General features: G+C 47.8%; 1 protein-coding gene and 1 pseudogene across 1 annotated transcript; both read left to right on the top strand.

Moving 5' to 3' along the window:
- Positions 1–8250: 8250 nt before the first annotated feature.
- Positions 8251–11842, top strand: LOC123107664 (receptor-like serine/threonine-protein kinase SD1-8). The gene is made up of 7 exons (XM_044529614.1): positions 8251–9571; positions 9707–9808; positions 10389–10581; positions 10673–10881; positions 10954–11191; positions 11280–11430; positions 11546–11842. The coding sequence occupies exons 1-7, from the start codon at positions 8251–8253 to the stop codon at positions 11840–11842; spliced, it is 2511 nt and encodes an 836-aa protein (XP_044385549.1).
- An 18897-nt stretch (positions 11843–30739) lies between these two features.
- LOC123101545 (G-type lectin S-receptor-like serine/threonine-protein kinase At1g11300) lies at positions 30740–40441 on the top strand (annotated as a pseudogene).
- Positions 40442–65306: the final 24865 nt, after the last annotated feature.

The raw sequence follows: 65306 nt of genomic DNA, 5'->3' as shown, positions 1-65306 counted from the left end.
ACGGCATGCATCAGTTGGTTAGAAGTCGTTATATTCCGATGGCTTTATTCTCTTTCGTGGGAGGCAGTGATAGGCTGCTAGCCACGTCACTTTGCAAAACAAAGTTTCATTTATGATTTTTTTTATCTATTCATCATGAATTATAATAATATAGTAAACACTAATAATAATGCAGGCCCACAAGGGCTATCAGACTCACAGGGCAGCGCGCCCTAGTTAGGTCCAGAAGCCTGCTATATAGAGAAGCTCGAAGAAGCAGCCGCAGCTGGGTTTATAAACCAGTGTGGATGCCCTTTGCTCGGCGAGGTGGGACCAAACATTGTGTACCGCTGGTGGCAGCGCACAACCATTAGTACCGGTTGGTGGCTCCAACCGGTACTAATGATGGGCCTTTAGTACCGGTTCGTGGCACGAACCGGTACTAAAGGGGCCGTTTCCAGCCCCTTGGCCTGGCGAAAATTGGCCTTTAGTACCGGTTGGTGGCTCCAACCGGTACTAAAGACCCCTCCTATATATATGGCACTTACGAAAAAATCAGTTTGATCGACCACCACTTCTTCTCGATCCAACTTTTTCGCTGCGCCCGTCGCCCATCGCGCGCCGCCCCCGCCGCCCGTCGTCGCCCCCGCCACCCGTCGTCTTCTTCACCGCCGTCGCCCCCGCCTCTCGCCTGCCGCCCGTCCCCGTCGTCGCCTGCCGTCGCCCGTACGCCGCCGCCCCCCGCTCGTAGACACACACACACATACACACACACACATTGTTTTTACTTATTTTCTATTTTCTGTTGTTTAGATTAATATTAGATAAATTACGTAGATAATAATGTTAGAATTTTAATGTTAGCTGAATTATATGGAAAAGATGTTAAATATTAATGTCAAATATATTTTACATGAATTAGAACAAGTTGAACTAGTTGAATTAGTATAGCTAGATATTAATTAGGAATATATATGAGATTTGAACTAGTTGAATTAATATAACTAGTTTATTTTTAGTATGAAAATTAATAGAACAAGTTTATTTTTAGTAAGAAAATTTAGGTATATGAGATTTGATGATCTAATCAAAATATTACTATATAGAACTACCTACTTTATTTTAGTCAGAAATTAATAGAACTAGTTTATTTTTAGTAAATGCTTAGTTGAATTAATAGAACTTGTTTATTTAGTTGAATTAATAGAACTAGTAAGTGTTTAATGTTTCACCTATATATGAACATATGTTAGATATTAATGTCAAATGTTAGATGAATTAGATATAAATTATATGTTAGATATATATTTAATTTAGTTATATGAGATTTCATTATCTAATTAACATTTTATTATATAGAACTAGCTACCTTATTTTTAGTAAGAAAATTAATAGAACTAGTTTAGTTGAATTAGTTGAATTAATTAGTTGAACTAGTTAGTTGAATTAGTTCAATTAATTAGGTATATTTTTTGTAAGTGCTTAGTTAAATTAGTTCAATTAATTAGTTGAACTAGATGAATTAACAGAATTACTTGAATTAATAGAACTAATAAGTGTTTAATGTTTCACCTATGAACATATGAATGTCGTCTGACGACGAACACGATTTCATTATGTGCGAATACTGCGAAGACCAGCGCGGCCTGTGTGGCAGAAATTTTCTAGTTGATGGTAGACGCTTCAGCATCAAGCTGGATGAGAACTTCGAAGTGGATACAGTAAGTCACAACGACAAGTCTTTTTTCGTAATTAAGCATGACTTATGCTTCATTTGCTTCAACTTTTAGTTTTAATTTTTCACTATTTTACTAGCGTATCCCCTGCATTGCAAGAATTTTTGTCTTGGATAAGATAGGTTTCAGTCCTAATGAAACTATGGAGGTAAAAAGAATTTATTTGAAGACCGAGCATGGTTATACCTTCAACGTCAAATTATACAATGCAGACACATACACCTATTTTGAAAGCAAAACTTGGCAAGCACTATGCAAGGCTTATGCATTTGAGTCTGATATGGTTATCACCTTTGATATTCGTCCGGAAGATGATATTGAAGGTAATAGGGACATCTGGGTGCAGACGCTTCCAGTTCTACCATTATGTGAGTCTCTCAACCATATTTATGTCTTCGATATGAGATTATTTGAACCAGTTGAATAATTAATAGATCTCAATTTATATTGAAAGCTTACTTCCAATCAAGCAAACATGTCCGGCGCTTGGTAGACAGTACCGTCCACTGTCCCGGGGCTGAACTAAACTGCGAGGAGACAAGTCATTATGTTTCATGGCTTGAGGATCTTGATGCTGTCAAGACAAATTTCTTTCCTGCACTTAGAAGTGTTAGTACTCAAAACGTGCGACCAATAGTGTTCGTACTGAACTACGGTCACATATATTTAGGAAAGATGATAAGATTTATACAAATGCTCTCCCTCACCAATATCTCAAAAACTTTTTCATATAAATTCGAATGTAACTTTTCGAGTAGATGATTTTTCATATAAAAAACTTTTTCATCCGAGTTAGTATGCAAAAGTTATGCCCATTTTTACAAATTTCAGAGAGATTTTGCAAATAAAGTCAAAATTCACATTTGCAAATTTTCCCGACAACTAGACCACATATCACATGGGAAACTTACTTTCTTTTATTTTTTGACATTTCCATCATTTTCTTTTATTTTTTTTAAAACTGAAAAGGCGATCCAGGGGGGGTAGTGTTTGAAAATGGGACCTTTAGTACCGGTTCGTGGCACGAACCGGGACTAAAGGTCTCAACCCCATTAGTCCCGGTTCGTGCCTCTAACCGGGACTAAAGGTCTAATCTTTAGTCCCGGTTTGAGGCACGAACCGGGACCAATGGTTGTGGGCCAGGAGCGAGGCCCATTGGTCCCGGTTCATCAGACCAACCGGGACCAAAAGGTCCAGATGAACCGGGACCAATGGCCCACGTGGCCCGGCCGGCACCCTGAGCTCACAAACCGGGACCAATGCCCCCATTGGTCCCGGTTCTGGACTGAACCGGGACTAATGGGCTGACCCGGTCTAGACCAAAGCCCTGTTTTCTACTAGTGAGATCTCCTACCATTGTAACCGACTCTATGTAACCCTAACCCTATCCAGTGTCTATATAAACCGGAGGGTTTTAGTCCGTAGGACAACATACACAACAACAATCATACCATAGGCTAGCTTCTAGGGTTTAGCCTCTCCGATCTCGTGGTATATCTACTCTTGTACTACACATATCATCAATATTGATCAAGCAGGACGTACGGTTTTACCTCCATCGAGAGGGCCCGAACCTGGGTAAAACTTCGTGTCCCTTGCCTCCTGTTACCATCCGGCCAAGACGCACAGTTCGGGACCCCCTACCCGAGATCCGCCGGTTTTGACACCGACAGCCGCCTCCCGCATTCATGTCCGTGGACTAGTCCGCCGATCCGCGGACAGATTCTGTAGTAAATTTGCGGACCAGTGTTAAAGATGCCTTTAATAACTGCCTAATAGCTGTAACTTGTGAGAACATCGTGCTCTTGGAGAAACAAAACGGCATGCATCAGTTGGTTAGAAGTCGTTATATTCCGATGGCTTTATTCTCTTTCGTGGGATGCAGTGATAGGCTACTAGCCACGTCACATTGCAAAACAAAGTTTCATTTATGATTTTTTATCTATTCATCATTAATTATAATAATATAGTAACACTAATAATAATGCAGGCCCAGAAGGGCCATCAGACTCACAGGGCAGCGTGCCCTAGTTAGGCCCAGAAGCTTGCTATATAGAGAAGCTCGAAGGAGCAGCCGCGGCTGGGTTTATAAACCAATGCGGCTGCCCTTTGCTCGGCGAGGTGGGACTAAACATTGTGCACCGCCGGTGGCAGCGCACAACCATTAGTACCGGTTGGTGGCTCCAACCGGTACTAATGATGGGCCTTTAGTACCGGTTCATGGCACGAACCGGTACTAAAGGGGCCGTTTCCCGCCCCTTGGCCTGGCGAAAATTGGCCTTTAGTACCGGTTGGTGGCTCCAACCGGTACTAAAGACCCCTCCTATATATATGGCACTTACGAAAAAATCAGTTTCATCGACCACCACTTCTTCTCGATCCAACTTCTTCGCTGCGCCCGTCGCCCATCGTGCGCCGCCCCCGCCGCCCTTCGTCGTCGTCACCGCCGTCGCCCCGCCACCCATCATCGTCGTCACCGCCGTCGCCCCCGCCACCCGTCGTCGCCGTCACCGCCGTCGCCCCCGCCACCCGTCGTCGCCGTCACCGCCGTCGCCCCCGCCGCGCCCGTCGCCGCCGCCTCTCGCCTGCCGCCCGTCCCCGTCGTCGCCCGCCGCCGCCCGTACGTTGCTGCCCACCGCTCGTAGACACACACATACACACACACACATTGTTTTTACTTATTTTCTATTTTCTGTTGTTTAGATTAATATTAGATAAATTACGTAGATAATAATGTTAGAATTTTAATGTTAGCTGAATTATATGGAAAAGATGTTAAATATTAATGTCAAATATATTTTACATGAATTAGAACAAGTTGAACTAGTTGAATTAGTATAGCTAGATATTAATTAGGTATATATATGAGATTTGAACTAGTTGAATTAATATAACTAGTTTATTTTTAGTATGAAAATTAATAGAACAAGTTTATTTTTAGTAAGAAAATTTAGGTATATGAGATTTGATGATCTAATCAAAATATTACTATATAGAACTACCTACTTTGTTTTAGTAAGAAATTAGTAGAACTAGTTTATTTTTATTAAATGCTTAGTTGAATTAATTGAACTAGTTTATTTAGTTGAATTAATAGAACTAGTAATTGTTTAATGTTTCACCTATATATGAACATATGTTAGATATTAATGTCAAATGTTAGATGAATTAGATATAAATTATATGTTAGATATATATTTAATTTAGTTATATGAGATTTCATTATCTAATTAACATTTCATTATATAGAACTAGCTACCTTATTTTTAGTAAGAAAATTAATAGAACTAGTTTAGTTGAATTAGTTGAATTAATTAGTTGAACTAGTTAGTTGAATTAGTTCAATTAATTAGGTATATTTTTCATAAGTGCTTAGTTGAATTAGTTTAATTAATTAGTTAAACTAGATGAATTAACAGAATTAGTTGAACTAATAGAACTAATAAGTGTTTAATGTTTCACCTATGAACATAGGAATGTCGTCTGACGACGAACACAATTTCATTATGTGCAAATACTGTGAAGACCAGCCTGGCCTGTGCGGCAGAAATTTTCTAGTTGATGGTAGACGCTTCAGCATCAAGCTGGATGAGAACTTCGAAGTGGATATAGTAAGTCACAATGAGAAGTCTTTTTTCGTAATTAAGCATGACTTATGCTTCATTTGCTTCAACTTTTAATTTTAATTTTTCACTATTCTACTAGCGTATCCCCTGCCATGCAAGAATTTTTGTCTTGGATAAGATAGGTTTCAGTCCTAACGAAACTATGGAGGTAAAAAGAATTTACTTGAAGACCGAGCATGGTTATACCTTCAACGTCAAATTATACAATGCAGACACATACACCTATTTTGAAAGCAAAACTTGGCAAGCACTATGCAAGGCTTATGCATTTGAGTCTGATATGGTTATCACCTTTGATATTCGTCCGGAAGATGATATTGAAGGTAATAGAGACATCTGGGTGCAGACGCCTCAAGTTCTACCATTATATGAGTTTCTTAACCATATTTATGTCTTCGATATGAGATTATTTGAACCAGTTGAATAATTAATAGATCTCAATTTATATTGAAAGCTTACTTCCAATCAAGCAAAAATGTCCGGCGCTTGGTAGACAGGACTGTCCACTGTCCCGGGGCTGAACTAAACTGTGAGGAGACAAGTCATTATGTTTCATGGCTTGAGGATCTTGATGCTGTCAAGACAAATTTCTTTCCTGCACTTAGAAATGTTAGTACTCAAAACGTGCGACCAATAGTGTTCGTACTGAACTACGGTCACATATATTTAGGAAAGATGGTAAGATTTCTACAAATGCTCTCCCTCACCAACAGCTCAAAAACTTTTTCATATAAATTCGAATGGAACTTTTCGAGTAGATGATTTTTCATATAAAAAACTTTTTCATCCGAGTTAGTATGCAAAAGTTTTGCCCATTTTTACAAATTTCAGAGAGATTTTGCAAATAAAGTCAAAATTCACATTTGCAAATTTTCCCGACAACTAGACCACATATCACATGAGAAACTTACTTTCTTTTATTTTTTGACATTTCCATCATTTTCTTTTATTTTTTTTAAAACTGAAAAGGCGATCCAGGGGGGTAGTGTTTGAAAATGGGACCTTTAGTACCGGTTCGTGGCACGAACCGGGACTAAAGGTCTCAACCCCATTAGTCCCGGTTCGTGCCTCTAACCGGGACTAAAGGTCTAATCTTTAGTCCCGGTTTGAGGCACGAACCGGGACCAGTGGTTGTGGGCCAGGAGCGAGGCCCATTGGTCCCGGTTCATCCCACCAATCGGGACCAAAAGGTCCAGATGAACCGGGACCAATGGCCCACGTGGCCCGGCCGGCCCCCTGGGCTCACGAACCGGGACCAATGCCCCCATTGGTCCCGGTTCTGGACTGAACCGGGACTAATGGGCTGACCCGGTCTGGACCAAAGCCCTGTTTTCTACTAGTGAGATCTCCTACCATTGTAACCGACTCTATGTAACCCTAACCCTATCTGGTGTCTATATAAACCGGAGGGTTTTAGTCCGTAGGACAACATACACAACAACAATCATACCATAGGCTAGCTTCTAGGGTTTAGCCTCTTCGATCTCGTGGTATATCTACTCTTGTACTACACATATCATCAATATTAATCAAGCAGGACGTACGGTTTTACCTCCATCGAGAGGGCCCGAACCTGGGTAAAACTTCGTGTCCCTTGCCTCCTGTTACCATCCGGTCTAGACGCAAAGTTCGGGACCCCCTACCCGAGCCGGTTTTGACACCGACAGCCGCCTCCCGCATTCATGTCCGTGGACTAGTCCGCCGATCCGCGGACAGATTCTGTAGTAAATTTGCGGGCCAGTGTTAAAGATGCCTTTAATAACTGCCTAATAGTTGTAACTTGTGAGATCATCGTGCTCTTGGAGAAACAAAACGGCATGCATCAGTTGGTTAGAAGTCGTTATATTCCGATGGCTTTATTCTCTTTCGTGGGAGGCAGTGATAGGCTGCTAGCCACGTCACTTTGCAAAACAAAGTTTCATTTATGATTTTTTTTATCTATTCATCATTAATTATAATAATATAGTAAACACTAATAATAATAATAATAATTACATCTAGATCTGTAGGCCATATAATAACAACTATAAACATTGGAACCAAGAATTTTGTTACTCAGTGACTTTGACTTATTATGTTAATAAAATGGTTGTGTGCATCGCAATATGTAGAGGCCAGGTTTATTCCCTTTTCAAAAAGTAAAAATAAAACATCACAAAACCATCATTACATTCCAATGAATTGAATCTTCATTCTCGCTCTCAGAATGGAAATTTTTGTTCACTTGAAGAAAAAGCTTGAGGACAGAATGAGTCAGACAAAACTAGCGTGTGACATTCAACGTTTTGAGTTTCCATAAGCACGTTGATCGATGTGAAGACCGAAGAGCATGCATTCCTCTGCAAGTTCACACAGCAAGCACATGTCTGAACGAGAAATTGTCGTGCCTAGAGCAGAAATCAACTGTAGTTGTTGGCTGAGATCAAAATAAGCAGGTAAAATATAGGGTAGTAAAACCTCTAATGGTCAAAACTCAATAGCTCAAGGATCAGACTGATTCCGTACAAGAAAAGGCTTTCTGTGAAAGGAACGCTTGGATAACAAATGATGCATAAGTGGATCGAAATCTAGGTTTGATGCTCACCCATGTCTCACTAATCTAGATTTTTTTTTCGGTGGGAGGTGACGTTCTTGCAGTGATGGTGGCATCCCAACTCTGACATGGACAACTGAAATGTTAACTCCAACTGACTCTTGACTCACGACGCCAACACTTCTAGAATTTCAAAATTTTGCATTATTCAATTATCCGCTTCCGTGATTGAACATTCGTGGGTGCTTCCCTCGTGGAAACAGTTTCTACTTGTAGACCAAGTTTCAATGCAACTGCTTTCTCGCATTTGACAGCATATATATATAGCCTATAGCTAGTTAGGGCTTAGTAACAAAGATTTTTGCCTGACCGATCGATGGATTCAAAGGCTCTCCTCTGGTCCACTGTAGCTCTGATCGTTTTGTTTCTGCCGTTTAGTGCTTCAGATGACCGGCTTGTCCCTGGCAAGCCGCTGTCTCCCGGCAACATCATCGTCTCCGATGGCGGCACGTTCGCCTTGGGCTTCTTCAACCCCTCCAACTCCACTCCATCCACGGTTTACCTTGGCATATGGTACAACGACATCCCTGAGTTCATAGTTGTGTGGGTTGCTAACCGTGAAACCCCAGCCAACAACAACACTTCCTCTCCACCAATGCTCTCCCTCACCAACAGCTCAAATCTTATCATCTCTGAAGGTAATAGTGGCGGCCGTGTCCTTTGGATGACGCCTAACGTGACAACTACTGTGGACTCGTCTACCCCAACGGCGGTGCTTCTGAACACCGGGAACCTTGTTATCCGGTTGTCAAACGGCACCACGCTGTGGCAGAGCTTTGACCATCAAACAGACTCGTTCCTCCCTGGGATGAAGCTCCGAATCAAATCCAACACGCCCAACATTGTCGAGCGTCTGGTGTCGTGGAAGGGCCCTGGCAACCCTTCGCCGGGGCGCTTCTCCTATGGTTTCGACCCAGACACAGCCTTCCAAGTATTCCTGTGGGATGGAGAGAACTTGGTGTCCCGAAGCATCCCATGGACCGGATTCCAAGTAATGAGTGTAGACCAACAACAGCTAGCGGCAACCATGAACGTCAGTGATCTTATCGTGTACATAGCCTTCGTCGACAATGGCGGTGAGATCTACTTCACATATAGCCTCGCTGACGGTGCCCCGCTCACAAGGCTGGTGCTGACGTACTTTGGTGAGTATCACCTCGAGAGCTGGAGCAGCAGCTCGTCGGCATGGGCTATCCTCTGGAAGATGCCTTCCACTGAATGCAACCGCTACGGTTACTGTGGCCCGTATGGTTACTGCGACGAGACAGCAACACCAGTCCCAACGTGCAAATGCCTAGACGGGTTTGAGCCAGCAAACAAGGAGGAGTGGACTGGGGGCCGGTTCATGGCGGGGTGCCTACGGAAGGAGCAGCTACACGGGTGTGGCGGTAGCTTCTTGGCGTTGCCGGGGATGAAGTTACCAGACAAGCTTGAGCTCATCGGAGGGGGCATGAGTACGTTTGAGGAGTGTGCAGTGAAGTGCAATCGCAACTGCTCCTGTCTGGGGTACGTGTACCGCAATGTGAGTAGCCGCAGGTTCAGAGGAGACATGACGTGCATGGTATGGACCGGTGAGTTGGTTGACACAGGAAAAGTAGGCGTAGGTGGCGAGACAATCTATCTCCGAGTTGCAACAGGTGGTAACAAATTTCAAAGTTGCACGCCTTTTACTCTAGTTTGTCATTTTTACTGTTGATTTTATCAGTTCTAACATACTTCTAGTTCTATGAGTCATAGCCCTATTACTTATCCTATATTTATGTATGGTGCAGATAAAAGGAGAAAGATTAACGCAGTCAAGATTGTGCTGTCAGTTTTAGGAAGTGATGTTCTCATATTCATATGCATCTCTTTTGCATGGTTAAAATGCCAAGGTATGCTTACTTAAATCTCCTTGCAAAAAAGCTGTATTTGACAACCTTATGAGAATGTCAGTTTCACTATATCAACTTGGAATTGGTCATGTACTACCACAATATACCCTCTAAGCCCCTTGAATATGCAAAAGAATTTCAGTTTTGTGTGCGGATTAGCCATCGTACCATCGATTGTAACGATAATGGGAAATCTACTAGCAACTAAGATGTAGTCCACGAGCTAAAATCTCTACACGTGGATCATAGTGATTTCATGCTTTGTCGGGTTTGGAAATAAAAAGCAATGTCAAGTCACCATGCCATGGACTCAAGGAAAGCATGTATGTGCGCGCGTGCGCACGTGTGTGTCAAACATGCGGTCTGTGTTTTCTATGTAAACTGATCGATAGACATATTGTCTTGTGTGGGAATTTTGACGTGGTGGCAACTTGCCTTGTCGGTTATTTCCTCTTGCTATGCAAGTTCCTAAAGGAATGGAAATGAGCACCTTTAATTTAAGGGATCAAATATAACTTTTTCTTTCTAATGCCTATAGTATGCTTATTAGAGGGAACATGACATTACCGTGCGGGAGCAGGAAAGAATAAAAAATGGAGAAAGCACAAGATTATAAGTTTGTTTTTCATGAGTACGTCTCATGAACTTGGGGAAGAAAATCCTCCTCATGATCAAGAATTTCCATCTGTAAGACTAGAAGAAATTGCCCTCGCAACACACAATTTCTCTGAAGCATGCATGATCGGACAAGGAGGCTTTGGAAAAGTTTACAAGGTAATTTGTTCAATACACAATTCCTCTTATTACTTCTAAATTAGAACAAGTCTTTGCTCATATGTAAATCTCAAATATATCTTTCTCTAGGGGATTGTTAGGTGGTCAGCAAGTCGCAGTCAAGAGGCTAAGTACAGATTCTCAACAAGGAACAAAAGAATTCAGGAATGAAGTAATTCTAATTGAAAAACTGCAACACAGAAACTTGGTTCGACTTCTTGGATGTTGTGATGAGGGAAATGAAAAGCTCTTGATATATGAGTATCTACCTAACAAGAGCTTAGATTCTAGCCTTTTCGGTACACATTCTAATAATAAAGCATGATTTCCTAAAATAGCTAAAAAAATATTTACATTCGTCTCTTTTTTAGATGACTCAAGAAAATTGTCATTGGATTGGGCGACACGGTTTAATATCATCAAAGGGGTTGCTAGGGGGCTTCTATATCTTCACGAAGACTCGCGGTTCACCATAATTCATAGGGACCTCAAAGTTGGAAATATCTTGTTGGATGTGGATATGAAACCCAAGATATCGGATTTTGGTATGGCGAGAATTTTTGGTGACAACCAGCAAAATGCAAATACCCAACGCATAGTTGGCACATAGTGAGTATCCATTGATAAAAACTCATATTAATGGTTTTATAATTTCAACTCCCATTAGATAATTCAGATAATTTAAATGATCAAGCAGTGGCTATATGGCTCCTGAGTATGCAATGGAAGGCGTCTTCTCTACCAAGTCCGATGTCTATAGCTTCGGTGTGTTACTGTTGGAGGTTGTAACTGGTATAAGGAGAAACTCCATTAGTCAAATGATGGGATACCCCAGCCTCACAGTCTATGTGAGTGCACACGAAACTTCTCTCAAGTTTGTTTACTAAAGTTGGATCAAAATTTTGAAGCATTTTTTTCTTTGAGTGACTAAATGAATATTGATAACATTTTTGGTTATTTTAGTCATGGAATATGTGGAAGGAAGAGAAGACCAACGAACTGCCAGACGCATCCATTATAGATACTTCACCAGACGAAGTTTTGCTTTGCGTCCATGTAGCACTCCTATGTGTCCAGGAGAACCCAGATAACAGGCCATGCATGTCATCCGTTGTCTTTGTCCTAGAGAATGGAAGCACCACACTTACAACTCCCAATCGCCCTGCCTACTTTACTCGACGAAGTACTGAACTGAATCAAATAAGAAATATTCAGCCTACAGTCAATTGTTCTACTTTTACCGAGATAGAGGGGCGATGAAATAATAATTCTGTATTTTTTATGTACTCAACACTGTAAATTGTCTGGCTCACAAAATAGTGATGTCAAATTTAAATAAAAAAGACAAAATAGTGTTGTATCATGTGTTGTTCAGATGTCACGATCTTTGAATGTGCTTTCTATTCCGTTTCTGCCTCAATATAACAGTCTTAGTTTAAAAAAAATAGCAGTCTCAGTTTAAAAAATATGAATATAGCAGTCTCACGATCTTTGAAGTTGCGTTCTGGTGTGCCATCCTTCTATAAATTCTGTGTTTACTTGAAAAAAATGGCAGCATGGTCGGACAAAATTAGGGTGCACAGGATAAGTAGTGGATATTTAGAGGTCATAATCCACACTTCAGTACTCCCTCTGTAAACTATCTAAAAGGTCTTATATTAGTTTATAGAGGGAGTACTAAATATTGATGTGTCATCCTGCTGCCCCTTACACCATCTGAGTAAGCTGAGCTGGTCACCACGTTGAAGGCGGCCGCGGAGACAGTGGGCTTCTTCCAGGTGGTGAACGACGGTATCCCCAAGGCGATCATGTCAGAGATGCTCATAGCGTTGCGGGGCTTTCAGGAGGAGCCAGCGGAGACCAAGGCGCCCTACTACAGCCGGGACTCTTGCCGGCGCATGAGGTATCACAGCAACTTTTCCAATCGCCGGTGGCCAACTGGCACAACACCTTGTTCATGGCGACGGCGCCGGAACCGTTGCCGCCTGAGGAGATCCCGCCCTCATGCAACACCATCGCGTCGGAGTACATGAGGCTGGTGCAAAGCTAGGCCGCAGCCTGCTCAAGCTACTATCGGAGGGGTTGGGCCTCCGCAGTGGGCACCTGGAGGAGGATGCCGCGTGCGTGGAGGGGCTCTCCGGCCACTACATCCCGTCCTGCCTAGAGCCACACCTAACGATGGGCACCACCGCCTACTCCGATCCCACCGCGTGGTGGCCAAGAGCGTCAAGCCTCGTGTCTCCGTGGCCTGCTTCTTCCGGCGGCAGGGCGCGGCCACATCCACGAGAGTGCTATGGCCAATTGTGGCCGATGGTGAGGCGCGGTACAGGAGCACCACAATAGCGAAGCTGGTCCAGCACTACAGGGCGAACGGCTCCATGGCAGCTCTCTGCTCAAGCACCCGAGGCCATCCATCCGATCAAAAGTACAAGCTAGTTCCTCGCTCAGCACTCCAATCGTATCCATCCAAACAAGGCAAGATGTTTGGATTGTGTTTGTTTTGAATCCAATATATGTATAACACTAAACTAAGCGTGAGTATTCTACACCTCAGTAATGCTAGCTACATACAAAATATATTAATATTTTAAAAATATAGTAAAATTCAAACTTAGATAATACAAAAAGTATTTTCATAATGGGTTGATTGGATATATGCGACTACAACTTTCACGAGTTGAAAAAATGCCATTACAATTCTGCACATTGGAAAAATACCATTACAACTCTTTCATTCTCCTCTATATGCCATTATGTTAAATTTGAGACACCAATACCCTTGTCTTTCTCCTTTCACCCTCCTTTCATATTTTCTCTTCTAACAAACTGACAACCATGCCATTAACAGCGTCCAGCGAACTATAGCTCGCCGTCGCCATGCTGTCGCTGCCACCGTTGCCACCGGCAACAGCGTAACCCCTGGCCCCTTCTTCCACGTCCCAACCCACGCCTCTAGCCTCTTCCCTGATCTCGTCGTCACCACCGGACACAATGGTCGCCATGGGTTCGAGCTCAGCGAGATCCTGTTTTCCCCGCCCGCATGCTCCCTGGTCGCGCCCCATGGCGCGCTGCACGCCGCATGCGCCTACGCCCGCACAGGCCTAGCCCAACGTCTCTCCGGTGAGCTCCGGCGTCGTCTGCACGTGCAGAACAAGCAGGATTCGGCCAAGTTCGGCGCACACATGAGGTGGAGCTCTAGCCTCTTCAACATTGCCGTATCCAAGAGCTCAAGGATCCCGAGCACACGCACACAAGGGCCGCAGACCTCCTCTCCGCAGCTCCGCATGGTCTGCAGCGGCCTCGACATTTCGTCGAGCACCCTGCATGCGTTCACCTGTGTCAACCAGCTGAGCCACGGCGGGCTGGCTCTAAGGAGTGCGGCTCTTGGAGGGTGGCGGGGCATGGAGCTCCACCATGTCCCAAGGCTGCGGCTGGACGTAGTACGTCCTCACAGACGGCGACTGGTCCGCATAGAGCATCACCGGGTCGAGCGGTCGGAACATGTCGTTGCTCTCCGGCGGCCCGAACATGTTGGACCTCGTGCTCGTGTCGCCGCCGTTGACGCCGGCGCCCATGCACGCCTACCCAGCAAAGCTACGCGGTGCTGGGCCGTGGCCGGTGCTGCTCGTCCCTACGTGTCCTCCTACGCTGCTGAAACAACCACGCCGGGTGCTTCCAGCACTAGCAACGGCACCCGCTACTCCTGTGATGACTTCCCTAGAAGCTGATGCTCTGGCACGTGGAGACGGCTGCAGTGGTTGCACAACCCATCCAGTGCCGTCCATGAAGTCACACGACCCCATACAGTATGCATGGTCGGTGTTGAAAGTTGTTTTTTGCACGGCCCCATGCTCGCTGGAGTTAATGGCATGTCAGTTTGGTAGAAGAACACGAGGGAAGAGTGAAAGGAGGAAGACAAGGGTATTTTTGTCTCGAATTTAACATAATGGCATATAGAGGAGGATGAAAGAATTGTGATGGTATTTTTCCAATGTGCAGAATTGTAGTGGCATTTTTCCAACTAGTGAAAGTTGTAGTGGCATAAATCCAATTAACCCTTTCATAATTACTACATTTTGTACACCGGTTTGCTAGATTTTCTACATAGCGCTACGTACCACAGCTACAAAACAGGGAGCAAGGAGCCAAGGAGTAACAGTATCTCAGTTCTTGTGCTCATGCATGTGACTCCATGGGTTTCTAGTTCCCAGCCGGTTGTTATCCACTTGACTGGTAAGTTCTGATGGACTGAACAATGAAAATTGTGCAAAAAGTAAGACAAACAGGGAGGTGTCACGATCAAGTTACCTCATCATTTTGCAACTTGTGGAAAATCAACGGTCATGCAGGCATTCCACCAAACCTGCAGCTTGATTGAGCTACGATTCCCTGTCTGAAAGCTCAAATTGTGTGTCTCCAACAAAATAGACCTTGGGCAAAGCCTTTTCCATCATGAAAGCTTTTTCCTGCACATGACGATAACAACGAACGGTGGGTGCACTCAACATGGGTAAACCATCATATAGGCAAAGTAAACTATCTAGTGAACAGCACGAGTACTATGTACTAGTGAACTACGTGTACGTGGTGCTCCCTTCTTGCTGCGAGCACAACCCAAAAGTGGAGCAGTACCTTTAAAGTACGCTCTGAATCATTCAGTACACACCCGGCAATACAGTATCATCCTAGGAAAACAATTGGTAACTACGGGATCTCAAAATCCTGTAAAACATATGATTTGGGAAACTGCTCGACACCATAAACGGGGTGTGGCTACTTCATTATATAGAGGTATCAAGAAGTACAATACAATGTTACAATATGTGTACAGAGGCTACGTATATACTGTCTAACACCCTTCCTCAATCTTAACTATGGCCTGAAGTACAAAGCAAGTTAAGATTGCGCCTACAGCCTACAAACTGTGGTTGTGCAAGAGGCTTCATGAAAATGTCAGCAAGTTGATCTTTTGACGAGATGAACTTGATATAAAGTAGCTTCTGTGCAACACGTTCCCGAACAAAATGATAGTCAACCTCAATATGCTTTGTTCGAGCATGAAACACCGGATTAGATGAAAGATATGTAGCACCGATGTTGTCACACCACAGAACTGGAGGGCGAGCTTGAGGGACTCTCAACTCTCTCAATAAAGATTGTACCCATATGATCTCAGCAGTCGCATCAGCAACTGCTTTGTATTCAGCTTCAGTACTACTGCGAGATACTGTTGCTTGCTTGCGAGCATTCCAGGCGATCAAGTTAGAACCCAGGAATACCGCATAACCTCCCGTGGATCGCCTGTCATCGGGACTACCAGCCCAATCTGCATCTGAAAAAGCTGAGAGCTCATACGACGGTGCAGGCTGAAGAAGCAAACCATAGGAGGCAGTAAGACAGACATAACGCAAAATACGCTTCATAGCTGACCAATGAGATGTCCTGGGTGCATGCAGGAATTGACACACACAGTTGACTGCATATGAGATATCAGGCGTGGTAATAGTAAGGTATTGCAGACCATCAACGAGACTGCGATACTTAGTAGCATCATCAGACGACAGAGAGTCTCCATCAAGAGCAGACAACCGATCAGTGGCAGACATCGGAGTGATAGCATGTTTGCACTTGAGCATTCCAGCATGCCGCAACAAGTCCAAGGAGTACTTCTTCTGAGTAAGAGTCAACCCAGCTGAAGACCGTGAAACCTCCAGACCAAGGAAAAAATGCAGAGCACCTAAATCCTTCACAGCAAAGTCACCACTGAGTGCAGTCACAAGACGATCAGCAACAACATTGGAGGAACTGATAAGAATGATGTCATAAACATAAACCAGGAGATACATCGTAACCTCACGATGCTGTAGAAGAAATAGTGATGTGTCAGCAGTGGAGGGAGTAAACCCAAGAGCCTGAAGGACAGATCCAAGGCGAGCATGCCACGCACAAGGAGCCTGTTTGAGTCCATACAACGCCTTAACCAGACGACAGAGATGATGAGGATGGGCAGGATCAACAAAACCAGGCGGCTGACGCATATAAACGTCCTCCTCCAGAAATCCATATAGGAAGGCATTCTGCACATCGAGCTGACGAAGAAACCATCCGCGAGTAACAGCAAGAGACAGCAGCAAACGAATGGTAGTAGGCTTGATGACTGGACTGAACGTGTCTTCATAATCAAGAACATACCTCTGTTTGAAACCCTTGGCGACTAGCCGTGCCTTGTAGCGTTTGATAGAACCATCAGCATGTCTCTTGACTTTAAAAACCCACTTGGAATCAATGACATTGATGCCAGACACTGAAGGAATAAGTTGCCAAGTGTCATTCTTTTGTAGAGCTTGAAACTCCTGTTCCATTGCAGCACGCCAGTGAGGAATGCTCAGTGCAGCCTGAAAGTGACGAGGCTCTGTAGTGGGATCAACAGCAGTATGAGCCATGCACGCAGCAAGCCAGGCAACAGTCCCATCCTTGCGTTCCTGCAGACGAAAAATACCGGATTGGCTCCGTGTGTGAGGACGAAGGTTGACAGCAGGCTGCGCTGGCAACACCGATGCAGCAGGTGATGGTGACGAGGCCGATGCTAGAGAAACTGGCGACGTTGAGCCAGGCGAGTCCAGCCCACAGGAGGCCGAGACAGGGGCGACCGGCTCACTGGAGGCCGAGACGGGGCTGGCCAAGGCAGGCGACTACGCCCCTGGGCCAGTCGAGGCAACAGCCGGCCCAAGCGACGGGACCGGCAGGTCGGGCGATGCCGGCACCATACCGGGCGAGGCCAGCGTCGAGCTGGGCGACGCCAGTGTCGAGCCGAGCGAGGCCGGCATCTGGCCGGGCGAGGCCAGCGTCGGGCCGGGTGAGGCCGGCTCCCGTGGGGCAGCTTCCACGGGTGAGGCGGTGACGGATTGGCAGGTGCCACCCGACATGCATGGCGCATGCACGTCCTGATCGGCCTGTTCATCAAGGAGCTCAAGGCGAGCGCCGCGTCCAATACCTGTAGCATGATTAGGAAGCAATGCAGGGGCATATGCAACACCCACAAATTGATCAGGCAAAGGTATAGACACGGGCACTGGTGGTGTGGGAATGGTAGAGTTAGTCGGAAGTGCACGAAAAGGGAACACATTTTCATCAAACACAACATCACGAGAGATGTAGACGCGATTTGTAGGAACATGTAGGCACTTGTACACTTTGTGAAGGGAACTATACCCGAGAAAAATGCTCTTCTTAGACCGAAACTCTAGCTTACGCTTGTTATACGGACGTAGGTGAGGCCAACACGCACACCCGAACACTCTGAAGAATGTGTAGTCTGGAGTTTCATTGAGCAAGAGTTCAAGCGGGGTTTGCATTTTCAGAAGTCGTGAGGGAAGCCTATTTATCAGAAAAACAGGCTGTGGAGAAAGCGTCACTCCAAAACCAAAAAGAAACGGATGCATGAGCGAGCAAGGTTCTGTTTCAACAAGATGACGATGCTTACGTTCGGCAGTTCCATTCTGCCGATGTGTATGAGGACATGATACACGATGCGAAATCCCAAGTTTGTTAAAAAACTAGTTGAGGTTGTGGTATTCACCCACCCCCCTAGTCGGATTGAACATGGATGATTTTCTGCTTAAGGAGACGCTCAACGCGTGCTTGAAACTGAATGAAAACATCGAACACATCAGACTTGCGCTTAATAAGATATAGCCAAGTAAACCGACTATAAGCATCAATAAAACTGACATAATAGTTGTGATCACTAACGAACGTCTGGGTATGACCCCATACATCAGAAAACACAAGCTCAAGAGGTTGTTTCACAACACGACTAGACTCTGAAAACGGGAGTTGATGACTCTTGCCCTACTGACAGGCATCACAGATAGTTTCAGCAGTTTTATAGGACACAACTGGTAGTTCATGACGATGCAACACATGACAAACTATAGGAGCCGCAGGATGACCAAGGCGCGCATGCCAGTGTGTAGGCGACACACGAACACCACTGAACGCCTGAGGAGAAGACTGCATGGAAGGTGTGCGTGGCGCATCAAGTGCATACATGCCATGACGAAGACGACCGCTAAGCAGAACGGCCCTCGTGTCCCGATGCTTGATAAAGAAATGAAAAGGATGAAACTCGGCAAGGACATTATTATCACGAGTAAGTTGAGGAATGAACAACAAACTACGCGTAGCAGAGGGAACACAAGGGCATTGGAAAGATGCAGTTTGCGAAAATTGTGTGTAAGGAGAGAGGCCTGACCAACATGGGAGATGTGCATACCTGCTCCACTGGCGGTGTAGACCTGATCATGACCACGATATGGCTCCTGAGTAGAGAGCTTGCCCATCTTGCCAGTGAGGTGGTTGGTAGCTCCGGTATCCATATATCACGTAGGATCGATGGAGTAGGACGGAGTGCGGCCATACTCATGACTCATCACCACGGCGGCGACCTGCTTATCATTCCCTTTGCCATTGTTGCCCAGGCCCAGAAAGTCTTGCTTGTAGCGACGATGACAGCGAGAGGCAATGTGGCGCTCAAGGCCACACAGCTGGCAGGCCTGCTGAGCACCGCAACAAGGACATCAAGCAACGGGCTGGCTACCACCCGTGATGGTCGGCGCATTGCCCCGCGAGGCCGGTTGTGAGGAGGGCGCCGGTTTGCCACCCGATGGTGACGACTTTGGAGGTTTGCCGCGAGTGGCGGCATTGGCAGAGGCGAAGCCCGGGGAGACACGGCGCGCCTTGATGCGCTATTCACGACCAAGGAGTCGTGCATAAAGCTCACGAGGTGGAGCGGATCATCGCGGCCATGGACGTTCTCAATGAGATTGTCATAGTCATCATCAAGCCCGTTAAGCACGTAGGTGGTGAACTCCTCATCCTGCAGCAGCTGGCCAACGGAAGCCAACGTGTCGCTGAGACCAGTCATCTTGTTGAAGTAGTCCGTGATGCTGGGGTCACCAAGCTTGGTCTCACCCAGCTCGGTGCATATGGAATGAGCACGCATCTGAGACTGGGAGGCGAAGCTGGTGTGAAGCGCGGCCCACGCCTCCCGGGACGTAGCGGCGAAGATGACCATCCACGAGACGCTCGGAGTGAGCGAAGACTGGATGGCGGAGAGGATGGCCTGATCCTGGGCCACCCACGTGTGATACGCCGGATGATTAGGGGGCGGACACGGGATGGATCCGTCAACATAGCCCTCCAAGTAGCGGCTCCGCAGAAGAGGCAGCACCTGAGCACGCCAGGACAAGTAGTTGTCCGGCGCGAGCTTCACCGGCAGCAGGTGCGAGAAGTAAAACGGGGCCGTCTCGGGATGAGCAGCAACCGCCGAGTAGAAGCCGGGAGGACCCGCGGCCTAGACCACCGTAGGGTTGCTGCGGCGAAGCGGCCGCGGACCCGGTCGGTACGGGGTAGGGTTGGCGCGGTAGCGCCTCATAGGGTTGCAGTGCCGGCGCAGAGTAGGGCTGCGCCGGCGGCGGCCCGTAGGGATGCCGCGACGGTGCTGCGTAGGGTTGATGAGGGGGCGGCGCCCCGTAGGACGCTACCGGCCATGAAGATGACAGCGGCGGCAGTGAGCCATGGGGCACCGAAGAGGCGTTGTACAAGGTAGGGGCGACGTCGTAAGGCGGCGCCGCGGCAACGCCATAGGACGGCGGCGCAACAACGCCGTAGGGCGGCGGCGTGGCGATCTCGGTCGAGGCAGGATCCCCCGAGGCGCCCGATCCAATCGAGGACCCTGGCGGCGGCAGGGCTCCATAGGCTGTCGCGAGGGGCCGGGAGGTGAGGAACGACGACGTAGGGGCGAGGACCGGCGCAACGGCGGCGACGGGGGTCGGCGCGACGGCGGCGGCGGCGGCGGCAGCGGAAGACATCGTAACCTAAACTGATACCATGTAAAACATATGATTTGGGAAACTGCTCGATACCCTAAATAGGGTGTGGCTATCTCATTATACAGAGGTACCAAGAGGTACAATACAATGTTACAATATGTGTACAGAGGCTACGTCTATACTGTCTAACAAATCCTAGGGCCGTAAGGCAATTCATCGAGTTGCTGCTTCTTCCTCTGATCTGCTGCTCCGCTCGTCTTGGACCGAAGAAGAGCGCAGTTTCAGTTTCCTTGCAGACGATTTCCCGCGAAAAGAAAAAAGTTTCCTCGCGGACAATGACATGGAGAAATTAAGAGTTACAATTTCATGTGGAGCCGCGGGAGGAACTGGACGAGTTGTGGGCGAGCTGCTCTTGGGAGGCGAGGGGAGGAAGTCCATCCAAGCAGCAGTGGAGAGGGGGATGATGGAGCCAGAGACTTGCGACGGTGGTGGGATCTGGTTTTTTAGGCATTGGTGCGAAGGGAGAGGCGGCGGCGGCTGGGAACCAAACCGGACGCCTGTCTCGTTCCAAACGGGCCGCTTTTTCTAGCGGCAGCGGGAGGCTGGTTTTCAGTGGGCTTCCGATATTTTTCGGCCCGTTTTTCTGGGTATTCTTTTCCCGTCACGAACCGAAGTGTTTCGTCCGCCGCCGTTGTCCGTTTCTGCCGCCGAACCGAAGTGTTTGCCGCCTATGGTTGTCGCTCGACGAGGACCTCCTCCGCACTGCCTACGCGTAGACCGAGCTCTCCTAGCAAGATCCCAGCATCTGTACTCAGCTCGGCCTCGGCATCCATCTCGCCGCGGACTACCATGGTGAACTACGGCGGGAACGGTCCTCGTCTGCCCCTCGCGCGGCGCGGCGGGAATAAGATGTCACGCGGCGCGGCGCGAACAAGATGTCGCGCGGCGACTCGATCTAGAGATACTGGGAGGTCCGAGTTCCGTTCTTCTCCAAGATTTTTATATGTACTGTTATTCTATCGCATTCACAATGTTAAAATTACCCAAATGCCTGCAGAATTCTTGATTGTTCAATTCATTTAGGAAGACGATAACTGCCACACGTGTGGCAGTTAATGGGTCTGCCCACACATTTTGTGTGGTGTCTAAGAGGATCAGTCCACACGTCTACGTGTGGCCAAAACAATTAGCGCCCACACGCATCTTTTTTTTCTTGCGGTCCCTCTCACAGGCCTACGTGTGGGCAAAATGCATAGCGCCCACACGACCTCTCTCAGCCACCTACCTAACGGTCCCGCGCGCCCCGCTTGACAGTCACCACGTGTCCCCGTAGTTGCCATGGTCCGGACCCTCTTCAATGTCCGTTTAACTACAGTTGCCATGTCGGACAACTATAGTTGCCATATCAGGTCAAGTGCCAGATGCCATTTTGGACAACTGCATCTGTTGCCATGCATGGTTTGGTTTACTATAGTTGCCATGATTTGAAGACTTTAGAGGTTGCCATCTACTAACACTAAGCAGTTGTCATGTATGGTCTGGTTTACTATAGTTGCCATGATTTGAAAACCATAGGAGTTGCCACCTACTAACATTAGGCAATTGTCATGTAGCGCTACAAAGAGACATGGCAAAACAACATATTCAGGTAAAATAGAGTTGCTATCTGCTTACAAGAACACTACGGAAGTTGCCGTGTACCCTGCAAAACACATAGCAACTGACATGTTTGGGCAAAAAATAGAGAGTTGTCATCTGCTTACAAGCACACTAGGCCAGTTGTCATGTACACTGTAAAACGCATGGCAACTAGCAGCTTGGGTGTGGGAGAGGAGACGGACATGTGGGCGAGATGGCAAATGCCCACAGATCAGCCCTTGTGCGTGAGTGAAAACTAGCGTGTGGACGTACTGCTAAACGTCCACACACCGGCCCCTTCCGTGTGGTGAAACGAACGTGTGGACGACCGGATGAATGCTCACACACCAACCCTATCCTACGTTGCGCCACAAACATGCTAAGATTCGTGCACCCACAAATGGACGCGGATCCATGCATGTGGGCGAGATGCAAACGCCCAGACGTGTGGGCGTTACTGTTTCCGTTAATTTATATGGGGATGCAGATTCTGTTCCGTTAGGAACTGCCGCTCTTTTAGCACTTGATTGTGCATCGCTGAGCTTAGGGCATGTCTAATGCAGTCGCTATAAGCGGGCGCTAGGATGGATTTCCTTGCCGTTACGCTTCATTCCCTGCCAATCCTGGGATTTTCCTTGGCATCGACGCGTGAGGTGGCGCCGGGCGCTCCAGTAAAAAAAGTCTTACAAGCGAATATAACGGGAGTCGGGCGCTACAAAGGACGCAAAGAAAGGAACAGAAATCCACTAGGTACGTACGCATCTTGCGGTGAACTTGGCCGGACACTTCGTTTGCAGCTTTGGAGGTTACAGGCGCTTGCACTTTTTTAGAATTTGCCTAAGCGTCCGCAGATTGATACGAGCCTTGGAGGATGAGACTATTACGTCGGTGCTAACTGGTAAATTGTTAGTTTTTTCTCCTCAAGCGGCTGTACAAGCGCCTCTCCATTGGAGATGTCTGTTTTTCACTCTTAGTAACTGCCTACTAGCTGTCACTTGTCAGATCATCATGTTTATGTCGTTGCATTGTGCGAAAACTGTAGCTGTTTTCATGGGAAAGTAGCAGCAGATGCTAAGCGTAAACATTTTTCACTCTTAATAACTGCCTAATAACTTCCACTTGTCAGATCATCATGTCATCATTGAGTTGTGCGAAAATTGTAGTTGTTCTTCTGGGAAAGTAGCAGCAGCACAGGCTAATCTTAAACCTTTTATACTCTTAATAACTGCCTAATTACTATCACTTGTCAGATCAACATGTTCAAGTCGTTGAGCTGTGCGAAAACTGTAGTTGTTTTCCAGGGAAAGTAGCAGCAGAGGCTAAGCTTAAACCTTTTCCACTCTTAATTACTCCCTAATTACTGTCACTTGTCAGATCATCATGTTCATCATTGAGCTGTGCGAAAACTGTAGTTGTTATTCCGGGAAAGTAGCAGCACAGGCTAAGCTTAAACCTTTTGCACTCTTAATAACTGCCTAATTACTATCACTTGTCAGATCATTATGTTCAGGTCGTTGAGCTGTGCAAAAACTGTAGTTGTTTTTCTGGGAAAGTAGCAGCACATGCTAAGCTTAAACCTTTTCCACTCTTAATAACTGCCTAATAACTTCCACTTGTCTGATCATCATGTTCATCATTGAGCTGTGCGAAAATTGTAGTTGTTCTTTTGGGAAAGTAGCAGCACAGGCTAAGCTTAAACCTTTTGCACTCTTAATAACTGCCTAATTACGGTCACTTGTCATATCATCATGTTCAGGTCGTTGAGGTGTGTGAAAACTGTAGTTGTTTTCCTGGGAAAGTAGCAGCACATGCTAAGCTTAAACCTTTTCCACTCTTAATAACTGCCTAATAACTTCCAGTTGTCAGATCATCATGTTCATCATTGAGCTGTGTGAAAATTGTAGTTGTTCTTCTGGGAAAGTAGGAGCACAGGCTAAGCTTAAACCTTGTGCACTCTTAATAACTGCCTAATTACTATCACTTGTTAGATCATCATGTTCAGGTCGTTGAGCTATGCGAAAACTGTAGTTGTTTTCCTGTGAAAGTAGCAGCACAGGCTAAGCTTAAACCTTTTGCACTCTTAATAACTTCCTAATTGTCACTTATCATATCATCATGTTCAGGTCGTTGAGTTGTGCGAAAACTGTAGTTGTTTTCCTGGGAAAGTAGCAGCACAGGCTAAGCTTAAACCTTTTCCACTCTTAATAACTACCTAATAACTTCCACTTGTCTGATCATCATGTTCATCATTGAGCTGTGTGAAAATTGTAGTTGTTCTTCTGGGAAAGTAGCAGCCGAGGCTAAGCTTAAACCTTTTGCACTCTTAATAATTGCCTAATTGCTATCACTTGTTAGATCATCATGTTCAGGTCGTTGAGCTATGCGAAAACTGTAGTTGTTTTCCTATGAAAGTGGCAGCACGGGCTAAGTTTATACCTTTTTCACTCTTAATATATAACTGCCAAATTACTGTCACTTGTCATATCATCATATCGAGGTTGTTGCGCTGTGAGAAAATTGTAGTTGTTTTCCTGGGATAGTAGCACTACAGGTTAAGCTTAATTTTTTTTCACTCTTAATAAGGGCACCTCCAACGGCAACACGTAAAAAACCTCTTGCTTCCGTCCACGGACAGGGGTTATCAGACCGCGGACACATACAGTCCGTGCATTACTGCCCTACCGGACCGGCCATCCCAGCAAGATGCTTGCCAATCAAGGAGGTGCAGTAGCCGCCGCGTAGGCATCCTCCGCGTCCACCTCCGCCTCCACCACGTACTCATCTTGCGCCGCCACCAATTGATTTTTCTACCGCTCTAGCATCTGATAGCGGATGGATTGCATGATAATTCTAGATTCACCATCCAAAGAGCCAATATTCAAGGTCAACATCTTGGCATCATCTGCATTGGTTGCGATCTTCCTCATCTTTTCATTGAGGGCGGCCTTCTTCTCTTCGAGCGCCGCCTTCCTCTCCTCGATCATGGTCCTCCTCTCTTCGACCTTGATCTTCTTCTCCGTCACATCCATCAACTGCTTGAACCTCTCTGCATTCCACTCCCCCTAGATGTCCGAGCGCCTCACGTATGCCTCTTCCTTCTTCGCCAAGATCTCCTCGAACCTCCATGTCACCTTGGCCGCCGCACCTTCTTGCTTCGCCCTCTCCTCCTCCCATTTCTTGCCCCGTAGATTTCTTCTAACCTTCTTCTGCGATTCTTGGGCTGAGTTGGTAGGGCACCGGTTTCTTCCTCATTGGCTTGGGCGGCAGTCTCGGCAACGAAAAGGTTCCACTTCAGTTGCCCATTCAACTTAAACCAACAATGCATGCGGTGAAGGAATTCTTCTCCAACTTCTTGTATACCACACAAACACGAGTAGGCTACAAATGGGAAACAATGTAACTTCATCTAGTGAGCAACAAAACAATACATGTCCAGCTAGTGATCAACAAAACTAGAGCATATCCGGCTAGTGATTAACAAAACTAAAGCATATCCAGCTAGTGATCAACAAAATTAGAGCACACCCCGCTAGTGATCAACAAAACTAGAGCATATCCAGTTGGTGATCAATAAAACTAAAGCATATCTGGCTAGTGATCAACTTACTTGCTCGGTGATTTGTGCACCGCTAGGCCATCATACAATGAGATGCTTCAAGTGCCCGCAATACTTGGAGACGGCCTCTTCTATGGTATACCATCGATGGTTGAGGGACTTCTACTCATGATTGCGTATCAACGCATTGGAGTAGGGAGCGAAATGCTTGTGCTCATGGAACCCTATGTGAATGTGCCTCGAAAAGGTTGTGCCTTTTTGCTCCGTGCCATGGATAGGATCGAGGCTAGTGGGCAACCATGTGTCGCACAGCAGCTCGTCCTCCCGCATGTTGAAGCTTTCTCCTCTACCTTTCTTCTTCGGATGTCCGGATGTATCATCCAGATCATCGTCGTCTCCGTCCTCCTCCTCCTCCTTCTCCCCCTCATTCCCCCTCTGGATGCTGCTCCCCGTCAGTCTAATGTTGTTATTGCCGTGTGCCATCGCCAGACTAGGTGTAGGACCACTGCTGCTGGTAGTTGCCGGACTAGGTGGGATCCGAGTCATCCACCTGCTCCTCCTTGTTGCCCCCTCCTCCTCCCTCGCCTCCGTTGTGGGTGATATCGAGCAACTCACGGTCACGCTTGTACACCGGCTCCCTCGCTTTCGGCATTGCAGCAAACAGCGCGCCGGCACCCATCTGCTCTCCGCCTGCCGTCCTCGCCCGACGAGCGACGACAAAGAATACTCGAGGAAGATCGGCGCCGCATTAACATCGACGATGTAAACAACGATACCAGCTGGGTTTGCGAGCTGCTTGGCGGCGTAGTAGTATGAAGGCTTGTAAGGCTTCGGCCACGATGCCGTCAGTAATGTGGGAGCGCCCGTTTGGTGGCATCTGCCATGGCCTTGCCGACCGCCCCGTCTTCCACGACCATCGCCACCACCTGGCCCACCGGTGGCCGGACACCTGCTCCTCGTCTCCTCCTTTGCGCCTTCGCTTTGACGCGACGATTTTGCCGCTTCTCTTTGTTGATCTTCCGGGTGAGCGTGACGCTCGGATCCTCTGGCACCTCCATCACCTCCGCCGCCTCCATCTCCAACAGGTTCTTCGACGATTGCATGCGTCGGTGGCAGAGGGAAGGAGGGGGTGGGAGAAAAGAGCGGAATTGGGTGGAGAGCGGCTTGGAGTGGAAGAAGAGAGTGGGCAATTTTGGCACGGAAATAGTGTGGGATGCTTCAAAAGCGCGGGCTCGGTCTTGCTTGGGGGGGAGGGGGGCAGGGGGCGGGGAGCGACTTTTCACGTGTTCGGACTCCCGTAAGCCTCCCCCACGCTTGTCTCCGGTTTGCGGGAGAAATCGCATCGGGACTGCTCACCGGACCGATACAGATCGGCATTGGATGGCTTCCGCGGTCCGGACGGTTGCAGGAGGTTTACGGGTCGGCGTTGGAGATACCCTAACTACCTAATTACTGTCACTTGTCATATCATCATGTTGAGGTCGTTGCGCTGTGCGAAAACTATAGTTGTTTTACTGGGAAAGTAGCAGCATAGGCTAAGCTTAAACCTTTTCCACTCTTAATAACTAGCTAATGTGAGCGGGCGAAGGACTATTGTTGCATTTGTTGAATTTTGTCACTACGCAAAATGTTCTCTGCAAACATCATTCTTATTTCCAACAAAACTCAAATACGTGACTACCATTATATTTCTGTAGGGAATGGTAGGTGGTCAAGAAGTTGCAGTGAAAAGACTACGTAGAAAATCTCAACAACACACAAAAATATAGGAATGAAGTAATTGTAATTACCAAAACGCAGCATACAAAATTGGTTCAACTTATTGGATATGAGGGAAATGAGAAGCTTCCCATATATGATTATCTACCTACCAAGATCTTGGATGATAACCTTTTTGGTACATATTTTTTCCATCTCCCAATACGCCAGCACGCTGACAAAAAAACAGTTCTAATGATAGAGAGAGCACATCGTCAAGGCCACACCAAAGCTGGGTTTAAAGATCAAATTATCCTTACTCTGAATGACATAACAGATGGTTTAAGTACTAGCTAGATTTACACGGTATACATACTACAGTTTGCAATTTAATAAAATGATTTTATTTCTAAGAGTAAATTCCGGTTTTTACCCCCTATTTTGATAATTTTGACACTAATTACCCCATTTAGCAGGATTTCATCCATTTTACCCCATTTAGTATTAGTGTTGCCACAATTTACCCCGTTTAATATTTTGTGAGCATTCTAACCAACAGGTCCAATTGTGTTGTGCCAATTTACCCTGTCTAATATTTTTTTGGAGTTGATGGTATTCTCCTATTATTTATAAAATAGATCATTCTTTATTATTTGCAACAGATCATGGAAATAAAATGCGAAAAAATTGAGTTATGACAACTATTTTTGCCTGTTTGTTCCCTGGGTCATGATGTCAATTCATCTCCTGATTCATGGATCATGCTGTTAAATTATCTCTCGTTTGTCAAACAGATCGTATTTATGCTTCACACTACTGTCAAAACTGATTAATATAGGCTACAGATCGCTCTGGATTCACATATTCAAAACAGGATTGAATAATGCTTCCCATTTATAGATAGCACTAGGATCTTATAGTACAGCCGAATAATACCACATATATAGATAGCTTCACTAGTTCACAACTACACAAGCTACAGAATACACCAAACAGTAGCAGTGGCAATGACAAGCTACACAAGCAGCGGCACAAACACCTTGTCAGTCTTCACCTTTCTTAGCTCGTACACGCTGCAGAAGGGTGACATGTATACACATGATCTTCAATAAGCATCTTAATTCTGTCCGAATGAAACGCCTCGCCGGCTAGTGCATGAGTCGGGAAAATTTCAGATACACAAATTGCTATGATAAAGATGGTCAAAATCTTGTGGAATGGGGTACGACTGAGAGGGCTTGTTTGTTCACCAACCTCACTAGCTTGTTGGACCAGCCATCGCCATAGCCCTGCCATCAACTGAGCACAACCTCATGGGCGGAGCTACACTTGAAAAGCTGGGCGGGCCAAACTGAAGGGAAATCTAACTAGTTTACTTTGATAACCCATTTTCATCTCATATCCTAGGGAATTACCACTGAGCTGGGCGGGCCATGTCACAGTTTTGCTTGGCCATAGCTCCACGAGTGCTCATGGGATCCCTGTTATGTCGCCAAAGTAGTAAGAAGAACTGGGCACAGCCTCATGGGATCATGTACATGGACGCGCCTATGCCAACGTCGGCGAGCTTGACAGAGCCATCGGATTCCACGGGGTCATTTCTTGCTTGGATGCCGCGGCCATACAACCCTCTGCTCGAGGAGGTATGAAATCGCATGGCCGGCTGCTCAGCACTCGTCGCCGCCGCCACCGTCATCGTCACCACTGCCTGACAATCCCAGACCCTAGGTTCGAGCGAGCCTGACGTGTGTGTGGGTTGGAAGCCTGGACGTGTGATGCAATCGATAGGGGGTAGGCAACGCAAGCGAGAACAGACTAGAGGCAAGCGTGGCTCACGGTCGACTCGGGCATTGTGCGTTGGATGCGACTCGAGCGACCTCCATCGGGCTGGTCCCGGTCCCGGTCAAGAAGAAGCTGGGAGGACCGATCCAGCAGGAAGAAAGTAGGCAGGAAAAAACCGTCGATGTGGCATGCTAGCTGGACCTGACAATTGGGACCTGTCGGTCAAAACGCTCACAAAATTTTAAACAGGGTAAATTGTGGCAGAACTTTTGTTAAATTGGGTAAAATAGATGAAATTTCGCTAAATGGAGTAATTATTGTCAAAAATCTCAAAATAGAGGGTAAAAACCGGAATTTACTCTATTTCTAACAAGATCCAATGCATCGGGGCCATAGCAGCCGGGGCGGTATAGGCTAATATTTCAGTCACTAGCCTGACTGATAAGCAAGTGATGATGGCATCCTAACTCCGACGTGAACAGCTGAGATGTCAACTCCATCCAACGCACTCTCAGCGACTCCAAGCCAATCGACCATAAATCCAAAAAACTTTGCATCGTTGAATCATCTTATTAGACATGTGGACAGATACTGAACGATTCATCGGAGCATTTTTATTTATTTATTTACTTGTGATCGATGCTCGATGAAAGCTTAACAATGTAGCAGCACCAATAGACTAGTGGCTACCGATGGATTGGCCGGCTCACCCATTCTTCACCCGCACTGCAGTTCTGATCCTTCTAATCCTCCAGCCATTGAGCATGTCCCACGACAGGCTGGTCTCCGGCAAGCTGGTCTCCACTGCCAAGCCGTTGGTCGTACATCGGCGTGTAGACCAGTTTGTCCAAGAATTGAAACACTGGGGTTCAACCGCGCGGCCGTATGAGAATATAACCCAGGCCGGGGCAGTGTTGTTTAGAGGGGCACCCGAGAGCTACCATACCTTTTTTCTAGTGTTAAATGTTTTCAGCTGTGACATGACGAGTAAGAGAATATTCAGTTTGCACATTAAGACGTTAGGAAATTATGTCTGAGAATGGAAGCACCTTTTCCGTCGGTACGTACATTCATAGGTTTGACCAACGACTTTGAAATCCTGTGATCCAACCGCGCCGGAGCTGGACCGTATGATCTGGGCCCGGTCAGTATCTCAATATTAAGATCTCACCCACCGCGGTCATTCGCTGATCGCTGTGTCTTGCTATTACGGATTTTTCCTTTTAGTGAGAAGCGATGTGGTTAATGATGACGAAAAAAGAACTAGCTATCTACTCCCTCCATTTCGAATTACTTGTCGCAGTTATGAATGTATCTAGATGTATTTTAATTCTAGATACATCCATTTCTCCGACGAGTAATTTGGAACATAGGGAGTAGTCAGCAGTGATGGTGGCATCCCAACTCCGACGTGGATGGCTGAAATATAAACTCCAGCACATATTATGAAACCAGCTCATTGTAGCATTCTCTTTGCATTATCAATCATCTGCTTCCGTGATAGAACAGTCGTGGATCGTTGGTCAAACTATCTTTTTTTACTTTGTAGACGAAGGTTCGATGCAAGTGCTTTTCTCCATTGAGCAGCACTGATATATAGCCTATAGCTTAGGTACAGCTTAGTAAGTAAGATTTTAGCCTAACCAATTGATGGATTCAGTGGCTCTGGCTTGCTGCACCGCGGCCCTCATCATTCTATTCCTTCCTTTGAGTGCCTCCGACGACCGGCTTGTCCCTGGCAAGCCGCTGGGCTTTGGCAACACCATCATCTCTGATGGCGGAGCGTTCGCCTTAGGCTTCTTCAACCCCTCCAACTCCACTCCAGCCAAGCTGTACCTTGGCATATGGTACAACAATATCCCTGAGCTCACAGTTGTGTGGGTTGCCAACCGTGAAACCCCAATCTCCAATAACACTTCCTCTGCACCGATGCTCTCCCTCACCAACACCTCCAATCTCGTTATCTCCGAAGATAATAGTGGCGGCCGTGTCCTTTGGACAACGGCCAACATAACCACTACCATTGGCTCGTCTACCCCAACAGCGGTGCTTCTGAACACTGGCAACTTCGTCATCCGATCGGCAAACGGTACCACGCTGTGGCAGAGCTTCGACCACCCCACGGACACGCTCCTCCCTGGGATGAAGATGCGGATCAAATACAGCTCACGTGACACTCGCGATCATCTGGTATCCTGGAAGGGCCCCGGCGACCCTTCTCCAGGACGCTTCTCCTTAGGTGGCGACCTGGACACACCCCTCCAAATATTTCTGAGGGACGGGCAGAGCTTGGTGACCGTAGCAACCCATGGACGGGGATCCAAGTGTTTAGCTTTAGCCAACAACAGCTGGTAGGGGCCATGAACGTTAGTGATGTTCTCATCTACATGGCCATCATCGGCAACGGTGATGACATCTATGTCACATATAGCCTCTCTGATGGCGCCCCACCCACAAGGACAGTGTTGACCTATTCTGGTCAGTATCACATTGCGATCTGGAGTAGCAGGTTGTCGGTGTGGGTTGTCGTTTCGATGTGGTCTGCTGAATGCAATCGCTATGGTCATTGTGGCCCATATGGCTACTGCGACAAGACAGTCGTGCCTATCCCAACTTGCAAGTGCCTAGATGGCTTCGAGCCAGCAAACAAGGAGGAGTGGACTAGTGGCAAGTTCTTGGCGGGGTGCCGGCGGAAGGAGCTGTTGCACGGGTGCACAAGTAATTACTTGGCCATGTTGGGGATGAAGTCTCCAGATAAATTTGCGCTTGTCGGAGGGGGCAGAAGTACGTCTGAGGAGTGTTTGGCGGAGTGCAACCGCAACTGCTCCTGTGTGGGGTATGTGCATCGCAACGTCAGTAGTGGCAGTTTCGGAGGAGCCGCGACAATGTGCTTGTTATGGGCTGGGGATTTGATTGACACTGGAAAATTACGCGAGCCTGGTGGAGAGACGCTCTATCTACGACTAGCAGGTAGCCGGTGGCAACAAACTTTCATTTCGTCTCTTTCTACTACCAGTTTTGTCATTTTTACTGTCTTTGCTAATATAGTTAAGTTGTATCAGTCATCTTCTTTTTCTCTTATGTTATATATATGTATGGCGCAGGTAAAAGGCGAAAAAGTAATGCAGTTAGGATTATGCTGCCAGTTCTAATCAGTAGTTTTTTCGCAGTCATATGCATCTCTCTTGCATGGTTAAAGTGCAAAGGTATGTTTCGCCGAATCTACTTAAACAAGTTTTATTTGAAAACTTTATGAGAATGCCAGTTTAATAACATAACTTGGAATTCATCATCTACTACCACAATATGCCCTCAGTTTCCGGTATCGTCTAAGGCTCTAAGCCACTTAAACAGTGAATTAATAAAAAAAGGGGCAGCCCGATGCATGTAGCTCCCGCTTGTGCAGGGTCTAGGAAAGGGTCCGACCATTTTGGGTCTACTAGACAATTGCCCGTGCGTTGCGACGGGAGTATAAACATTCTAATAGATTAGCCCCTGACTGCACGTCTATTATTGTATTATTGTTTTTGAGAATCCACGTATATTATTATATTGATACGCTAAAATCTTACCAAATATTTGTATGCAATTGCCATGATTTATCTGCCATTTTATTGTTAAGCACTTATTTGGTAAGAATTTAATGACTTGCCAACAAAATATGTGTTTATTTTGGTAAGTTAATAAACATGAGACAATTGAATGGATGGGAGAAAAATCAAATATGGGAGGAAGAAATCAAAAAGGATAAGGAAAGAGTGGGACGTATATATGGAAGGTTGGACGAAAGAGAGGTGAAATGGAAACCTTATGTTCTTTTTAAGTAGTATAATAAACATGAGACAATTGAATGAATGGGAGAAAAATCAAATATGGGAGGAAGAAATCAAAAAGGATAAGGAAAGAGTGGGACGTATATATGAAAGGTTGGACGAAAAAGAGATGAAATGAAAACCTTACGTTCTTTTTAAGTAGTATAGATAGTACACAACCTTTCCCTGCATTTCTACAAGAGACTATTTTCAGGATTCGAACCCGTGACCTCATGGTCACAAGGCAACAGCTTTACCGCTGCGTTGAATAGTGAACTAGAGCAAATAGATTTTTTTGGTGAATGTTTTTTTGCCTAATGGGTTATTTCATCTTGTTATGTGAGTTCATAAAGGGAATAACAACAATATAGACAATTTGTGGGGTCACGTATAACTTTTTATTTCTTATGCCCATGGTATGCTAATTGGAAATGAATGTTACATTGTGGTCGCAGGCAAGAACAAAAATTGCAGAAGGCACAAGAATATAAGATTGGATGGTATGAGTACCTCCGAAGAACTTGGTAGAGATGAGGCTCCTCATGATCAAGATTTTCCATTCGTAAGATTAGAGGAAATTTTTCTTGTGACCCACAATTTCTCTGAAGCATGTAATATTGGACAAGGAGGATTTGGCAAAGTATACAAGGTAGCTTGTTGACTATGTAGTTCACGTTATTCCTTCTAAATTAGGAGAATTGATTTATTCATATGTAAAACTCAACTTTATGTTTCCCTAGGGACTATTAGGTGGTCAAGAAGTCGCAATCAAGAGGCTAAGTAGAGATTCTCAACAAGGAACAAAAGAATTCAGGAACGAAGTAATTCTAATTGCAAAATTGCAACATAGAAACTTGGTTCGACTTCTTGGGTGTTGTGATGAAGGAGGTGAAAAGCTCTTGATATATGAGTATCTTCCTAACAAGAGCTTGGATGCTACCCTTTTTGGTACATATTCTAACAACAATCCATAATTTCCTAAGATAACCCAAAAATTTACATTTTTGTCATATTTGTTTCTTTGTAGATGACTCAAGAAAATTGTTGTTGGATTGGGAAAAACGGTTTAGTATAATCAAAGGGGTTGCAAGGGGGCTTCTATATCTTCATGAAGATTCAAGGTTCACCATAATTCATAGGGACCTAAAAGCTGGAAATGTTTTGCTAGATGCATACATGAAACCCAAGATAGCTGACTTTGGTATGGCAAGGATCATTGGTGATAACCAGCAAAATGAAAATACCCAACGTGTAGTTGGAACATAGTGAGCATTCATAAAAGAAACTCATATTAGTAAGTTAAATTCATGTTAGATAAATTCTAACAGTTTTAGTATAACCAAGCAGTGGCTACATGGCTCCTGAGTATGCAATGCAAGGTTTCTTCTCTACCAAGTCCGATGTCTACAGCTTTGGCGTATTAATACTGGAGATTGTAACTGGTATAAGGAGAAACTCCAATAGCCAAACCATGGGATTCCCTAGCCTCACAGTATATGTGAGTAGACAGAATATTTATATTAAGTTCCATTTCTAGAAATAGATCAAAGTCCGAAGTAATTTTTTGTTTGAGGGATAAATTCAGTACTGATATGATGTTCTTTCTTGTTTTAGTCATGGAATATGTGGAATGAAGAAGAGACCGAGGAACTTCCTGACTCATCTATCATAAATGCTTCACCAGAAGAAGTTTTGATTTGTGTCCATCTAGCACACTTGTGTGTTCAGGAGAACCCAGACGACAAGCCACTCATGTCATCTGTTGTGTTCGTCCTAGAGAATGGAAGCACCACACTTACAACCCCCAATCGCCCTGCCTACTTCGCACGGCGGAATGTTGAAGTGGATGAGTTAAGAAAAGATATTCACACTTCCATGAATAATTTGACTCATACCGAGATAGAGGGGCGGTGATTTTTTTTAATTATTTAGATTTCTGTGCACATAACATCGTTGTAAATCCTGTGGCTCACAAAATAGTGACAGCATTTTCTAAATAAGACACAATAATTATCTATCATGTGTTGTTCAGAAGGTATGATCTTTGAATGATATTCCGTTTCTGGCCTCAGTATATCACTCTCAGTTTATGAAAATTAAGATACATGCACAGAAGTAGGAATTGAAGAGAAGCAAATTCAATGAAGGCGGCCTCTACATTGAAAGCAAGTGATATTCTTGTCTGCCGTTCTTTCATTTGTTGTGTTTATACTTGTCAGAAATAGTAGGATGGTCACAAAAAGTTAGGGTGCTTCATCGAGGGCAAATATAGTAGAATCTGGGTTTGTGGTAGAAAAATAGAAAAAAATGATTCTGAACTATCAGATTGAACATGCATGATACAGATTATAGTGGAGGGATCTGATCTACCTCAAACAGTGCCTCCAGTGCGACAACGGCCAGGAGCCACCGGAGAGATCGTACAGCGCCTCCACCCTGCATACTTGCCTAGCTTGGAGGAGGCATCTAGGCCGCCACAACCACAGTCGGATGGATCTGTGATGTCGCTGCATAGGGGACTTGGACTTGAACGACGAGGACAGCGGTACCAAATTAGCTTGCAGGGAGGGATCTTCTCGCAAATTGTGTGCACAAATCACTCCACTCCAATCCGGGCCATCAATCTCACATCTGATGGTCCAGATTCATTTTTCCTATTTTTCTACGACAAGCCCAGATTCTATTGTATTTGTCCCCCCAACAACCATCGTGTGCATTGTTGAGTACATTTTCTGTATTCTGACTACATATACAAGGGCGCATCCACTTGATTGGTAAGGTCTGATGGACTAGACAATGAAAATTGTGCAAAAAGTATGACAAACGGGGAGGTGTCACGACCAAGTTACCTCATCATTTTGCAACTTGTGCAAAACCAACGGTCATGCAGGCATTCCATCGAACTGAGCTACGACTCAAGTTGTGCGCGTCAACCAATAGACCTTGGTGCACTCAACATGAAAGCTTTTTCCTGCACATGACGATAGCAGCGAACGGTGGGTGCACCCAACATGGGTAAACCACAGCGTATAGGCAAAGTAACCTATCTAGTGATTCACAAACGCAAAACAAAAGTAAACTATCTGGTGAACAGTAGGACTACTATGTGAAGTACGTGTACGTCGTGCTGCTGCGAGCACAGCCCAAAAGTGGAGCAGTATCTTTAATGTTACCCAAGATTTTCATATGTACTGCTATTCTATCGCATTCGCAATCATAAATGTTAGTGCATGTAACCAAAAATAATATCACTGAAAACTATGTTCGAATACAAATCCAAAGATATAATTTTTCGTGACATGTATTATTATTTTTCTTACTTAAATCTATGGCCAAAATTTGACACAAAATAATATGGGAACCAATAAACCAGTACGGAGGTGGTAGTTGACACCATAAGAATATTTTTTTAGATTCATCGCTGTTCTTACCAAATGTATATAAATAATGACATTTGATGTAAAACAAGTATTTCACTGTTGTGAAGACGAACTCTACAACTTGTGTGATCTAAGAGCATGGTTAATAGTATAGCCACGCTGCTCCCATGTCACACATATAACGAGGTTAGATATAACACTTGCTATTGGACTAATCTATTTTTTACCTTCTCTCTTTCTTCATAGTATGAATCTGTCATATGGCTGGACTTTTTGAGCGTTCAGTCGCCTTTGAAATGGTAAAACCGTTTCGAAAAATATTGTTTGGGCTCACACTGGCGACGTTGCCCTGGTACTACGGTAACGCTGTTCGACGTGGACGGCTGAAATGTCAACTCTCAACTCGAACAATAATTCAAAAGCATTGCATTTTTCAATCGCCGAATTCCTTATCGACCCTACGTGACTGCTGGAACCGGTCACTGATTTGTCAAGATATTAGCACTAGTCCTTTGCTGCTTGCAAGACCAAGCATCATATCGATCGGGACTTTGCACCTTAACTAACAGCATGTCAGCATCAGCAATGGAACAGGGCACGATTAGTAGATTCATTGCCAGAGCACGTAGCAATTTACTGCAGAACACTTCGGCCTGATCGATCAATGGATTGGCCGGCTCTCACCTGCTACACCGCGGCTCTAATCCTTCTGTTCCTGCCGTTGCGGGCGGCCGAGGAGGCGAGGACCGGCTTGTCCCCGGCAAGCCGCTCGCACCGGGCGCAACCATCATCTCGGACGACGGTGCCTTCGCCTTGGGCTTCTTCAGTCCCTCCGACTCCACTCCGGCGGTCCGGCCAGCCTGTACCTGGGCGTATGGTACAGCAGCATACCGGAGCTCACCGTCGTGTGGGTAGCCAACAGGGAGACCCCGGTCACCAGCAACACTTCCTCGCTGCCGAGGCTATCCCTCACCAACACCTCCAACCTCGTTCTCTCAGACGGTGGTGGTGGCCATGTCGTTTGGACGACAGATGTTACAGCCACCTCGAGCTCCTCTTCGCCGGTAGCGGTGCTCGAGAACACCGGCAACCTCGTTGTCCGATCGCCGAATGGGACTATATTATGGCTGAGTTTTGACCACCTCACCGACACGGTGCTTCCAGAAATGAAGATACGGCTCAGTTATGTCACACACGGCACCAGCCGTGTGGTGTCCTGGAAGGACCCTGGAGACCCATCACCCGGGCGCTTCTCCTATGGAGTCGACCCAGACACTCTCATCCAGTTATTCTTGTGGGACGGGACTCGCCCAGTGGCCCGCAGTGGCCCGTGGACAGGATACCTCGTGAAGAGTGAGCGCCAGTACCAGCAGGTTAACCGTAGTGCGACCGTCATCATCTAACAGGCCGTCGTCAACAACGACCAGGAGATCTACGTCACTTACACTGTCTCTGCCGGCGCCCACACACTAGGTATGTGGCAACCTACTCCGGAGATTTCCAGCTCCAGAGCTGGAGTACCACCTCCTCGGCATGGGTAGTCCTGGAAAACTGGCCATCATCGGAGTGCAGCCGGTACGGCTTTTGTGGTCCATACGGCTACTGCGACGAGACGGTGGCGCCCATACCAGTGTGTAAGTGCCTCAATGGCTTCGATCCAGCAAGCACGAATGAGTGGGTAGCTGGTAGGTTTTCAGCCGGGTGCCGACGAAAGGAGGCATTGCAGGGATGTGGTGACGTCTTCTTGGCCTTGACGGAGATGAAGGCGCCGGACAGGTTCACGATTGCCGGCGGGAACATGAGCTCGTTGCAGGAGTGTGCGGTGGAGTGCAGAAGCAATTGCTCCTGCGTGGCGTATTCATTCATCAACCTAGGCAGCAGCAGGTCTGGAGGAGAAGCGACGAGGTGCTTAATTTGGACGGGGGAGTTGATCGACACGGGAAAGTTCGGCGAAGGGCTTGGCAGCGTCACGCTATATCTCCGGCTTGGAGGCTTAGAAGTAGCAGCTGGTGCCAATTTTCTCCCTCCTTCTAGTTACCTTGTATTTACAAACATACTTTCATGATTACATCAGTCATTGCCCATTCTATGGTATTTGTACATTCCACTGGTGAAAGGACAAAGAGCACCGTGGCGAGGACTGTCCTGGCAATTTTAGGAACCGGTGTTGTTGCAGTCCTATGCATTTTCCTCGCATGGCTAAAATTGAAAGGTATTATAGTGTTTCTCCTAATGTGAACCATATAAATTTACAAAATAAATAAATACGTGAAACAATAGAAATAACCCCTCACGTGATTTTGAGCATGAAATTAGCCAATGTTGCAAATGACTTAATCAATATTGGCGATGTACTAGAAATAAGATGGACCACACATGCTAGAGAAACCAAACCATCTCTTTACTTGGGAGGATGAGGCTAGGGAGAAGAGGTAGTTTTTCGTAACACATGTAAGTTGTAACTTAATTTACATGATTGGGGGTCACCATTTTGTCAGGTCAACCATTTCCCACCATGGCATAAAGGTTATATTTGCTTTGGTTTTTTAGTCCATGAGAGAATAGTAGACATACATGGACAGTTCTAGTGGTGAAATATACTCCCTCCATCCCATAATTTAAGATCTTATTAGATTCATTTATGGGAGGGAGGGAGTAACACTTTATTTTTTATGTTAATCATACACTCATCAAACGAGGAATAATTATAACATTGTGCGTTCAGGCAAGAACAAAAAAAAGAGGAGAAAATACAAGAAGACTGCATTGAATGGTATTTGTACCTCTGATGAACTTGGGGAAGGAGACCCTCCACATGACCATAAATTTCCATTTGTAAGCTTTGAGGAAATTTCTCTAGCAACAAACAGTTTCTCTGAGACATGTATGATTGGACAGGGAGGATTTGGCAAGGTCTACAAGGTATCTTGATAGATCAGCAAATTCCTGAAGTTCATTCTAAAATTAGTATAATTAAATTGTTCATTGAAAAGTTTGAGTCTAAGTCCCCCTTAAAACTCTCCAGGGATTATTAGGTGGCCAAGAAGTTGCTGTCAAGAGGCTAAGTAGTGATTCTCAACAAGGAACAAAGGAATTCAGGAATGAAGTAATATAGAAACTTAGTTCGACTTCTTGGATGTTGTGGTGCAGGGGATGAAAAATTATTGATCTATGAGTATCTGCCGAACAAAAGCTTAGATGCTGTCCTTTTTGGTACATATTCCAGAAACAATCAACAGTTCCCTAAAACAAACCACAACATTTTCTAACATGTGTTTATTGTAAAGATGATTCAAGAAGATTAATACTGGACTGGACAATACGGTTTAATATAATAAAGGGGTTGCTAAGGGACTTTTGTATCTCCACCAGGATTCAAGGGTGACAATAATTCATAGGGATCTCAAAGCTGGAAATGTATTGCTTGATGTAGAGATGAAACCCAAGATAACTGACTTTGGTATGGCGAGGATCTTTGGCGACAACCAACAGAATGCAAGCACCCAGCGTGTTGTGGGAACATAGTGAGTAAAAATTTCAAAAGTATAAATCATGTAAATTTGAAAGCATGTTAAATTCATGTTTACTAATCTATGTGAGTGCAATGTCATACAGTGGCTACATGTCTCCAGAATATGCCATGAAAGGTGTCTTCTCTACCAAGTCTGATCTCTACAGCTTTGGTGTGCTAGTACTTGAGATTATTACTGATATGAAGAGAATCTCAAATTGTCACACCATGGGCTTCCCTAGCCTCATTGTATGTATATATGTAAGTGTACACAGAAGAATTTTGCGAAGTTCCAAATATAGGAATATATCAAGTTATTGATGATGTTTTCTAATAATTGTCATTGTTTCAGTCATGGAATATGTGGAAGGAAGGAACGATAAATGAATTGGTGGACTCATCTATCATGGATACTTGTTCATTGGATGAAGCTTCACTTTGCATCCATGTAATGTGTGTCCAAGAGAACCAAGATGATAGGCCACTCATGTCATCAGTGGTGTTCGTCCTCAAGAATGGAAGCACCACACTTCCATCCCCAATATGCACTGCCTTCTTTACGCAGCGAAGCGTGGAACTTGAGCAAATCGGAGATGGTATCCTAAACTCCAGGAATAGCTTTACTCTAACCGAGATTGAGGGGAGGTGAAATGCATACAAGTTTTCTTAGACATGGGAAATAACATTTCCCTGTGAAACATATATGTTGCACTTCAGTTGTTTGGAAGCCGAAGGAGGGGGGGGGGGGGGTACTTAGGTATGGCGGAATGGGTCAATCTGCTCTTCCATAGTAAAGAGATAGACGAAGCTGATATGAAACGACTTATTAGCATATTAAGAATTCATTTTGGAATGGGATATACACCCAATATACTAAATCAACTAAAGACTCTAGGCTTCCATCAAGCCACTACATCGATTTCGTTAGGAATCGATGATCTTCTAACTATACCCTCTAAGGGATGGTTAGTCCAAGATGCAGAAAAACAGAGTTTTGACATGTAAGACAAACATTTAACTGATGGGAATCTGCAACCTCTTGGTTGAGAGGCTGATTTGACGAAGTATATTGGGAATTCTCCCACAAGATAGATCACATCAAACTAGATGATGAACACGTGCACAAATTTTTTTTTAGCCAAAGGCATGTGGCGTGCCTGCTTTTCTCTTTATTTCTTTCTCCTTTTCTCGGTATGATCCAATATTTCACAGCCTTCCCTGTGTATATACACACCCGAAGCTGCCGGCCTAACGATCAAGCTAACCAACGTAATCGGATACAAACTCCAACCTTACCAAAACTAGTACGTGCTTTGCAAACGCCACCAATGAGTCCAAACCAGACACAACTATTTCTAGTCTTCTATATATAAATAGGAGCTCCCCACTAGATGATTTCTCTTAACATGTAGACTATCCACATCAACATCAACATGCAACCTTCCACGTCAGTCAATGTGCCACCACTACCGGAATCGCACCCTATGCCGACGGCCAGGGCTGTCGGCATATCCCTGAATGGCCGTCGGGACAGGCCTATGCCGACGGGCCCCATCGGCATAGGGCCGTCGGCAACATATCCGTCGGCGTAGCCAGGAAGGCCGTCGGCATAGAAAGGCCGTCGGCATAGGCCCTATCCCGACGGTGTCCGTACATCTATGCCGACGGCCCTGGCCGTCGGCAACGTTATCGCCTAACGGCGGCCGCCGTCAAGTGCTGACCAACAGTTGCTCACCACGTGGCACGCCTATGCCAACGGCCCAGCCGTCGACATAGTTTCAAACTAAGCCAACGGCTAGGCCGTCGGCATAGACGTGCCACGTGGCGAGCAGGCGTCACCCCTGGGGCGGGTCTATGCCGACGGCCTAGCTGTCGGCTTAGTTTGAAACTATGCCGACGGCTAGACCGTCGGCATAGACCTGCCACGTGGCAGCCACTGGGAACTTCTGGAGCAGGCCTATGCCGACGGCCTAGCCGTCGGCTTAGTTTGAAACTATGCCGACGGCTAGACCGTCGGCATAGACCTACCACGTGGCAGCCACTGGGAGCTCATGGCAGCTCTATGCCGACGGCCTAGCCGTCAGCATAGTTTCTGTCTGTTTTTTTCTTTTTTCTGTTTTGTTTCAGCTCAATTCATTTGAATATATACAGCATCACACAACAAATATATGCATCACATAACAGCTGGCCCAGCAGCATCACAAAACAAATTCATCATCACACATCATAAGAAGCATCGCAAAGCATAAACATATAAGTATCATCACCACCAAGCATATAAGAATCTCACAAACAACAATAAGAAACATCACAAGCATATAAGTATCATCACCACCAAGACCACCACAATGTGACCCAAAGGCTTAAGCGCCAGGACGTCGAGCACCACGGAGGTCGTCACCGCCAAGACCGCCTAAGCCCAGGTCGTCACTGCTAGCGGCAGCGCTACCGCCAAGACCGCCTCCACCTCCGCCTCCGCCTCCGTGGATCGGAGTGGTCGGGCTCCGTGTCTCCGGAGTGCTGCGAAGACCACCGCCAACGGTAGATCCACCTGTTCCCTGGATGTTGAAAAGACATATGCACGGGATATATGACTGTGTTGAAAGGCATGGCATGCTTTGGGTGAATAGATTGGGGATGAACTAACCGGTGAGGGGCCAGCGTTCTGTGCCACAAACTCCTCAAAGCTCATAAGCACTGGTTGTGCTGGAGGGCATTGTGCTGGAGGGAATTGAGGACACCTGCCGGCCACCATATCCTGAAAAGCCTGCTGCATCTGGCTATCCCTCTGCACTTGGTGTTCATAAAGCCTCTGATGCCACGCCATGGTCTCCTGGAGTGTGTACTCCAGGTAGGCCTACGGTATGACATGATGGAACTCATAAAACTACTAAATGCGGAAAATGAAGTGAGCAATGAAGATAAGAGGGAAAATACTTACAGATTGTTGCTCCTGAAAGAGGGACTGTGTACTGGTCACTGGCTACAGTACTTGTCATCCGCATACTCGTGCCTAAACAAAAGGCAATTCTTCGGGCAAACATCTATTTTCTCATAATCCATAAAGAGTGCCTTCATGATTTTCTTTGTATCGTACATGCTTTTCGGCAGTTCATGACCCTCAGGGAGGCTGTTAGCCCATACTCCCAGGAATGCTTCGAAGCATTTCTGGCTACAGTCGTACTCAGCCTTGACTGCAATCAGTTGTGAGATGGCATCCAGCTAAGATATTTTCGCACCCGCATAAAGAGGTTTCTTCGACGAGGCCAAGACCTCCAAGAAGGCCTTTGCGGTTGCCTCCGGCTCCTCCGGTTCATTCTCTGAAGGTGTCGCATTTGCCATTTCTGCAACAATGACATCATCTAGCATGTCCCTGACCCCGTCGTCCTCATATCCATCGATGCGTTGTCGCATCACCTCCTCTCTACCACGGTCCTGCTCGGCTATGTTTATCGGCGGCATGTCAAAGTTTGGCATATATCCGTGCGTGCGAAGGTGCTCACTCATGTCCGTTTGATTTCTACGGTGACGTCTGGCACATCTCGCACAGGTGCATGGTGGGATAATTCTCATTGGACGACGGAATATCTCCTTCAAATACACATCGGTTTTCGCGACCCACTCTGATGTTACTCGATTCCGACGGATAAAACCAATGTACATCCACTGATTATCTGCCATCCTCTGCTTTTTTGCAACCCACACAACATAATTAAGGATTCACTTAAATTAATCACATCAAATTTTCAGTTTCTACCGCGTTTAATCCACCTACATCTCTAATAGGTGAAGATGGGTCCTAATCCCACCCGAGGATGTGTAGATTGAGTATGTTCTCCATTCTACCCCGTTCCGAGACAAAATTTCGGCAGCACCTCCCCGCTGTTCTCCAGATACACGTCTCGGCAAATAGCCGAGAGAATGTGCTCCAGAGAACAACGGGGAGGCGCCGCTGAAATCCTGTCTCGGAACGGGGTAGAACATGGAGAACATACCCAATCTACACATCCTCGGGCTATCCATGGAAAACGCTGGACAATCCGAAAGAGCTGCGGTGATAAATATGCAATTGAATGCATATTTATCGATGCAACCCTTTTGGACGGGAGACCTAGGTTACGCGACTTGATGTGAAAATTTAATCTAGTGACATGGAAAAAAATGGAGTAGATGGACTTGTAGCTCACCCTCGGCTGTAGAGGAAGTAGTCAAACAGCAGAGGGATGCTCAGGGGGACAACGCGTCGTACAATGGTCACTCCAATGAAATGCGACACCACAAAGCCTGCAAAATCCATCGCGACAAAAAATTTAGAACATCACAACTCATAGAGCATGTTTAAAACATTTAAACATGTATTCATTTATTTTTGCATCATGTAGGCAAAAAACACTATAATCATCATCATCTATTCGTCAGATATTCATCATCATCATCTATTCGTCATCATCATTGATTCATCTCATTGAACCAATTTTTTTGCAGGATATGCAATATATAGCATCTCATCGAACCACATATATAGCATCTCATCTATCCATCTATATATCATGATGTAATATCCACTCATCTATCCATCTATATATCAACAACAATTTTATTTCTCAACTAACCAATCAACAGCATTTTTATATCTTATAATCCATCTATCTAACTATTTATATACCTAACTAATATATCCATCTAAACCCTAAACTAACTAAACCCTAAACTAACTAACTAATCTATAGCAGCAAGCACAGCAAGCAGCAACCAGCGGCAGCAGCAAGCACAGCAAGCGGCAGCGGTGGCAACAAGCAGCAAGTAGCAGCCCAAGCAGCAAGCAGCAAGCAGGGGCCTCACCGATGAGGTAGAGGCAGGGCGGAGCGGCGACGGGGCGGAGAAGGGCGGCGACGAGCGGGGCAGTGGCGTCGGGGACGGGGCGGCCGAGGACGGGGACCGGCCGGCCCGGCGGCGATGACAGATTTGGGGCGGTGCGGCGGCGGTGGGGGAGGGGATGGGGACGGCGCGACAGCGGTAGGGGAGGGGGATGGGGCGGCGCGACGGTGGTAGGGGAGGGGGATGGGGCAGTGCGACGGCGGTAGGGAAGGGGGATGGGGGCGGCGGTGGTGATGGGTCGGGGGCGGGGCAGCGCGACGGCGGTAGGGGAGGGGATGGCGGGTGGAGGCGGTGTTGGGGCGGGGGCGGGGCGGCGCCGGAGTTGGGGGAGGGGATAGGGGTGGCGGCGCGGCGAGGCTTGGGTGGAGGGGGCGGACGGCGGCAGGGAGGGTGGGCGATGCAGCGGGTCGGGATCTAGCGGCGGCGCGGCAGCAGCGATGCGGTTGGGAGGCGTGGGGGGTCGGGGAGAGAGGAGGAAAACGAGTGGACGGGGCGCCCCAGGGGGATGGATAAGGTGAGTATATGCCGACGGCTTAGCCGTCGACATATCTCTGTATGCCACCTGTACGCCTATGCCGACGGCCAAGCCGTCGGCATAGGTATATATTTTTTCCATTATTTTAAGGTGCATTTTTTCTAACACATAAATATTAAACATGTTTATTGGTTCTCACAAAAAATTTGACTGCATCTAGCCCTTTGACTTTGCACGGACGGGCTTTGACCAGTGGACCTCCCCACCCGGTTGTGTTAGGTCAGCCCATAGGAACACTTTGGAGCAACATCTGGGCCAGACCCACAGCAAGATCCCCTCCATGTAGACCCCACGCGTCTGTTTCCCCCCGTCCAGGTGCCGGCCCCAGCGTCGTCCGAGAGGGGGGGCACACCCCGGACACGTGTGTCGGGCGTTTGCAACCGCCACAACACTTCCAGACTTGTGAGAAGCCGCCTACGCAAGATTTGGCGGCATGCTAGCCGCTGGAGGCCGCCGGCCACAGCCGTAGACGCGCGAAGGGCAATCCGCGTAGAGGGAATTTTTCAGATACTTCTCCATCACCAAAAATTATGAAAAAATACCATCGTTCCTATAGCACATGTGCACATGTCGTGCAAAAAAACTCTTGATTTTATCGCGCTCAGAGTATTTAGTAATATTGACGCCGCATCGTTACCGCAGAACGTCTACTACCGTGTCATCGCCGTCCGTGAGGGGGGCCATGCACCGGAGATGCATCCCGCCTCTTCGGACATGCCACCACACCACCGTGCATGTATGAGGGCCCGGTGCGACGCTCCGGTGGCATTGCTACCCCTCCAGTGCCCCCGTCCCGCCTAACCCTGTAGCGTTTGACCACGGGATCTAGCCCTTTGACTTTGCATGGATGGGCTTTGACCAGTGGACCTCCCCACCCGGTTGTGTTAGGTCAGCCCATAGGAACACTTTGGAGCAACATCCGGGCCAGACCCACAGCAAGATCCCCTCCGTGTAGACCCAACGCGTCCGTTTCCCCCCTCCAGGTGCCGGCGGCAGCGCCGTCCGTGAGGGGGGGCACACCCCGGACATGCGTACCGGGCATTTGCAACCGCCACAACACTTCCAGACTTGTGAGAGGCCGCCTACGCAAGATTTGGCGGCATGCTAGCCCCCGGAGGCCGCCGGCCACAGCCATAGACGCGCGAAGGGCAATCCGCGTAGAGGGAATTTTTTGGATACTTCTCCATCATGAAAAATTATGAAAAAAATACCATTGTTCCTATAGCACATGTGCCCATGTCGTGCAAAAAAACTCTTGATTTTATCGTGCTCCGAGTATTTAGTAATATTGACGCTGCATCGTTACCGCAGAACGTCTACTACCGTGTCATCGCCGTCCGTGAGGGGGGGCCACGCACCGGAGACGCGTCCCGCCTCTTCGGACATGCCACCACATCACCCTGCATGTATGAGGGCTCGGTGCGACGCTCCGGTGGCATTTCTACCCCCCTAGTGCCCCCGTCCCGCCTAACCCTGTAGCGTTTGACCACGGGATCTAGCCCTTTGACTTTGCACGGGCGGGCTTTGACCAGTGGACCTCCCCACCCGGTTGTGTTAGGTCAACCTAGAGGAACACATTGGAGCAACATCCGGGCCAGACCCACAGCAAGATCCCCTCCGTGTAGAGCCCACGCGTCTGTTCCCCCCTCCAGGTGCCGGCGGCAGCGCCGTTCGTGAGGGGGGCACACCCCGGACACGCGTGCCGGGCGTTTGCAACCGCCACAACACTTCCAGACTTGTGAGAGGCCGCCTACGCTAGATTTGGCGGCGTGCTAGCCCCCGGAGGCCGCCGGCCACAGCCGTAGACGCGCGAAGGGCAATCCGCGTAGAGGGAATTTTTCGGATACTTCTCCATCACCAAAAATTATGAAAAAATACCATCGTTCCTATAGCACATGTGCCCACGTCGTGCAAAAAAACTCATGATTTTATCGCGCTCCGAGTATTTAGTAATATTGACGCCGCATCGTTACCGCAAAACGTCTACTACCATGTCATCGCCGTCCGTGAGGGGGGCCACGCACCAGAGACGCGTCCCGCCTCTTCGGACATGCCACCACACCACCCCGCATGTATGAGGGCCCGGTGCGACGCTCCGGTGGCATTGCTACCCCCGCAGTGCCCCCGTCCCGCCTAACCCTGTAGCGTCTGACCACGGGATCTAGACCTTTGACTTTGCACGGAAGGGCTTTGACCAGTGGACCTCCCCACCCGGTTGTGTTAGGTCAGCCCATAGGAACACTTTGGAGCAACATCCGGGCCAGACCCACAGCAAGATCCCCTCCGTGTAGACCCCACGCGTCCGTTTCCCCCTCCAAGTGCCGGCGACAGCACCGTCCATGAGGGGGGGGAGGGCACACCCCGGACACGCGTGTCGGGCGTTTGCAACCGCCACAACACTTCCTGACTTGTGAGAGGCCGCCTACGCAAGATTGGGCGGCATGCTAGCCCCTGGAGGCCGCCGGCCACAACCATAGACGCGCGAAGGGCAATCCGCATAGAGGGAATTTTTCGGATACTTCTCCATCACCAAAAATTATGAAAAAATACCATCGTTCCTATAGCACATGTGCCCATGTCGTGCAAAAAAACTCTTGATTTTATCGCGCTTCGAATATTTAGTAATATTGACGCCGCATCGTTACCGCAGAACGTCTACTACCGTGTCATCGCCGTCCGTGAGGGTGGGGGGGGGCACGCACCGGAGACGCGTCCCGCCTCTTCGGACATGCCACCACACCACCCCGCATGTATGAGGGCCCGGTGCGACGCTCCTGTGGCATTGCTACCCCCCCAGTGCCCCCGTCCCGCCTAACCCTGTAGCGTTTGACCATGGGATCTAGCCCTTTGACTTTGCACGGACGGGCTTTGACCAGTGGACCTCCCCACCCGGTTGTGTTAGGTCAGCCCATAGGAACACTTTGGAGCAACATCCGAGCCAGACCCACAGCAAGATCCCCTCCGTGTAGACCCCACGTGTCCGTTTCCCCCCTCCAGGTGCCGGCGGCAGCGCCGTCCATGAGAGGGGGCACACCCCAGACACGCGTGCCTGGCATTTGCAACTGCCACAACACTTCCAGAATTGTGAGAGGCCGCCTACGCAAGATTTGGCGGCATGCTAGCCCCCGGAGGCCGCCGGCCACAGCCGTAGACGCGCGAAGGGCAATCCGCGTAGTGGGAATTTTTCGGATACTTCTCCATCACCAAAAATTATGAAAAAATACCATCGTTCCTATAGCACATGTGCCCACGTCGTGCAAAAAAACTCATGATTTTATCGCGCTCCGAGTATTTAGTAATATTGACACCGCATCGTTACCGTAGAACGTCTACTACCGTGTCATCGCCATCCGTGAGGGGGGGCCACGCACCGGAGACGCGTCCCGCCTCTTCGGACATGTCACCACACCACCCCGCATGTATGAGGGCCCGGTGCGACGCTCCGGTGGCATTGCTACCCCTCCCCCCAGTGCCCCCGTCCCGCCTAACCCTGTAGCGTTTGACCACGGGATCTAGACCTTTGACTTTGCACGGAAGGGCTTTGACCAGTGGACCTACCCACCCGGTTGTGTTAGGTCAGCCCATAGGAACACTTTGGAGCAACATCCGGGCCAGACCCACAGCAAGATCCCCTCCGTGTAGACCCCACGCGTCCGTTTTCCCCCTCCAAGTGTCGGCGACAGCGCCGTCCATGAGAGGGGCACACCCCGGACACGCGTGTCGGGCGTTTGCAACCGCCACAACACTTCCAGACTTGTGAGAGGCCGCCTAAGCAAGATTTGGCGGCATGCTAGCCCCCGGAGGCCGCCGGCCACAGTCATAGACGCGCGAAGGGCAATCCGCGTAGAGGGATTTTTTCAGATACTTCTCCATCACCAAAAATTATGAAAAAATACCATCGTTCCTATAGCACATGTGCCCATGTCGTGCAAAAAAACTCATGATTTTATCGCGCTCCGAGTATTTAGTAATATTGACGCCGCATCATTATCGCAGAACGTCTACTACCGGGTCATCGCCGTCCGTGAGGGGGGGCCACGCACCGGAGACGCGTCCCGCCTCTTCGGACATGCCACCACACCACCCCGCATGTATGAGGGCCCGGTGCGATGCTCCGGTGGCATTGCTACCCCCCCCCCCCAGTGCCCCCGTCCCGCCTAACCCTGTAGCGTTTGACCACGGGATCTAGACCTTTGACTTTGCACGGAAGGGCTTTGACCAGTGGACCTCCCCACCCGGTTGTGTTAGGTCAGCCCATAGGAACACTTTGGAGCAACATCCGGGCCAGACCCACAGCAAGATCCCCTCCGTGTAGACCCCACGCGTCCGTTTCCCCCCTCCAAGTGCCGGCGGCAGCGCCGTCCATGAGGGGGGGGCACACCCCGGACACGCATGCCGGGCGTTTGCAACCGCCACAACACTTCCAGACTTGTGAGAGGCCGCCTAAGCAAGATTTGGCGGCATGCTAGCCCCCGGAGGCCGCCGGCCACAGCCGTAGACGCGCGAAGGGCAATCCGCGTAGAGGGAATTTTTCGGATACTTCTCCATCACCAAAAATTATGAAAAAACACCATCGTTCCTATAGCACATGTGCCCACGTCGTGCAAAAAAACTCATGATTTTATCGCGCTCCGAGTATTTAGTAATATTGACGCTGCATCGTTACCGCAGAACGTCTACTACCGTGTCATCACCGTCCGTGAGGGGGGGCCACGCACCGGACACGCGTCCTGCCTCTTCGGACATGCCACCACACCACCCCGCATGTATGAGGGCCCGGTGCGATGCTCCGGTGGCATTGCTACCCCCCTAGTGCCCCCGTCCCACCTAACCCTGTAGCGTTTGACCACGGGATCTAGACCTTTGACTTTGCACGGAAGTGTTGGAAATATGCCCTAGAGGCAATAATAAAAGTATTATTATTATATTTCCTTGTTCATGATAATTGTCTTTTATTCATGCTATAACTGTATTATCCGAAAATCGTAATACACGTGTGAATACATAGACCACAATATGTCCCTAGTGAGCCTCTAGTTGACTAGCTCGTTGTGATCAACAGATAGTCATGGTTTCCTGGCTATGGACATTGGATGTCGTTGATAACGGGATCACATCATTAGGAGAATGATGTGATGGACAAGACCCAATCCTAAGACTAGCACAAAAGATCGTGTAGTTCATTTGCTAGAGCTTTGCCAATGTCAAGTATCTCTTCCTTTGACCATGAGATCGTGTAACTCCTGGATACCGTAGGAGTGCTTTGGGTGTATCAAACGTCACGACGTAACTGGGTGACTATAAAGGTGCACTACAGGTATCTCCGAAAGTATCTATTGTTTTATGCGGATCGAGACTGGGATTTATCACTCCGTGTAAACGGAGAGGTATCTCTGGGCCCACTCGGTAGGACATCATCATATGCGCAATGTGACCAAGGAGTTGATCACGGGATGATGTGTTACGGAACGAGTAAAGTGACTTGCCGGTAACGAGATTGAACAAGGTATCGGTATACCGACGATCGAATCTCACGCAAGTAAAATACCGCTAGACAAAGGGAATTGAATACGGGATTGATTAAGTCCTTGACATCGTGGTTCATCCGATGAGATCATCGTGGAACATGTGGGAGCCAACATGGGTATCCAGATCCCGCTGTTGGTTATTGACCGAAGAACGTCTCGGTCATGTCTGCATGTCTCCCGAACCCGTAGGGTCTACACACTTAAGGTTCGATGACGCTAGGGTTATAAAGGAAGCTTGTATGTGGTTACCGAATGTTGTTCGGAGTCCCGGATGAGATCCTGGACGTCATGAGGAGTTCCGGAATGGTCCGGAGGTAAAGATTTATATATAGGAAGTCCTGTTTCGGCCATCGGGACAAGTTTCGGGGTCATCGGTATTGTACCGGGACCACCGGAAGGGTCCCGGGGGCCCACCGGGTGGGGCCACCTGCCCCGGGGGGGCACATGGGCTGTAGGGGGTGCGCCTTGGCCTACATGGGCCAAGGGCACCAGCCCCAAGAGGCCCATGCGCCTAGGGAACCCTAGAGGGAAGAGTCCTCAAGGGGGAAGGCACCTCCGAGGTGCCTTGGGGAGGATGGACTCCTCCCCCCCCCCTCTTGGCCGCACCCCAAAACCCATCTAGGGCTGGCCGCCGCCCCTAGGGGGTGGGAAAACCCTAAAGGGGGCGCAGCCCCCTTCCCCCCTATATATATTGAGGCATGGGGCTGCCCATAACACGCGATTTGATCTCTCGTTGGTGCAGCCCTGCCCCTCTCCCTCCTCCTCTTCTCCCATGGTGCTTGGCGAAGCCCTGCGGGATTGCCACGCTCCTCCACCACTACCACGCCGTTGTGCTGCTGTTGGATGGAGTCTTCCTCAACCTCTCCCTCTCTCCTTGCTGGATCAAGGCGTGGGAGACGTCACCGGGCTGTACGTGTGTTGAACGCGGAGGTGTCGTCCGTTCGGCATTTGATCAACGGTGATCTGAATCACGACGAGTACGACTCCATCAACCCCGTTCACTTGAACGCTTCCGCTTAGCGATCTACAAGGGTATGTAGATGCACTCTCTTTCTACTCGTTGCTGGTCTCTCCATAGATAGATCTTGGTGACACGTAGGAAAATTTTGAATTTCTGCTACGTTCCCCAACAGGAAGGGCTTTGACCAGTGGACCTCCCCACCCGGTTGTGTTAGGTCAGCCCATAGGAACACTTTGGAGCAACATCCGGGCCAGACCCACAGCAAGATCCCCTCCGTGTAGACCCCACGCGTCCATTTCCCCCCTCCAAGTGCCGGCGGCAACGCCGTCCATGAGGGGGGCACACCCCGGACACGCGTGCCGGGCGTTTGCAACCGCCACAACACTTCTAGACTTGTGAGAGGCCGCCTAAGCAAGATTTGGCGGCATGCTAGCCCTCGGAGGCCGCCGGCCACAGCCGTAGAAGCGCGAAGGGCAATCCGCGTAGAGGGAATTTTTCGGATACTTCTCCATCACCAAAATTATGAAAAAATACCATCGTTCCTATAGCACATGTGCCCACGTCGTGCAAAAAAACTAATGATTTTATCGCGCTCCGAGTATTTAGTAATATTGACGCCGCATCGTTACCGTAGAACGTCTACTACCGTGCCATCGCCGTCCGTGAGGGGGGCCCACGCACCGGAGACGCGTCCCGCCTCTTCGGACATGCCACCACACCACCCCGCATGTATGAGGGCTCGGTGCGATGCTCCGGTGGCATTGCTACCCTTCCCCCAGTGCCCCCGTCCCGCCTAACCCTGTAGCGTTTGACCACGGGATCTAGACCTTTGACTTTGCATGGAAGGGCTTTGACCAGTGGACCTCCCCACCCGGTTGTGTTAGGTCAGCCCATAGGAACACTTTGGAGCAACATCCGGGCCAGACCCATAGCAAGATCCCCTCCGTGTAGACCCCACGTGTCCGTTTCCCCCCTCCAAGTGCCGGCGGCAGCGCCGTCCATGAGGGGGGCACACCCCGGACACGCGTGCCGGGCGTTTGCAACCGCCACAACACTTCCAGACTTGTGATACGCCGCCTAAGCAAGATTTGGCGGCATGCTAGCCCCCGGAGGCCGCCGGCCACAGCCGTAGACGCGCGAAGGGCAATCCGCGTAGAGGGAATTTTTCGGATACTTCTCCATCACCAAAAATTATGAAAAAATACCATCCTTGCTATAGCACATGTGCCCATGTCGTGCAAAAAAACTCTTGATTTTCTCGCGCTCAGAGTATTTAGTAATATTGACGCCGCATCGTTACCGCAGAACGTCTACTACCGTGTCATCGCCGTCCGTGAGGGGGGCCATGCACCGGAGACGCATCCCGCCTCTTCGGACATGCCACCACACCACCGTGCATGTATGAGGGCCCGGTGCGACGCTCCGGTGGCATTGCTACCCCTCCAGTGCCCCCGTCCCGCCTAACCCTGTAGCGTTTGACCACGGGATCTAGCCCTTTGACTTTGCACGGACGGGCTTTGACCAGTGGACCTCCCCACCCGGTTGTGTTAGGTCAGCCCATAGGAACACTTTGGAGCAACATCCGGGCCAGACCCACAGCAAGATCCCCTCCGTGTAGACCCCACGCGTCCGTTTCCCCCCTCCAGGTGCCGGCGGCAGCGCCGTCCGTGAGGGGGGGCACACCCCGGACACGCGTGCCGGGCGTTTGCAACCGCCACAACACTTCCAGACTTGTGAGAGGCCGCCTACGCAAGATTTGGCGGCATGCTAGCCCCCGGAGGCTGCCGGCCACAGCCGTAGACGCGCGAAGGGCAATCCGCGTAGAGGGAATTTTTCGGATACTTCTCCATCACCAAAAATTATGAAAAAATACCATCGTTCCTATAGCACATGTGCCCATGTCGTGCAAAAAAACTCATGATTTTATCGCGCTCCGAGTATTTAGTAATATTGACGCCGCATCGTTACCGCAGAACGTCTACTACCGTGTCATCGCCGTCCGTGAGGGGGGGCCACGCACCGGAGACGCGTCCCGCCTCTTCGGACATGCCACCACACCACCCCGCATGTATGAGGGCCCGGTGCGATGCTCCGGTGGCATTGCTACCCCCCTAGTGCCCCCGTCCCGCCTAACCCTGTAGCGTTTGACCACGGGATCTAGCCCTTTGACTTTGCACGGACGGGCTTTGACCAGTGGACCTCCCCACCCGGTTGTGTTAGGTCAGCCCATAGGAACACTTTGGAGCAACATCCGGGCCAGACCCACAGCAAGATCCCCTCCGTGTAGAGCCCACGCGTCCGTTCCCCCCTCCAGGTGCCGGCGGCAGCGCCGTTCGTGAGGGGGGCACACCCCGGACACGCGTGCCGGGCGTTTGCAACCGCCACAACACTTCCAGACTTGTGAGAGGCTGCCTACGCAAGATTTGGCGGCGTGCTAGCCCCCGGAGGCCGCCGGCCACAACCGTAGACGCGCGAAGGGCAATCCGCATAGAGGGAATTTTTCGGATACTTCTCCATCACCAAAAATTATGAAAAATACCATCGTTCCTATAGCACATGTGCCCACGTCATGCAAAAAAACTCATGATTTTATCGCACTCCGAGTATTTAGTAATATTGATGCCGCATCATTACCGCAAAACGTCTACTACCATGTCATCGCCGTCCGTGAGGGGGGCCACGCACCAGAGACGCGTCCCGCCTCTTCGGACATGCCACCACACCACCCCGCATGTATGAGGGCCCGGTGCGACTGTCAGGACCCCGACTTGATGTCACATCGATCTAGCCGGTAACACCTCATATCACTTTGCGGCCTCACGCACGGTATCCCCACGGGTGTCGCCTTACCTTTGCCCGGGACCGTTTGCGCCTTTTGGCTCACGTATATGATAGTGTCGCTAGCATCCATATGATAAGGAGCCCGGGCTGACATGACTAGTCATAAACCCAAAGTGGCACAGACTTACAGGGACAGGCATCCATGACCCAGCTTCGAACGTGTCGGTCATCAGCAAGTGGGTCCGGGCTGTAGCACTGGGCTAGCAGGACTCCGGTAAACCGGGCTGTAGCGGGCTAACAGGACTCCGGTACTCAAAGCGTGACATTTCCCCGAAGGGACAGACACAGGAACGAAGAAGGACACATGCCGGCCAGCCTAAGTGTTCCGGAGCAGTAGCAAGCTACCATGGCTCAGTGGAAACACTAGGAGACATTTCCCGGTAAGAGAGGCTACTAAAGATAAACAACTAGATGGTCAGATCCCACACATACCAAGCATTTCAATAACATACACACAATATGCTCGATATGTGCAAATACAACATGGCATCACAACATGACTCTACGACTCAAGTATTTATTCATTAGGCTCCGAGGAGCGAGATATTACAAACATGGGTCTCACGACCCAACAATCAGAGCATACAAGTCAAAGCACAAGCGGAAGCTATCATGTCTGAGTACAGACATCTATAAATGAAAAAGGCTGAGAAGCCTGACTATCTATCAGATCCTGCCGAGGGCACAAGATCGTAGCTGAGGTATCAAGCTAAACGTCGAAGCCACGCGGAACTACTAGTGAGACTGAAGTCTCTCTGCAAAACATAAAATAGGCAAACGTGAGTACAAATGTACCCAGCAAGACTTACATCAGATCTATCTACATATGCATCATTATCAACAAAGGGGATGGTGGAGTTTAACTGCAGCAAGCCAGCTTTGACTCGGTGGCTATCCTGACACTACGACTGCAAGTAACTCTTTTGAGGTGGCGCACACGAGTCCACATATTCACCATATCAATACACCACTATGGATCCGCTCCCGTCTCCCTACGAGAACGCCATCCATAGCACTCACGCTTATCTTGCGTATTTTAGAGTATCCACTTTCACTTGTCTATGAACTGTACAAGGGGTCCAAGTTTCCATATCCGAGGAATCCGGCTATTCGAATAGATGATGTTAACCCTGCAGGGGTGTACTTCTTCACACACGCTCTCGCCACTTACCGCCCTGTACACGTCATGTACCTCGGCAACCTTCAAGCGGAAGCCGGGCGAGGGAGTCGGCCACGACCTGACTAACCGAACAAGTCTCTAGTCCAGGTTTATCGCCTATTCGGGTTCCATCCGCAAGGAGATCCGGCCGGGGTGTCGCTTACGGCCCCAAACGATGTGTGCAGGGTTCCCAAGCCCACCAACCGGGTGCCACTTGGTACACCGGGCCACTGTGCCTAGTCTGTCCCAAGCCCACCTGTACCAGGTGCCACTTGGTAGACTACTAACACTACCTACAAACACCAGAAACTAGTTGCAACTCCTGGACAGAGATCATGTTGATTAATAAGTCGAGAGGGGTCGATTTACCGGAACCCAATGTGTGGTAGTAGCTGTTCATGGATCACAAACACAGAACTCAGTTCCTGAGGACGGCTGCAATGAGACAACCCACCATGTACTCCTACATGGCCTCTCACCGCTACCTTTACCAAATCGTGTTCACACACTTAGCTCACACACAGTAGGACATGTTCACACGCCTCTGACTCATCCCCGATGAATCAGACCTGACTCAACTCTAAGCAGTAGCAGGCATGACAAACAAGCATGAATGAGTAGGCACAACAGGGCTCAAACAACTCCTACTCATGCTAGTGGGTTTCATCTATTTACTGTGGCAATGACAGGTCATGCAAAGGATAAAGGGGTTCAGCTACCGCAGCAAGTAACAGATGAATCGTTGTTGTCCTAATGCAGTAAAAGAGAGCAGGAGCGAGAGAGTGGGATTTTATCGGAATGAACAAGGGGGTTTTGCTTGCCTGGCACTTCTGAAGATAACCTTGAGTCTTCATCAGTGTCAACGATCACATCATCGGTATCACGTCTATCGAGAGGGAACAAATACCGGCAGCATAGAAAGGAACACAATCAATGCAATGCACAATATGATGCATGATCATGACATGGCAAAATGAATGTGTTTTGGGCTAATGCAACTAAAACCAGATTAAATGAAGTTGGTTTGAATCCAAGATTCAAATTCAAACTCCATATGTGATTATTTAAATGCCCTTTAATTGATTTGTGCTAAACAGCAGTGATAAGTAGTTCTAACATGCATGAAAATGGTACAGATGGATTCCTTGAATTTTTCTGATAATTTTTCATATATAATTTATTTCATTTGGAGTTACAGTTAATTTTCTATGATTTATTGAAGTTTAAACAATTTTCTGGAATTTTCTGATTTATTTTAAATCCAGAAAATCATTTAATGCGTCAGCATGACATCACCTTGACGTCAGCAGGTCAACAGGGCGCCCCAGGTCAAAGCTGACTTGTGGGACCCATATGTCAGTGTCACAGGTTAACAGGGGGGTTTATTTAGTTTAATTAAAAGGTTGGGGGGGGGGTCGGGCCCACTGGTCAGCGTCAGGGGGGGTTTATTTTAGTTTAATTAAGGATTAGGACAAAAGGGCCCATATGTCATTGTCACAGGGGGGTTATTTAATTAAATTAAACTAACTAATTACCAGGGGGCTGGCCCCACCTGTCATCGACCCAGGGGGGGTTTACGCCGTGGTCAAGTGGTCAACCCCACCGGCGGCTTGACGCCGGCGAGGCCAGCCGCGGTGGCGAGCCTTGGGTTTTGCCCACAGGGCTCAGTTTGGCGCGCGGAGCACAGCTTCGGGATGCGGACGCTCGTCCGCATCCAACTGTGGTGGTGGCGCGGCCGGGGAGTGGCCGGAGTGGTGCCGGCGACGAGCTCGGCGGCGGCCGAAGCTCGGGTGCAAGTGGGGATGGGGCTGCGGTGCGCAAACGAGCGCGGCGAGGTTTCACGGAGGCTCTACGCGATGCGGGGAGCGCGTTGGGCGCATGCCCGGGACCAAATGGTCACCGGAGCTACGCCGACGTTGAGCTCAGGCGGCGGCGCGTTTCGGCCATAAAGGGGGCGACGGCTATGGCGATCAAAAGAAGCGGGGAAGAGGGGGAAAAGGTGGAGGAGCTCACAGCGATCACGAAGAGGGGCTCGGCTTGCTCGGGGACGGCCGGAGTTCCACGATTTGGGCGACGGCGACCGGCGGGTCTGAGGTAGGAGATGAGCTCGGGGAGGATGTTCGGGCTTCTGGAGGGCGTGGCTCGGTGGAAGAGGAGGAGGGGGTCGAGGCGAAGCTCGAGGGCGTGTCGGAGAGGCGGCGGGATGGCTGCGGCCGCGGTAGCGGCGTCGGCGGCGACGAGCTCCGCTCGGTCGCGGGAGGGAGAGGGAGCAGAGGAGAGGATGGGGACGAGAGAGTGAGCGACGGGTTCCAGGAGGGGTGCGTGGCGTCGCTAGAGAGGCCAGGGGGGAAGCAGGAGGTGGCCGGAAGCAGGAGGTGGCCGGGGCGCGTGGCCGCGCGCGCCGGGCGCGGTGCCCGTCCTCCTGGCAGAGGAGGAAGGCGACAGGGGAGGCGCTGGTGGGCTGGGCCGGCCAGGGGGGGGGAGCTGGGCCGGCTCGTGGCGCCAGGTAAGCTGGGCTTCTCTCTCTCTTTTTTTTTTATTTACTGTTCTGTTTTATATTATTTAATATCTTTTGCCACTGTTTTGAATTTTAAACAAATTCAAACAATGCCAAAAACTCCTCTGAATAATTTTATTTGGCTAGATGGACATTTCCAAAAGCTCCTAAAATATTTCAGGGGTATTTGAAATTATATTCTAATTATATGAATATAATTCAAATTCAAATAGCTAAAGATTTAAATTCAAAGTCCCAAAAATAAATCCTTAAAATGTTCAATATTTTGGTTGGGACCAGAACCCTTACCAAAAATTATCAAACAATTAAGAAGAGCCTTTTGGAGCAATGAATGAGATTTCTAGGGTTTTTGCCCCTCTTTTATTTAGGGTTTTGAGGCTTCCAGTAATTCCCTCAGTTCAAATTTTCAGAATTTAAATATGATGCACACATGAGCTAGCCTAGAGCAATGCCTGAAGCTAGGGATGTGACAACTCACCCCCACTAAACAAGAATCTCGTCTCGAGATTCAAGCGTAGGGTAAGGTGAAAGGGGAACGCAAACTAGCACAATCTTCACGATCCAGGTTGCACTTCAAATGAACATTGATTTGAACACCATCTTTGTCTTGTCGTCTTGCTCTGAGATCTTCAGCTAATCATGACAAGAAGAGGAAAGGAAAACTCTGGAAGGATCGGTCTTCTCGAAGATCGAACAACTCAGGATTAACTCCCGGAATGAGACATAGAACCATCTCTCGGGTGAGACACGAGATACACATCAAGAGGGGTGGAAAGAAACGGATGACGAAGGTTCACTAGGTAGACAACAATTCCACACCTAAGAAGGTGGTAAACGATTGTCAACGTAGCGAGGAGTTGAGTTGCCATGATACCACGACGAAATATCCTGGAGGAGGGTGATGCGTAGATTATTATCTTAAGTGGCAAAAAGAATTACTTTTGATTCAGAGATCATTGGAACTCTTTATACCAGCCTAAGGTAATCACAAGCGATCATTTGGAAGGGGTCGGTAGAATGGCATACTCGGACTTGGATGATGTGGATTACCTTGTTGAAGACAACGTAATGGATGAATTTCCTCATCACCGGAGATGGAAGAGACCCGTGGTAGAATGGCACATTGGCGGTGCAAGCTGGGAACAAAATGCAAATGCTGGGAATGATTCTGGTAACTGGGGAAGAAGAACCCAACAAAGAGAGTTAATTCACTGTTTGAATAGGTCATAGCATTGTCGAGGGAACTGAGTGCAAACCCAGTTAGTGCCGATGATAACACGTAGCGCTTGTGCGTGCTCTCAAGAACTTGAGCATTTCCACAATCATCAAGGTTTTACAAACATCCGTGTGAAAGATCCTGGCAACACAACATACCACCATGATGAACAACGATGGACGATGCAGATGCATAGGAAGATAACATCAACTCAGGTTTCACCCTAGCGAGGCCAAGGAAATAAAATCTGGATGATCGACCGAGAGACATTTAGCACTCCGCTTCTAATGTTCTCCTTGATGTGCTAGCGTAACCCATTTATAGATATGGTTTGATATCTAGAACATCAAGTAAAGAGGTCGGACTTCGGGATCTCAAAATCCATAGGGGCAACTAGGGAGTAATCCTACGAAATCCTTATGGGGAGGTGGCCAACTTCTTCAATCAAGATACTGCAATAATAGGCCTTCCGGCTGGGTGTGTTGGCCACGACATCCACTTTACCGGTTATCGAGGGACCAATATTATAGTTCTTGGGAAATGTTCCAACCATCATATCTGCCTGAGATTCAGATCTGGTTGGTGTCAGGTTATTCCAGACTCATCGAGTCTAGGAAGAAAAATGAAAGTTTGCAACACAAATCGACGAGATAACGTTGCGGGATTCTCGGGAGATGAACTACGATAGCAAGCTCCAAAACATGAGCTGGTTCTGCTACAAACATGTGAACACGTTGTCCCAGACAAGCATGGCCACGTAGTAGTCTTATAATAATACACTACCGAGTTCAGGTGGGGGAACCATAATCGAGGATATCGAAGTCTTTACGCAAGTCCATGGATTAGATCCCAAGCATAGACTTCTTTTCCTTGAACAAGTCAATCGGTGGCTTAGTGTGCTAGGGACACATATAGAATGAAGGTTGCAAGTCTCCAGACTACAGAATACTTCGCACGTGTGCATGACTGATTTGGGATGATTCCAAAGGAGGCAAAAACATGCTTTCTCGAATTCACGTCGGCAACTTACATCAAATGCACGTGAATCAAAGGAAGTCACTTCTTTTATCCAAACATATACTTCATGAACGGGGCATGAAGAAAATGCTTTCAAAAGTTTCCAACACTAACTTAATGTTCAACAACATCATGGAGGAGATAAGAATGTTGTCAATGGGCTCAACAACAACTCATCGGAATTTCCATATCACTGGACTTCCACCATCGTGTGAACACGGTGATAGCATTGGTCAGACCCAAAAGATATAATGGTGTATGCTCGAGGGATCAACCACGAGGAAGACAACATTACGAACATCGTTGGTTCTGACTTGATTTGACGGTAGCCCACACTCAAATCAAAGGATTGATAAGACAATAGGTCCAGCAACTGATCACAGGAACCAATCGATGAAGATATCATCTTTCTTCAACACACACTACACAAGAATATCCCTGTGGAACGAACTAAGTCAGGCAAGCTTTTATCTTCCAACCCTCCAAGTTATTGTTTAGCTTAACCAACTAGCTCAGGGATATCTAACACCGATTCTTGGAGAGAAGGTGGTTCACAAGAAACCAACTTGATCACGAGCTCAACATAGCGGTCAGGTGACAACCTGGTAATATTTCTGAGAAGATATTCAGAAAATCACGAGCCACCGGTATGTTACTAAGCTCGAGAACAATCTTGCTTTTCAGGGCAAGACGATATGATCAATAGAGCAAGAATTTGATATAATCCTAACTCATCGATCGAGGAGGGCACTGAGAACAAGGACTAGGTAGCATGATCAACCTTGGAATGATGATTCAAAACCAGCACGCTAAGAATGAAATTATTGCCCATTAACTACCAAGCAACAAGGTTGCTACTAGTATTGAATTCACACATCACGATCCACTTGTCGGCATTCCGGTTGCGACAACACGGAACCGAGGAATGAATAATAATGGCGAGAAGTATCACTACATCAAGAATTCACAAGAGCCGGTGCAATTCTCATGAAAATCCTGACATAAAGACGGTAATACTTCAAGGTAGAACAGAATCAAAAACTGGGCTGGCATTTTGATCTGCGGAGCACAATTACTTTGACCCCATCCTAGATATGGAAGAGGTACTGGAGTTTGTTTCTCCTAGTCATTCCGCGATAGAATGGCTTGACGGACCACAAAAGTACAGGCATCGATGAACGAACGCACGCATACTCTTGACTATCAATTGATAGACGAGGGTCAGAATGCAACTAAAGAGAACAACTCAAAGGAACATATAACTTTCTAAGTTGTGGATGCATAGATTAGTATGTCGAACCAAGTTCAACATATTTCTTTCGGATAACCCATGCAAAAAGGTAGAACTGGCAGAGTCGCAATGTAGAATCGAGAACCCATTGAGAGCACTCTGATTGTGATCTTTCGATCAGCGAGGAACATCTGCCATAAGCGGTTCATAGTATTTGGGAGAAAGGAATACCACGAACATCGAGGACTAATGCAAAGGTTACTAATAACCTAAAGGAACGAGCAAAACTATCAACATGAAGCAGGTAGGGTGAATCTCGGGTTCAAAACCCAGGGATAGAATACCTACTACTAAATGGCATCACGGGATGCTTTCGATAATGACGGCCAGAGTCATCACACTGGAACATAAATCATGGCTAGACCACTAGATGATCCCCTGAGACACCTAGGGTCATAATAGTAACTCCAACATGATGTCAAGGCAATAGAATACCTCAACTCAACAATTTGTGTGATTAATCTGACCAAAGGCACATCGGAAACAGGAGGAAGGGATTTGCAAATGCATCCGACTATTTAGAAACCTGGGATGACTCGGTCAGCATAACGGCTGTAGACGCTCAGAAAAGATTTGAGACATTCACAAAAATGGTGGCATAACCACTCAGAAGCACAATATCAAGGTTTCGAGATCAGCAATTAACATACAGAGGTAGAAACTGAACTAAGGCTTAATCCAACAATCCTTAAGTCTACGGACTAGTAACACGTGATCCTAATGGAAAGAAGAGATAGCCTAGTTCTTAACCCCGTAGGAAAGATAAGATGATGACTCAGATCAGAAGGCCATGAGGTATAAGAAGTAAAAAGGGCCTTACGTTCCATCCCACAATCAATTCCCTTATATAACTAAAGAATTTCTAGACTCAACTTCGACCAGTTTGGCTTGGTAATCCTACACGCAGTCAAGCTCTGATACCAACGCTGTCAGGACCCCGACTTGATGTCACATCGATCTAGCCGGTAACACCTCATATCACTTTGCGGCCTCACGCACGGTATCCCCACGGGTGTCGCCTTACCTTTGCCCGGGACCGTTTGCGCCTTTTGGCTCACGTATATGATAGTGTCGCTAGCATCCATATGATAAGGAGCCCGGGCTGACATGACTAGTCATAAACCCAAAGTGGCACAGACTTACAGGGACAGGCATCCATGACCCAGCTTCGAACGTGTCGGTCATCAGCAAGTGGGTCCGGGCTGTAGCACAGGGCTAGCAGGACTCCGGTAAACCGGGCTGTAGCGGGCTAACAGGACTCCGGTACTCAAAGCGTGACATTTCCCCGAAGGGACAGACACAGGAACGTAGAAGGACACATGCCGGCCAGCCTAAGTGTTCTGGAGTAGTAGCAAGCTACCATGGCTCAGTGGAAATACTAGGAGACATTTCCCGGTAAGAGAGGCTACTAAAGATAAACAACTAGATGGTCAGATCCCACACATACCAAGCATTTCAATCATACACACAATATGCTCGATATGTGCAAATACAACGAAGCATCACAACATGACTCTACGACACAAGTACTTTATTCATTAGGCTCCGAGGAGCGAGATATTACAAACATGGGTCTCACGACCCAACAATCAGAGCATACAAGTCAAAGCACAAGCGGAAGCTATCATGTCTGAGTACAGACGTCTATAAATGAAAAAGGCTGAAAAGCCTGACTATCTATCAGATCCTGCCGAGGGCACAAGATCGTAGCTGAGGTATCAAGCTAAACGTCGAAGCCCAAGCGGAACTACTAGTGAGACTGAAGTCTCTCTGCAAAACATAAAATGGGCAAACGTGAGTACAAATGTACCCAGCAAGACTTACATCAGATCTATCTACATATGCCTCATTATCAACAAAGGGGATGGTGGAGTTTAACTGCAGCAAGCCAGCTTTGACTCGGTGGCTATCCTGAACTACGACTGCAAGTAACTCTTTGAGGTGGCGCACACGAGTCCACATATTCACCATATCAATACACCACTATGGATCCGCTCCCGTCTCCCTACGAGAACGCCATCCATAGCACTCACGCTTATCTTGCGTATTTTAGAGTATCCACTTTCACTTGTCTATGAACTGTACAAGGGGTCCAAGTTTCCATATCCGAGGAATCCGGCTATTCGAATAGATGATGTTAACCCTGCAGGGGTGTACTTCTTCACACACGCTCTCGCCACTTACCGCCCTGTACACGTCATGTACCTCGGCAACCTTCAAGCGGAAGCCGGGCGAGGGAGTCGGCCACGACCTGACTAACCGAACAAGTCTCTAGTCCAGGTTTATCGCCTATTCGGGTTCCATCCGCAAGGAGATCCGGCCGGGGTGTCGCTTACGGCCCCAAACGATGTGTGCAGGGTTCCCAAGCCCACCAACCGGGTGCCACTTGGTACACCGGGCCACTGTGCCTAGTCTGTCCCAAGCCCACCTGTACCAGGTGCCACTTGGTAGACTACTAACACTACCTACAAACACCAGAAACTAGTTGCAACTCCTGGACAGAGATCATGTTGATTAATAAGTCGAGAGGGGTCGATTTACCGGAACCCAATGTGTGGTAGTAGCTGTTCATGGATCACAAACACAGAACTCAGTTCCTGAGGACGGCTGCAATGAGACAACCCACCATGTACTCCTACATGGCCTCTCACCGCTACCTTTACCAAATCGTGTTCACACACTTAGCTCACACACAGTAGGACATGTTCACACGCCTCTGACTCATCCCCGATGAATCAGACCTGACTCAACTCTAAGCAGTAGCAGGCATGACAAACAAGCATGAATGAGTAGGCACAACAGGGCTCAAACAACTCCTACTCATGCTAGTGGATTTCATCTATTTACTGTGGCAATGACAGGTCATGCAAAGGATAAAGGGGTTCAGCTACCGCAGCAAGTAACAGATGAATCGGTGTTGTCCTAATGCAGTAAAAGAGAGCAGGAGCGAGAGAGTGGGATTTTATCGGAATGAACAAGGGGGTTTTGCTTGCCTGGCACTTCTGAAGATAACCTTGAGTCTTCATCAGTGTCAACGATCACATCATCGGTATCACGTCTATCGAGAGGGAACAAAAACCGGCAGCATAGAAAGGAACACAATCAATGCAATGCACAATATGATGCATGATCATGACATGGCAAAATGAATGTGTTTTGGGCTAATGCAACTAAAACCAGATTAAATGAAGTTGGTTTGAATCCAAGATTCAAATTCAAACTCCATATGTGATTATTTAAATGCCCTTTAATTGATTTGTGCTAAACAGCAGTGATAAGTAGTTCTAACATGCATGAAAATGGTACAGATGGATTCCTTGAATTTTTCTGATAATTTTTCATATATAATTTATTTCATTTGGAGTTACAGTTAATTTTCTATGATTTATTGAAGTTTAAACAATTTTCTGGAATTTTCTGATTTATTTTAAATCCAGAAAATCATTTAATGCGTCAGCATGACATCACCTTGACGTCAGCAGGTCAACAGGGCGCCCCAGGTCAAAGCTGACTTGTGGGACCCATATGTCAGTGTCACAGGTTAACAGGGGGGTTTATTTAGTTTAATTA

Source organism: Triticum aestivum, chromosome 5A (genome assembly GCF_018294505.1).
Source record: "Triticum aestivum cultivar Chinese Spring chromosome 5A, IWGSC CS RefSeq v2.1, whole genome shotgun sequence".
Taxonomy (NCBI): domain Eukaryota; kingdom Viridiplantae; phylum Streptophyta; class Magnoliopsida; order Poales; family Poaceae; genus Triticum; species Triticum aestivum.
The sequence above is the reverse complement of the archived record's forward strand: the minus strand, read 5'-3'. Positions and strand labels throughout refer to the sequence as shown.

Bases quoted from the DNA above. Each gene is read 5' to 3' on its own strand.
- LOC123107664 (XM_044529614.1), top strand. From the start codon at position 8,251: ATGGATTCAAAGGCTCTCCTCTGGTCCACTGTAGCTCTGATCGTTTTG. The intron at 10,882-10,953 runs GTACACATTCTA...TCTCTTTTTTAG, and splicing joins CTTAGATTCTAGCCTTTTCG to ATGACTCAAGAAAATTGTCA. The intron at 11,192-11,279 runs GTGAGTATCCAT...ATGATCAAGCAG, and splicing joins CAACGCATAGTTGGCACATA to TGGCTATATGGCTCCTGAGT.